The 72,089-nt window shown below is 36.3% G+C and overlaps 3 protein-coding genes and 1 long non-coding RNA gene across 6 annotated transcripts; 3 read left to right on the top strand and 1 right to left on the bottom strand.

The window, feature by feature from the left end:
• The first annotated feature begins 25,878 nt into the window (after nucleotides 1-25,878).
• Nucleotides 25,879-29,414, top strand: LOC145150261 (TOM1-like protein 9). Of its 2 annotated transcripts, none has more exons than XM_079075265.1 (10): nucleotides 25,879-26,178; nucleotides 26,540-26,618; nucleotides 26,894-26,992; nucleotides 27,086-27,199; nucleotides 27,273-27,433; nucleotides 27,525-27,606; nucleotides 27,686-27,771; nucleotides 27,847-28,035; nucleotides 28,130-28,473; nucleotides 28,557-29,414. In XM_079075265.1, the coding sequence occupies exons 1-10, from the start codon at nucleotides 26,078-26,080 to the stop codon at nucleotides 29,204-29,206; spliced, it is 1,905 nt and encodes a 634-aa protein (XP_078931391.1). In that variant the 5' UTR covers nucleotides 25,879-26,077; the 3' UTR covers nucleotides 29,207-29,414. The 2 variants fall into 2 exon arrangements, with proteins under 2 accessions (XP_078931391.1, XP_078931392.1); XM_079075266.1 differs by lacking the exon at nucleotides 25,879-26,178 and adding an exon at nucleotides 26,744-26,799 and having other exon boundaries at nucleotides 26,547-26,618.
• A 1,611-nt stretch (nucleotides 29,415-31,025) lies between these two features.
• Nucleotides 31,026-32,455, top strand: LOC145116687 (uncharacterized). The gene is made up of 4 exons (XM_079053020.1): nucleotides 31,026-31,383; nucleotides 31,729-31,809; nucleotides 32,081-32,083; nucleotides 32,139-32,455. The coding sequence occupies exons 1-4, from the start codon at nucleotides 31,026-31,028 to the stop codon at nucleotides 32,453-32,455; spliced, it is 759 nt and encodes a 252-aa protein (XP_078909146.1).
• A 951-nt stretch (nucleotides 32,456-33,406) lies between these two features.
• On the top strand, nucleotides 33,407-34,849 carry LOC145105550 (uncharacterized). 2 transcript variants are annotated; one of them, XR_013707349.1, is made up of 2 exons: nucleotides 33,407-33,722; nucleotides 33,827-34,849. It is a non-coding gene; the product is annotated as an uncharacterized LOC145105550 (long non-coding RNA). The 2 variants fall into 2 exon arrangements; XR_013707350.1 differs by having other exon boundaries at nucleotides 33,657-33,739.
• A 4,382-nt stretch (nucleotides 34,850-39,231) lies between these two features.
• Nucleotides 39,232-40,789, bottom strand: LOC145116699 (DNA N(6)-methyladenine demethylase ALKBH1C-like). Its single transcript, XM_079053027.1, has 5 exons — nucleotides 40,751-40,789; nucleotides 40,524-40,665; nucleotides 40,347-40,444; nucleotides 40,137-40,268; nucleotides 39,232-39,285 (listed from the first exon to the last, which is right to left on the bottom strand). Exons 1-5 carry the CDS (start codon nucleotides 40,787-40,789, stop codon nucleotides 39,232-39,234), a joined length of 465 nt encoding a protein of 154 aa, XP_078909153.1.
• Between the last annotated feature and the right edge of the window lie 31,300 nt (nucleotides 40,790-72,089).

Consider the following 72,089-nt stretch of genomic DNA (forward strand, 5'->3'; position numbering starts at 1 on the left):
TACTGTGTTAAAACTGACAAAGATTTTAGGCTTGTTGAGTTTTGACAAATTGTGAGGCAATACCCCAAATGACGTCAAATTTGAAGTCGTTGTCTTCTAATTTCTAGTGGTTTGTGTGTTTAAATTTCTAGTGTGATGTTTCTGTATTTCTAGTGATCTTGTGATGTTTTTAATTTCTATGTTTTTTCAATTTCTATGGCTTTTAATGGAATTTAAGTTTTTTTAAAAAAGAATATGTTTAAAATATTTATTTTCTAAATTAATTAAAAAAATATTTAGCATGACAAATGTGACAACCCATGCCATGCAAATGACAAGTTTTGGCTAAAATGTGACAAAAATAATGTGACGCCTACGTGAACTGTGACAAATGTGGCACCACACTTACTAGCCTTAGTGGGCACTGGTTTTAGTTAACGAGAGAATTCTTCAAGCTTGAAATTTTTGAAAACGAGGTTGACTTTTTTTGTTTTTTTTTTCGGTTTAAATATATTGGACTTGCGGACCACGAAATCATAGCCCGTAAGCGAAATAGTAGGCAAAGATATGTTATATGTGATTTCGTTATCTATTTTGGCAATTTCTTTAATTTTATGATATTTTGTTTGTAAATGTTTAGGATTTTTGACTAAATTTGTCTTTTTGTTAACGATACAATTTAATTATTATAAAAGAATATATATAAATGTTTCTATTTATTATTGTAAACTAACAAGTAAAAGACATATAACGGCTAGGGTTTCGTATTATTATCAAAGAGAAGTACAAATACAATGAAAAGGAAAGACATAATATATAGACTAGCTAATTAGGGTTTCCTAATCATAAAACTCAATACAAAATAAAGCCCAAAATCTTATTCGGCTAACATCCCCCTCAAGCTCACAATGCAACAACAATAAGCATTGAGAGTTTGTCAGACAGAAAATGGAATCGAGGAGCAGTCAACGACTTCGTAAGAATATCAACAATCTGCAAAGAGGAAGGAACATAAGGAAGGGAGATAGTGCCCTTCTGGAGATGATGACGTGTGAAATGACAGTCAATCTCAATGTGCTTTGTGCGCTCATGAAACACTGAATTCTTGACAATCATTATCGCACTCTCGTTATCACAATACAAATGGGTAGGCTGAGAGATGTGAACGCCCATATCTGCAAGAAGCCATCTCAACCAAACAATCTCACAAGTGGCGATAGCCATGGCTCGATACTCAGATTCTGTAGAAGATCGAGAAACAACATCTTGTTTCTTGCTTTTCCATGATATCAATGAATCTCCAAGAAAAACACAACACCTATTAGTGGAATTACGATCATAAATATCACTATCCCAATTTGTATCACTATAGGCACGCAACTCAAGAGAAGATGTAGATGGAAACATAAGAGTGCGTTACTGAGTACCACACAAATATCTCAAAATACGAAGAACAACTCCCCAATGAACAGTAGTATGAGCAGTGACAAACTGGCTAACCACATGAACTTCATGAGCAATATTCGGTCTAGTGACAGTCAGGTAAACCAAACTCCTAACAATGGTACGATAAAGGCTTGGATTTGATAATGGGACACCATCAGTTGGAGAGTACTTTGCATTACTCTCTATAGGGGTATCAACTGTTCGATTATCCGTGAGTCGTGCACGTTCAAACAAATATGAAATATACTTCGTTTGAGATAAAAGATAACCCTTTGGAGATTGAGCAACTTCAATCCCCAAGAAATAACATAGCAATCCCAAGTCTTTCATAGCAAAACGGTGAGCCAAATCACGCTTTAAAGACTCTATACCATCATGATCATCACCAGTAATAATCATGTCATCGACATATAAGGAAAGAATAATCCGACCTGCATTCGTACATCAAATAAATAGAGCCGATTCATGGTTACTTGGTTGAAAACCAAGAGAAGTAATCACCGTAGAAAATTTCTCAAACCAAGCACGAGGGGCTTGTTTGAGGCCATATAGTGCCTTCCGAAGTCGACAAACTTCACCTGGTTGGTGAGCAATACCAGGGGGAGGAGACATGTATACTTCCTCATGAAGATCACCATTCAAGAAAGCATTCTTGACATCCATCTGATAAATCTTCCATTGGCGAATGGAATAAACTGCAATCAAGGTGCGAATAGTCGTCATTTTTGTAACAGGAGCAAATGTCTCCTCATAATCCATACCATACTTTTGCGCGTACCCTTTCGCAACAAGTCTGGCTTTATAACGATCAACGGATCCATTAGACTTTGTTTTGATTTTATAAAGCCAACAAGAACCAATCATGTGTTTTCCGGGTGGAAGCGGAACCAGATCCCATGTATGAGTCTGATAAAGAGCTGCAAGTTCCTCAGCCATAGCGGTCTGCCAAAGGGGATCAGAAACGGCCTCTTTGTAAGATGTTGGCTCAGATAGACGATGTACATTAGCAATAAAGGAGGCAAACACCGATGAGTAAGAGTAATAGACAAAGTCACGAAGCTTTGTGAACTTCTTATTACGATAAGGCCTCGATGGAAGGGGGTCTTGATGATTTGCAGGCAGAAGATCAACGATAGGTGGTGGATCAGCCGCATATGGTGGATCAGCAGCAAGTGGTGGATCAATGACATGTGGTGGATCATCAATGTCAATGCTAAAAGGATCAATAGTACGAAGCTCCTCTCGGGTTGCATCATGTGACTGAATAGGAATGTTATAGAATGGAATATGCTCTAAAAGGTGACATTGCGAGATACATAGAATTTCTGATTTGAAGGATCATAGCACCGATAACCTTTCTGACCAATACCATATCCCAGAAAAACACAAAGAGCTGATTTTGAAGACAACTTATCTCTCTCTACATGAGGCTTTAAGACAAAACATGTACACCCAAACACTCGTAATGAAGAATAATCTGGGAGTTGTCCAAACAACATTTCATAAGGAGACTTCCCCGAAGTGTACGCAGTAGGAATGCGATTAATAACATAAATGGGAGTATGAACAGCTTCTCCCCAAAACATATTGGGAACTTGAGTAGAGAGTAGTAAGGATCTGGCAGTTTCTAGGAGATGTCGATGTTTTCTTTCTGCAACACCATTTTGTTGAGGAGTGTCTGTACAAGATAATTGATGTATAGTGCCATCAGATGCCAATAATTGTTTAAAATCATTGGAGGTAAATTCTCCTCCCAAATCACACCGAAAACATTTTATGACAGCAGAGTGTTGAGTCTTGACAAGAGCTCTGAATTCACTATATATGGTGAAAAAATCAGACATGCGCTTCATAAAATAAGCCCACGTATAACGAGTGTAATCATCAATGAATGAAACATAATAGTTAGCTCCTGTTTTGGAGGTGATCGGAGAGGGACCCCACACATCAGAATACACAATATCAAAGGGAGCAACAGAACGAGTGACACTTTTATTAAACGGTAAAGCAGAAAATTTTCCCAGTTTACAACCACAACAATCAGAAATATCATCAAATTTCAAAGAGCCTAACACACCAGTGGAAACCAAAAACTGTAAACGAGACGCTGACACATGTCCCAAACGAGAATGCCAAAGATAAAAAAGAGACGTTGAAGGGTTTAAACGAAAAGATGACAAATCGACACTAGATGCAGCAACATCAGCAATATGTAGCTGCTCCAAGACATAAAGCTCCCCAAGTCTACGACCTATCCCAATCACCCTCCGAGACCGAATGTACTGTACACAGCAGAATGAATCAGAAAAGAAGACCCAACAACCAGATTTACACAACTGACTGACCGATGCAAGATTCAAAGCAAGTGTAGGAATGTAATACACATCTGTTAAAGATATATAAGGAGTGACAATAGAACCAACACCCTCTACTGACATGGGTGTAGCACTATCAGACATAAACAGAGACAGGTGTACGAGAAGATAATGAAGCAAAAGATGACAAATGTGGTGACATGTGATGAGATGCACCAGAATCCAATATCCACAAGGATGAAGGAATACCTGACGTGTTGGATGAAGACAGATCTGAATGAGACATGGAAGCTGACATGGCAGTTGGATTGGTAGCTAAGAACTGACTGAACTGCTCAACAATCTGTGGATCCAAGGCTGATGGTGGTGTGAAATCTGTTTCATTCTCAACTGAAGGTGTAGCAGCAGCGTACTGTGGTGGCCTAAAAGATGAAAATGAGGGACGTGACTGTCCAGAAGACTTGTTCTGTTGTGAAGACTGAGATTGTGCTGGTGATCTTGTTTGTTGTTGCTGCTGATTTCCCTTGCTTGTCAGCAAAGGACAATTTGCCTTCTAATGGTTCTTCTTCTTACAGAAAGCACACTCATCAAATGCAACTTTAGGTCAATTTTTGTTTGAAGATTGAGGTCGTTGTGGAAAAACAAAGACAGTAGGAGTGGCTGTCTTGGGAGCTTTGTCAGCATGAGACTTGATATGAGTTTCTTCAGCAATCAACTCGTGAACAACCGAATCAACAGTGGGAAGAGGTGTACGATGCAATATTGATCCACGCAGACCTTCAAAATCTGAACGTAATGCCATCAAGAACTGAACCAAACGTTGCTCTTCCCTTCTATCAATATTAGGCTTAAAAGCCTTCAACACATCAGCATCTGTAAGAGCTAACTGATCCCACAAATCCGACATAGCTGCATAAAATTCCTGAACACTGAGATTGTTCTGTTGGAGGGCTCGAATATCAAACTCTAACTGATACTGCTTTTCAAAGTTAGACTGAGTATACAACCTAGCCAAGTGATCCCAAACCTCCTTTGTTGTGTCATACTTCGCCAACTGATACCAATAGACTGGATGGCAGAATTATTAATCCAAGTAATGATCTTGGAGTTATCAGTCTTCCATAAATCCAGTAATGTTGCATAATTATCGGCCTTCTCGTCTGTTGGTTTCTTCTTGTCACCTGTAACAATCCCCCACATAGTCTTGCCCCGCAAGAATTTTTTCATAACATATCTCCAATAGGCATAGTTTTTGCCATCAAGTTGAATACTAATGGACTGAAGAGAATCATCTCTTGGGGCCATATTTCAATATCAGTCAAACATTAAATACGAGTAGCAGCAAAAACAATCAAGATCTCGAAATCAACAAAGCTAGACGAAACGAAACCCTCAAAACCGACAAAAAGAACAAATCAAACCAAACCGAATACAGAAACGAGCAAGAAAACCATACCCAAAATTGCAAACAGTCAATGAACATTGCACATTAACAATGTCGATGAACAGTGTAATGAACATTACCGATGAACAGTAACGTGAACAATAACTCGCCAATGAACATTAATCATGAACAGTAATCGGTGAACATTGTCGATGAACAGTAACTCGCCCTAAAAAAAACAAAAGGTACAGATAATCTACCGAGCTCTGATACCATGTAAACTAACAAGTAAAAGACATATAACGGCTAGGGTTTCGTATTATTATCAAAGAGAAGTACAAATACAATGAAAGGGAAAGACATATATAGACTAGCTAATTAGGGTTTCCTAGCGAAAAGACCCAATCATAAAACCCAATACAAAATAAAGCCCAAAATCTTATTAGGCTAACAATTATTATATAGAATTGAGCTTAAAAGAGAACTTGAAGTTATGATATAATAAAAAAAACTTTATAATCATCACCTTTGGATCATATTATGATCATGAGATAAATTCGATGTATAAACAATAGAATTTAGTTATTCCATCATAATATTTGATTCATGTTGTAAAAAAAGGTAAACCTTAATTTAAAATGTGTTGTCTCTTATATATAATAAAGAGATCCACCATCTCTAATAAATGAAGGTTTTTTTGCCACTTGTCACACTCTCATTCAATTTGCCAAATATCATTTTGTGATTATTTTGAATTATTTTTTTTCCACATGTCATTTTATGAGTTTTTTCTATTTTATTAAATTTCACATAATATTTTAATGTAAGAATTGCAATAAATATAGTAATAAATAGATATCATTTTCATTAATAAACTTACATTTTAATTTCAAAATTCCTAAAATTAAAGGTCATTAGTTTCTTTTCTTTATTTAAATTATTTGTTTAAATTTAAAAGATAAAAAACATTTTCATTATAATAATTCATTATTTTTCTTATTTTCTTATAAATTCAAAGTTCTCAAATATTTTGACCTTTATATTTAACATTCTTTTAAATTAACTCATTTAATACATGAGTCTTACAACTAGTATTCTAATAAATGAATAGTTTTAATCTCCTTTTGCCAAGTGTCACTTTAATACAACTCCTCATTAATATTATGTCATGTGTCATGTAGATATATTAGGCAGCTTATTTCAAAATTCAAATTTACATTTTCTAATTATATGTTAAATTTGAAGTTATAATAACTTTAAAAATTTGATATATCTCTTAATTAATAATTTATTTAAAATGACTTATTTAAAATAATTGATTAACAATTACAAGTTTTTATCATAAAAGTTTAATTAGTTTTATAACTGTGGTTCCCACGAGTTATAAACTAGTTTTCTAATATGTGTTAAAAACACATAATATTAATCATAGAAAATATTATCATAAATATATATGAAATGCATTATTTATAGAGAATATTCAATGTAATTAATGCATTTTATAGTTTTTAGTGAAAAATATTCCATATAATTAATGAGTTTTATATTTAATTATAATAATATTTTATATTTAATTATGATAATATTCCATAGACAAAACTTCAAAAATGGTCCCTGTGGTTTTCGAAAATATCAAGTTTAATCCCTAAGTTCAAAAAACCTCACAGATAGTCCCTGTGGTTTCAAAACTTTTAACAAATGGTCATTTTCGCTAACTCCGTTAGTTTTTGGCCGTTAAGTGAAGGGTATTTCTGTCATTTCACTGCCACAGGGACCATTTATGAAGATTTGTCTTATTTTAAAAAAAAACTAATTATTTAATATTAAAGGGTCCCACCTCTCTCTCTCTCTCTCTCTCTCTCTCTCTCTCTTTCCTTGAAAGTCAACACCCTAAATGCAGAAAAATGATAACTCTTCTTTCTTCCTTATCAAATGAGATCTTGCATAATTAATTAGATCATTTGTTTGGTTGCTCTTAAACTAAACCCAGGACCACCCATGAAATACCACCTCCCCACCATTGATTCGATCAAACATCACCACCTCACCTCCTTTTTCACTCCTTCTCATGAACCTACTGTCAAGAAACAACACCACCACGAAGGGTGGTCAAAAGACATCGCTGCCTCCATTAAAGAACCAACACCGATGGCTTTAACTACTGTGAATCACCACCATCTGCCACTGTTATTGACCAGTAACCCCATCCGTCCCTCTCATATTCAGATAATCAACCACCACGACCAATTCTGTTGCAAGAAAGGCCGAAAACCGCCATCCACCACCTTCACCGGAGAGAAAACCACCTACAACCACCGCCACGCTGATTCCGACCACCACCGAGTTCCCCCTGCTCCCCCACTCGTATCTCCGTCCAATTAAAACCAAAGAGAAGCAACAGAAGGCCGTCGGAGCAGCCCCTTGCCGCACGCCACCGAGTTCCCCCTCCTCCCCCACTCTTGGTAAGCTCTGTGAACTCAGCCTAAACCCATCCTTGTACTTTGAATCAATTTGTAACATCCCAAGTTCAGAAGAAAGAAATTGAAGGGTATTATGTGAAATTTAAGGAAGGGACTCGACGAGTAGGTCTCTTGACTCGTCGAGTCGAAGCGAGTGTCGGGCACGTGATTAAGTGGCCTGAATCGCCGAGTCGGCGGCTGGACTCGACGAGTCAGTGCTGGAAGAGGAAAACCCTAATCTTAGGGTTTGCACCCTATTTAAAGGACTTAATGTCCTCCCCTCAGCCCCCTTAGCACCCTTTGAGATCCAGAAACCCAAAATTCGTGTGTGAGAGTCCTTGGGAAGCAAATTGGAGCTTGGATAAGTAATTTGTGAAGAGGTCTTGAAGATCAAGGAGCTTGGATCAAGGAGATTTGTGGAGATTCGGTTTATTCTTCAGTGAGAGGTCGTTTTGGAGGTAATGAATTGTTATCCTTGGCCTTCTCCTTTCTAGATCCCTCTTTCATGGAGTTTAGGGTTTGTTTGGAGATAATATGATGAGATTTTGGTGCATGAGTTAGATCTGGAGTTGAAACTCCAGATCTGAGTTCTATTTGGATCAAACATGCAGAAAGCCCTTTTAGTTGCTATGCAAAAGCCATTCCCCATGAGTTAAGTTCCTTTCTAGCATGGTTTTTGGAATTATGGGACATGAAGCACGTAAAGGTAACAACTTTATGTTGCTAATGCACTCTAGGGACACAGATCTATTGTTTGGAGCAAAGAAGTAGCTCTGTATCTCTCGAATATGGGAATGCACGTATGAACTCGGCGAGTCTGGGAGATAACTCGGCGAGTTGGGCCAGGGTTTCAGGCATTGAGTCACGTAGTGACCCGGCGAGTCGCATGGGTGACTTGGCGAGTCATATGATGATGAGCTTGGACTCGACGAGTTGGAAGAACAACTCGACGAGTCTGATGAAGGTTGCCGTGGACTAGGCGAGTCTGTTCTTGGACTCGGCGAGTCACGACGCAGAATCCCCAACCTCTTATGGTTAGACTCAGAGCAGTGAGTTAAGTGGTGACTCGGTGAGTCGGTCAGGTTAAGACTCAGAGATTGTTGAACTCGACGAGTCATGGGGTGACTCAGCGAGTTGAGTCGTGTTATGAGAGTTCCTGAGTTTAGGAACTCGGCGAGTCAATGGGTTGACTCGGCGAGTAGGGTCAATCAGGAAGGTGGACTTTGACTAGTTTGACCTTCAGGGGTATTATGGTAATTTTTGGATATTATGTCCTTGGATCATTGATGATGATAGGTGTTGAAGTTGGAGGCAGTGCTTCGGGTTGTGCTTTCATGATTCGGTTCGACAGTTGCAAGGTGAGTTATCCTTACTATATCAACAGGGTCTAAGGCACCAAGGCCGACCCTTTATCGGATGGGAATCCGAGTATTTGTTTGATATGTATTGATTTGCTATGTCTGCATCCTGGTAATTAGGATGGTATTATGTTAGTGACCTGGTCAAGGTCGGTATCCTGGTATATAGGGTAATGTTATGTTAGTGACCGGTTAGGTCGGTATCCTGGTAATTAGGATGATGTTATGCTGTTTGATCTGATAGATCGGTTTGTCTGGGGACTATTATGTGATTGACTGTTTTATGTGCACATGGTGGTTTGACTGAGGTTGGGTTGAGGCGGGTCCTGCTCTGTGTTGTAGGCCAACATACCCAGGGAGGACCGGATAGACCGTAGGCTCAGCGAGCGGTCCGGATAGGCTGAAGGCCCATTAGGGCGGTCCAGACGTGCCGAGGCTCGGGGAGTGGACCAGACCGACTGAAGGCCCGGTACGGGCGGACCAGTCATACTGTAGACTCAGAGAGTGGAGCAGGTGGACTGAAGGCCGGTGCGGGCGGACCAGTCACACTGTAGACTCGATATGCATGGTTGTTCTGTATTATGATATGATTTGATATGTGTATGGTTATGTGGTTGGTATTTTGGGGGTAACTCACTAAGCTTTCGGGCTTACAGTTTCAGTGTATTGTTTCAGGTACTTCAGGAGATCGTGGCAAGGCGAAGGCGTGATAGTACCGCTCCTCATTTTTATGTTGATGTTTATGGGATACTCTGATAATAAACTAATTGAGAACCTTTTTGTAATAATTAATGGATTTGTGTTGTTTTCGAAAAGTTTAAATTGGTTGGAAAATTTTGGTTGTTACAAGTTGGTATCAGAGCCTTGGTTTGAGTGAATTGGAGGAACATTCGTGTGAATCCAGTCTCAAATCAAGGAGGGATTTTCAAAATGGTTTCCAAAAGGTTATCGAAATAAGTAAAGGAGGATGCAGAGGGTACGATCAGCCAGAGCCAGTAAGTAACCCCAAAATACCATACAAGTTATTTGCTTATGTGATATGTTAGAACATCATGCTAGTACTAGGCTAGAGATCTTCAGGAATTACATGATAGAATTGCCTGATTATGTGATGCCTACTAGCCTAGGGTTTTCCTTATTTGAAATATTCAGCTTTTCCTCTAGGAGTGAGGATTGAGCGCTCGCCGTGTGTGTGTATATGGTTAGAGTGTTGTGGTGATACTTGAGACAAATATGGGTAGGTGTGGAAGGTAGTATGGGCCCGTACTACTGAAATCACAGGACCCATACGCGTATCAAGGAAGTCACAACTCTCTAGGGTGTCGGTTATGAGATAGTTCCCCGGGCGAGTATGTGATGTGTCTAAGGGTCTTGTTGTTGTATTGCAGTATGGCGATTACGAGACGTTTCGGGGCAGGATTCGGTTCGGGATCGGGATCAGGAGGGGGTGGTCAGGATGGACCAGTACCACCCGAGGTCATTCGTCAGATGAGTACGGATGAGTTGGATGCCAGGATTCGCGAGATCCTGCATGATGAGGTTGCTGCCATGTTCAGGGCTGAGTTGCCAGAGATGTTTGGGTCGATCAAGACCGCCATGGTTGAGTACTTTGATGAGCGCTATGCAGCTCTTGAGGAGACAGCTGCCGCAGCAGCTGTAGCGGCTGTAGCAGCGGCAGGAGGAGGAGCCGATCGAGGTTTTCAGTATCGGGACTTCGATAATACGAAGCCCCCTACCTTCGATGGAGTTCAGGATCCCATCATTGCTATGAGATGGTTGTCAGACGTGGAGGGTTGTTTCTTCACGTGTTCATGCCCTGCGGGTCAGAGGGTAAGGTGTGCTCTGAACCTTTTGAGGCTCGGGGCGAAGGATTGGTGGAGGTTGACTACGGGATCTTATTCTGATGCGCAGCGGGCTGCGGTTACGTGGGATCAGTTCCGGGAAATGTTCAGTACTCGTTATGTTCCGCGGGTTGAGAGAGAGGTTGGCTCAGGAGTTCTTAGAGCTAAAGCAGGATTCAGAGATAGTGACGGAGATCACCAGGATGTTCACTCAGAGGGCGATGTTTTGCCCAGAGTTTGCTTCGGAGCAGGCTCAGATGTCCCGATATCTGAGTATGCTCAAGAGGGATATCCGGCAGTTTATGTCCACGCAGAGATGTGGTACCTTGTTAGAGTTGCAGGAGGCCGCTAGGCGGCGTGAGTTGGAGATTGAGTTGCAGTTGCGAGAGCAGAGGCAGGCCCCGGTGCAGTCGCAACCGGCGCCGAAACGGTCCAAAACCGTTGACTCTAGGGTTGGAGGTCAGAGCATCCACACTTGTGAGAAGTGTGGGAAGGGTCATGCCGGAGTTTGCCGATCCGGTGATGCGTGTCGCAAGTGCGGGACAGAGGGGCATTATGCGAGGGATTGCTGTCAGTCGGCCCCGGTGCAGGATATGAGGATTTGTTATCATTGACATCAGGTTGGACACTTGAGGGCCAACTGTCCATAGCTTGATGCAAGACCGGTGCAGGCTCCAGCACCGGCCAATTTGAGGATTACGGGCGGGGGTCAGGGTGGAGCGGAGCCTCCGAGGGCTCAGGGATGCGTTTTCCAGCTTATAGCAGAGGAGGCCAGGGCGGAGCCAGATGCAGCTGCGGGTATGTTTCCATCTTGTTATCTTATTATTTGTGTGGTATTGCAAATATGTCTGCCTTTTTCCGCATAATTCGTAGTATGATTGAGGATCTTAGTAGTTATGAGTTGTAGTGGTTAGTGTCCAGGAGGATTCATGGTCGGAAGATAAGATATATGATCTCGTTGCAAGGAATAGCAACTGCGATGTGAGATGTGTTCAGTTGAGATTCGAACTTGCTTAGAGTTCGGGATGTGCAATAACGGGAGAGTTGTTCTGTGGAGGTTGCTCACTCCAGAGGGAATGAGTTCATGGAGAAGGGGTCGATACCAAGCGGGGTCGATCGAGTCATGCCGATTTTGCCATTGGTAATTAGTAGTTGGTGCACTAAGTGGGGAGAATTGGCAAATTCTCAGGTGAATCAGCAAGCATCCAAGGTGGGTTAGCTATTTGGATTCAGCAGTGTCATTAGTCGAGAGTGTGGTATGGTTAGAGCAGGTGATAGACATATGGGGCAGGGAACAGACCATGGTTTCTGGTAAGGTAGTTGATCGACGGGAGGCCTGGGATTAGGCCGGGGTGAAAATTCATAGAACAAATTTAGAGTTCGGAACCCCTAGAGGGCTAGAACAAACTGCATGTGAGAGATGATGGGTTTTTGAGCATTCTAACACTTCCTAAGTGTACATGCAACCCTAATAACCTTGAATCTATGTTTTCTCTATATACATGCAAATTTCTTTTTCAAGGTTATTTCCTAACTAGCATGGCATGGGGATTACATAAAACATAAAACTAGTAGAAATACATACCTTGTTGTTGCTTGGATTCCTTCAAGACTTTGTGAGCCTAGCACCCCAAATGTTGTGCCTCAAATGCTTCACACAACACCACAAGACTTGGAATAACTTGAGAGAATACTTCTAGCACTCAAAATTGGTTATGCCCTCTCTAGTAACACTATGTCCACTAGATCTACTAGGTCACCATTTTGCTAGCCATAGGGTTCCTTTTATAGTGTTGTCACAATTAGGGTTTACACATGAATGCCCTTAATTGTCATGACTCTTGATTTCCCATGACCCATGGATTTGTAACTCCCATGGACTATCCATGGAGCTCCATATGGTTACATCCATAACCCATAAACCATGGATCATTAATCCACCATAAAAGAATTGATGATTGTCATAATCAACCCTATATATTTAATTAGTCTCACTTTGATCACCAAATTAATATTAGATTAATACTTGATCAATACTAATTAAATAATACTATTATTAATATATTAGAACTTATAATATATTAATAATCATAAGTGCCTTATTCTCTCATTTAGTCTATCCAAGTATTGCAATGCCATGCAGCCCAAATGGACCATGCCGGGTTGGGTCAAGTACATACCAAATAAAGTTATGGACTTAGACACTATATCCAACAGTCTCCCACTTGGATAAGTCTAATAACTATATTTGCAAATATGACTTCAAAATCCGACTAGCAATCGTAGCTCTTTCAAAGTCTCTCGGAACTGAGATGATGATGATACGCCATTTAAGATAAGTGATCATATAATCCTCTGTTCTCATGATATCAGCCGGACAAACACATGGAACATGGTCTTACTTATTGTCCAGCATTTGTTTCTCGATCTCTGATTTGTTTCGACCTAGAACTAAATTGAACACATCAATTAGGTTCTGACCGGGCCCGGTACATAGGTCAAAACCAAATCATCGAGGGGCCCAGATATCGCTTCTATTTCTAGAAGGAACAGATAAACTTCGACTGATATGCTTGTACTAACTACTTGTTGAATTACTCACAAAGGCACGTTTTATGACATCGAGTTACCAATGCGTTTTCGTGCAATCAATGAATAACCAACTCATAGTCAACAACTCATATCTCTAGGTTTGAAGATTTATATGATATTACCGTCTCACGATCACTCGAGATAAATTCCATGAAGTGATGCAAGTGAGCGTGGGTTGAATCCAATACTCAGCCCTTATGAGTACTCATGAATGTTGTAGCAACCATTGCATTGTCCAAAGCACTTTAGACAAATCATACAAGCCAAATTCATGACAGTCTTGATTCATATCTACTTCCAACATATGACTGACTGTGGATGGTTTGAATAATATGATATATACCATAACATAATTATTCTGGAAGTCAAAACATGCAAAGTGAAACACAAGAATAATACTAATCTTATATGGCCCCAACACTTTGAGTGTAAATAAAACACCTTTTATTTAAGCACCATATTGATTACTCATTATTTATGTTTCGATTAATCAACTTTATGCTTGAATTAAAACATTAGTTGTCCCATGCTCCAAGCATGTACACTATGGTTTTCCAAACAACAATTATGCCATACTCCAAGTATGCATACTATGTTTACATATGGTCCTCTCTTTGTGAAATAGATCAATTGACAATATTCCAATGATGCTCATTTTACAATTCCAATCCTTGTTGTAAATGAAAGAATACCAAACTCTTGCCATTTACTGTAATCTGTTAGATTCTAAACTTATATGCAATGATCCCCTTGTAATGACTATGCACAGAAGTCATAAAGACTTGGCAATAGAAATTACAAAGTATTCCAATGGAAAACAATTCCATGGAAATGAAGTCTCAAATTCAAAGTACATTCCTTTGAACATCCTTCTTAGCATTAAGTTCTTTAATCTTACACAGATTCAAAGAATAACTTCCACCTATGGAGACAATTCCATATTACCATTTTGACCATTACTTCTGAACAAGAGTTGCCTCTTTTCAAAATATGTCAATATGGTCCTTACTTTATACTTCTAATTGTCCATGAGCAACCAATCTTTGGTAAACTTCAGATTGTCCTCGACAACTTTGCTTAATCATTTTAGTCATTTCCAGTTCTATTCCTTTTTCCATCTTAATGCCCTAGGCATTTGGAAAATTTAGAATGGATGAATATTATAGCACATGTAATCAAACCTATACCCAAAGCATATGGGACATGATTTATGCTATAAAATTTTTATTTGCCATGTTTTCATAATTCGAACTATGAAGAGGGATGCCGTAATCATAATCGAATTTTGAGAACGCAACATATATAGAATTTCCTTATGTTAAACCATTCCAACATAACATTCATATATATTCTTGACTAAAGTAGATTAAATTCTCAATCTAAGCTTGTAGAATTGGAGTGAAGTATAAAATCCTCTCCCTTAATTATAGCAAAACAACTTTTTCAAGGCGAATTGAAACTTTTGTTTTCTATAATTAACATTGCTAACCTGCAATATTTAACATAATCGTCATGCTCCCACTAGCATAATGATTACCAGCATAACACTTTATGCTCCCACTAGCTTTGACATGTACTCAGAAATCAACTGGACTTCTAGAAATCTATACTTTATTGACTTTCTTACCAAAGTTCATATTTCTGATAGTGGATTGCTTTGATAAGACTTTATCAAAAACATACACCTTTGCTTAGATAGCTCACATGTTTGTCTAGACCTTTTGCAATTCTCACTAGTTAGTGTGCCGGTTAACCACACACGCTCCACTAACTATATGAGAATGCAAATATCACAACCGCTATCTACTTAAAATCTTCTTAGTGGAAGCGTTTCCTCACCATCATTTTCATGAATCGAAGAGAAACCTTATGACACTTAGATTTTATGGTGTATGTGTTCCTATCCATGTGAATTTGTCATAACCATAATCACAGGACTAGGTTAGTGACACTTCCAAATTCATAGGGACTGAACTTGTGCAATCTTAATTTCTTGCCACCTGGTAGCACAATGCCCACCATTGCTTCCGGGTTGTTATGCAAACAATTGAGAACTCATAGAACTCACAAGCATAATCAACTTTCAACTGGAACAGACACAGAAACAAGAATATGTCAACACGATAGGTTACAAACCTCAAGTCGTGGGCTAGTGATTAACAAAACTCTTGATTTAGTTCTTGAAACTATTTCAGAATCATTTAGACTCCCACTATCCTCTTGACATATAAGACTTCTCTTTGTCAAGAACCATTCCTTGACAAAACAAATATTCAAGATCTAGTGCGGATTCTTATCAAGTTAAACACTTCTCACTATTGGTCTTAGCTGGTCTTTGTTTTATCCAAAACATCACAACTTACCAATCTCAAATGTACAAGAATAGGAAACATCTTACTCTACATTTGACAAGTGTTATGAACTTTCTAAAGACTATGTCACTCAAGTTACAATCTTGGAGTATAACTCCAGGATTTGTTTTTGGCACGAAGTATGAATTATCTTTTGATTTAACCATTTCAACAATTCACGATTCCTCTCCTCAGGCAACAAACACACTAAGGTGTCCTTAGAGGATCAATTATGATATGGTTCCATAATCACTAAGATAATCATAAAAAAAAATACACAAGTACTCTCCCATCTCTTCAGATTGGAGAAAATTTTATCTTTCTGCCTTATTTGATTCTTCTTATTCATTCTGCCATACATTGAAACTTTTCCAATGTTTCAGAATTACACTTAAACTCGTAAGCATAACCATATTTACTAAACTTTAGTAAATCATAACAAATAATCTTATCTATCTTTGTGGTGGACCTGACCAACACACAACCAAGTGTACCCAATCTTTTAGTCCTTCACATGACTCACATGTACATGTGAACAAGAAATTAGTCTTAATTTCCCAAAGACGAAAACTTCTCATTCATCATACAATACAAGTTGCATGATTCCAAGTTTCTATCTAACTGAAACTTGGGCGATGAGAATCTTTCCTTATTTGGTAAATTATGATACTACCACAAATGAAAGAATCAAATCCATTTTCAAATATTGATATTAATGGAAACATATAATCAACAATTTTTCACAAATGCCATTGTAAGGATACTTAAAATAAATAAAATCAAAACTTTTCTTTATTTTAAAACTTTGCGGAAAACTTATCCTTACAACCCATATGAAAACCTTGTTGTTATCTATTCCTAAGCAATATGTCTCAACTCTTAAGTAATAGCTCAAAATTCTGATCACCGAACCATGCGATCAAAATCCCTCTTCGCGATCAGAATCAGCATATACTTCCTTTAAGTTTCTTCACTTTTCTTTGATTCTTAAAACATCAACATGTGACCCAGTCACATCATGCAATAAGAATCTCAGAATAGAAACTTAATAGAGTTAGACAATGGACTTTACCTGAAGTAGAGTCAAACATTTGACTTTACTATCCTTATGGACTTTTAGGTAAATTTGGCAGCTTCGCAACCAATGCCCTTCCTTTGACAACAGAAACATATGGACTCTTTGGAAACGGTACACGGGACTATCACAGACTTAGCCTTTCTCTTTACCATTTGGTCAACCGAGTTGACTATGGCCAATCCCTTTCAATTGGGAAGAGAAAGTTTTTCTGGACTTCCAATGTTACCATTGTCAATGTCCATGGAAGTTTGGGAAGTTGATCTTCCAATCAAATTTTGCTTTACCAATGCTCCAAATCATTGCTGATTCAACATCATCAAGTAAATATGTAAGATCATTAAGGGTCATGTCGTGATCTGTTATCAGGGAGTGACCAAGTCAACAACCAGCTACCTTGAGACTTCGACACCCTACTCTCCCGGCTTGTCAATATGTGACTTAATCTCCAAGACCTAAGCACATATAGACTTTGTTTGCCAATAGGGATTGAGTGACTTAGAACTTATCATGTCTTGAAACTTGTGGGATAAGGAGATTTATTGGAGGAGGTGGAGGAAGTGAAGTATGATTTCCAGTCCCACTAATGCACAACAAAGGGATTGATCTTTCACCTTGGTTGCCATTTGGGATATCACCTTCATTAGGAAGCTTGTTCCTAAAGATTTGGGAAGACCATAGCTGTCTAAACTAGACATCTATAATGGGAGAAATTCAAGTTAGCTGATTTAAAGTCCTTAATATAACACCCAATATGAAATATTAAGGCTAGGACCCAACAACCTATTTATAACTGGAAGAGGGATGCCGTAATCCAAATTATAAAATAGTTGAAGGTAGGTAAATGACGATTTACCAATTTCCTACCATAAAAACGAAATATAATTAAGTTTTTAATTGGATTTGAAACTCCTAGATCTTTTGAGATACATTGAACTTTCAATGGCATGTTTGAATCTCGATTGTGCCCTCTCAAGTTTGTGACTGGGATGCCGAGGATCACAAACAAGGTGTGAATAACCATACAAATTGACTTGGTACCCTCAACAATATTACCTAATCGATGTGCCGGTTAACCACACACGCTCCACCGATCTATAATAAAGTCAAGTTACCCTTTGCCACTCTTACTAGTCCATGTTAGTGTGCCGGTTAACCACACACGCTCCACTAACGACTTGGTAAGGTACAAAGTGTAATTTTATGGGCTAGCACCAATTTCACATTTTCCTAAAGTAACTAAGATTGGGAATTTATAATGTATAGTTACTTTATAATTCATTATACTTTTAACGAGTATTTAAAGTCGTATCCTACCCGTTCGGCTAACGACCATCCACCGATCAAGGAAGCGGTGGGTGAGAGTGGACACCCATTAAGTCACCATTTTATAGGCAACAACCTTATACCCCCCTTATAGACCGGCTTCGTGAATGAGGCCTACTAACGGTAAGAATGACATATTTTTATACATATCTATATAATTAAAATTATAATAATAGTATAAGGGTGTATTTTAAACATTTAAAATACTTGGTGGTTTAATCTATTAATTAAACTATACTTGATTTAATTAAACTTAAACCATGTCTTTATGGAATTATTAACTCTTTTAATTAAACACTTTAATTAATTTAATGAAGTCCATAAAGCTTGAATTTTACCTTTAAAAAATTCTAAGAGTTCAATTTGGAATTAAAGTGTAAGGCTTTTCAAATTCCAAAACTTGAGGGCAAGAATTGAAACTATTCCAAGTCTCTTCAATTTGTAACTTAAGAGTTTTAATGGTTCATAAAATGAAGACTCTTCATTTTATGAAACCTCTTTAGTTCTTTAATCATAATTAAAAGAAGTGACTTTTGGTTATCCATAACTTGAGGACAAGTTATGGACACCATCATTAGCATTAAGATCATGAATTAAACAAGCATGTAAGTTACACAAAATTCCTATGATCTTCTAAAAACTCATAAGAACAAATATTCATATCAAACAATTTCAAGAAAATCATATAAACATATACAATACTTGAAAATTGATAAAAGTCATGTAAAATGGGTTAACATAATCATTATCATTTTGAAAAACAGATTTTACAAGTCCAAAACAGATTGGGATAATGATCTTAATCCATTTCCAGCAACAAAACTCGAAAAAAAACTGCCCAGCACGCTCCTACTCGCCGAGTTCACTATTCTACTCGGCGAGTAGAATGAATTTGTTCATGGACTCGGCGAGTCCTCCCCATGGACTCGGCGAGTACAGTCGTCAGAGTGCAGAATTTTCGATTTTTAAGCAGTTTTGCATCAAGTATACAGAAAACAATCCTAGGCTCTGATACCACTGATGGGTTTTTGAGCATTCTAACACTTCCTAAGTGTACATGCAACCCTAATAACCTTGAATCTATGTTTTCTCTATATACATGCAAATTTCTTTTTCAAGGTTATTTCCTAACTAGCATGGCATGGGGATTACATAAAACATAAAACTAGTAGAAATACATACCTTGTTGTTGCTTGGATTCCTTCAAGACTTTGTGAGCCTAGCACCCCAAATGTTGTGCCTCAAATGCTTCACACAACACCACAAGACTTGGAATAACTTGAGAGAATACTTCTAGCACTCAAAATTGGTTATGCCCTCTCTAGTAACACTATGTCCACTAGATCTACTAGGTCACCATTTTGCTAGCCATAGGGTTCCTTTTATAGTGTTGTCACAATTAGGGTTTACACATGAATGCCCTTAATTGTCATGACTCTTGATTTCCCATGACCCATGGATTTGTAACTCCCATGGACTATCCATGGAGCTCCATATGGTTACATCCATAACCCATAAACCATGGATCATTAATCCACCATAAAAGAATTGATGATTGTCATAATCAACCCTATATATTTAATTAGTCTCACTTTGATCACCAAATTAATATTAGATTAATACTTGATCAATACTAATTAAATAATACTATTATTAATATATTAGAACTTATAATATATTAATAATCATAAGTGCCTTATTCTCTCATTTAGTCTATCCAAGTATTGCAATGCCATGCAACCCAAATGGACCATGCCGGGTCGGGTCAAGTACATACCAAATAAAGTTATGGACTTAGACACTATATCCAACAAGAGATTCCCGGGAAGAATGGTTCAGGGTGATGAACAACAGTTTTTGAGCGGTCCGGATAGACTGAAGGCCGTTGGCGTACCAGTCAGGCCGAAGGCTCGAAGAATGTTCCGGACAGGCTGAAGGCCCAGAAGGGCGGTCCAGACGTGCTGAAGGTTCTAAGAGTGGTCCAGGTAGGCTGAAGGCCTGGTGAGGCGGTCCAGTCATGCTGAAGACTCTGTATGTGTTAGTAGACCTGTATGCCGAGAATGAGTGAGTGTGTCGCCGTGAAATAGCAATCGATAAGGTCTGGCCCCAAGTATTGATCATGATGATGGAGTTAGCTAGAGGTCGTGTATGGGCTTCGTTAGCCGTGTGATCAGATTCGGAGTATATGGTAGTTAGGGAGTAGCAGTTGCTCTGCATGGGTGGTGTAAAGTGGAGTTTTAGCACCATGACACTTGTGATGTGGTAAAGGTCGTTGAGTAGACTTCCTTGAAGAATGGAAGGGGAAGGTATGTGGCTCCGGGAAGGAGTATTGGTTATCTGAAGGGAAAGCAGTAGTGTAAATGGATGATCGGAAGTATTTCGGTTATTGATAGTGAGCACTGAGATTGTACCAGTTGTATGGAAGCACATCCGGGTTGGATGTTCGTTGAGGTGGTGGAACGGTTAGCACTGATGTCGATTCAGAGGAGTTCGGAAGTGATGCAAGGGTAGATCCTTGGGATCCAAGTATGGTTGTTGTCATGAGTTATGTATGCAGTGATGTTCCGTCCGGGGGATGGCTGGACCCGTCGTAGATGTACCTGGAATTCCAGCCTGAGGCTGTTGGGGCAAGGTATGGATGTTTATGTGATTTAGCTGGTTGTCCATGAGAGTTGTTTGGACGCTGAAGGATGTGTTATCTTAACACAGAAAAAAGATTAGTTTCGGGGGGAGAACTGGATGAGTTCCAATATTGCGCACACCCGGTTTGTCGTCAGTTTTGACGAAAGGATGATAGCTTAGAGCTATGGTAGAGTCCGGTGGTCTATTATGGTATCCGGTTTTCGCAAGCTGCGGAAGTGGGTGCAAGTCGGGAATATGGTAGTATCATCAGGTGGCACTTAGTTGATGAGTGTTGTCATCAGAGAAAAGAAGCCGGTGGGCGGCTTGAGGCAGTTGTCAAGACCTTGTAGGGGAAGAGATGGATTTTATAGGGATTCGATAGTAGTGTTTGAAGGGATCTGGGCCGGTGTGAGATCACTAGATGCATTGTGGGAGTATCATCTGGAATGGTGTACTGCTGCAGGCTTCGAGGACGAAGCCTAATCTAAGTGGGGGAGAATTGTAACATCCCAAGTTCAGAAGCAAGAAGTTGAAGGGTATTATGTGAAAATTAAGGAAAGGCTCGACGAGTAGGTCTCTTGACTCGTCGAGTCGAAGCGAGTGTCGGGCACGTGATTAAGTGGCCTGACTCGCCGAGTCAGCTGCTGGACTCGACGAGTCAGTGCTGGAAGAGGAAAACCCTAATCTTAGGGTTTACACCCAATTTAAAGGACTTAATGTCCTCCCCTCAGCCCCCTTAGCACCCTTTGAGATCCAGAAACCCAAAATTCGTGTGTGAGAGTCCTTGGGAAGCAAATTGGAGCTTGGATAAGTAATTTGTGAAGAGGTCTTGAAGATCAAGGAGCTTGGATCAAGGAGATTTGTGGAGATTCAGTTTATTCTTCAGTGGGAGGTCGTTTTGGAGGTAATGAATTGTTATCCTTGGCCTTCTCCTTTCTAGATCCCTCTTTCATGGAGTTTAGGGTTTGTTTGGAGATAATATGATGAAATTTTGGTGCATGAGTTAGATCTGGAGTTGAAACTCCAGATCTGAGTTCTATTTGGATCAAACATGTAGAAAGCCCTTTTAGTTGCTATGCAAAAGCCATTCCCCATGAGTTAAGTTCCTTTCTAGCATGGGTTTTGGAATTATGGGACATGAAGCACGTAAAGGTAGCAACTTTATGTTGCTAATGCACTCTAGGGACCCAGATCTATTGTTTGGAGCAAAGGAGTAGCTCTGTATCTCTCGAATATGGGAATACACGTATGAACTCGGCGAGTCTGGGAGATGACTCGGCGAGTTGGGCCAGGGTTTCAGGCATTGAGTCGCGTAGTGATGCGGCGAGTCGCATGGGTGACTAGGCGAGTCATATGATGATGATCTTGGACTCGACGAGTTGGAAGAACAACTCGGCGAGTCTGATGAAGGTTGTCGTGGACTCGGCGAGTCTGTTCTTGGACTCGACGAGTCACGACGCAGAATCCCCAACCTCTTCTGGTTAGACTCAGAGCAGTGAGTTGAGTGGTGACTTAGTGAGTCGGTCAGGTTAAGACTCAGAGATTGTTGAACTCGACGAGTCATGGGGTGACTCGGCGAGTTGAGTCGTGTTATGAGAGTTCCTGAGTTTAGGAACTCGGCGAGTCAATGGGTTGACTCGGCGAGTAGGGTCAATCAGGAAGGTGGACTTTGACCAGTTTGACCTTCAGGGGTATTATGGTAATTTTGGATATTTATGTCCTTGGATCATTGATGATGATAGGTGTTGAAGTTGGAGGCAGTGCTTCGGGTTGTGCTTTCGTGATTCGGTTCGGCAGTTGCAAGGTGAGTTATCCTCACTATATCAACAGGGTCTAAGGCACCAAGGCCGACCCTTTATCGGATGGGAATCCGAGTATTTGTTTGATATGTATTGATTTGCTATGTCTGCATCTTGTTAATTAGGATGGTATTATGTTAGTGACCTGGTCAAGGTCGGTATCCTGGTATATAGGGTAATGTTATGTTAGTGACCGGTTAGGTCGGTATCCCGGTAATTAGGATGATGTTATGCTGTTTAATCTGATAGATCGGTTTGTCTGGGGATTATTATGTGATTGACTGTTTTATGTGCACATGGTGGTTTGACTGAGGTTGGGTTGAGGCGGGTCTTGCTCTGTGCTGTAGGCCAACATACCCAGGGCGGACCGGATAGACCGTAGGCCCAACGAGCGGTCCGGATAGGCTGAAGGCCCAGGAGGGCGGTCCAGACGTGCCGAGGCTCGGGGAGTGGACCAGACCGACTGAAGGTCCGGTGCGGGCGGACCTGTCATACTGTAGACTCAGAGAGTGGACCAGGTGGACTGAAGGCCGGTGCGGGCGGACCAGTCACACTGTAGACTTGATATGCATGGCTGTTCTGTATTATGATATGATTTGATATGTGTATGGTTATGTGGTTGGTTTTTTGGGGGTAACTCACTAAGCTTTCGGGCTTACAGTTTCAGTGTATTGTTTCAGGTACTTCAGGAGATCGTGGCAAGGCGAAGACGTGATCGTACCGCTCCTCATTTTTATGTTGATGTTTCTGGGATACTCTGATAATAAACTAATTGAGAACCTTTTTTTAATAATTAATGGATTTGTGTTGTTTTCGAAAAGTTTAAATTGGTTGGAAAATTTTGGTTGTTACACGATTCCAGGAGAATGAGTAGACAGATTTGTTTCTTGTTGATGTACAAACCCCTCTTTTGTCACTTTATTCCCAACCCCGGTCACCTTCTTGGTTCTCTTAGCCACCATCTTCATGCTTCTCACAGGCGGCTTCATGCCCTATTTTCCAAATTATATCTTCAATTTTTTTTGGGTTTCGATGCTTACTTTGTGGGATTCCGGTTTTGCAATTTTCGATCGTCCCTTGTAGTGCTTCTTCATTGGCCGAGACCGGTTTCATAGGATGTGATTCGGTGGATAAATATGGAGTTTTCGATTTTGGGTTTTTCTTATTTGTGGGTGTGTATGGGGAAGACTATGAGTAGAAAAAGTTATACCCATATGTTGTGAATTGGAAATTTCATTAAGAATCATAGATGGTAGAGTTGGGTGTGAGATCTATGGAGTGATTCGAGGGATTTCGGGGATTTGAATGAGTGAGGTTTGGTAACATGACTGTTGCAGCTTCCATTGTTGTAGCTTCTTTTTTAGGAGAGAGAGAGAGAGAGGTGGGACCCTTTAATATTAAATAATAATAATTATTTTTTTAAAAAAATAAGGCAAATCTTCATAAATGGTCCCTGTGGCAGTGAAATGACAGAAATACCCTTCACTTAACGGCCAAAAACTAACGGAGTTAGCGAAAAGGATCATTTGTTAAAAGTTTTGAAACCACATGGACCATCTGTGAGGTTTTTTGAACTTAGGGATTAAAGTTGATATTTTCGAAAACCACAAGGACCATTTTTGAAGTTTTGTCTATTCCATATAAAATAAGTACATTGTCAAAATGGGTATTTTTTAGGTTAAATTTATATTTGTAAAACAGCAACATTTTTGTTTTTTTTTATATAACATATCCGATATCATATCATTACTAAAGTTATTTACGGTAACAATTTTATATATTTTAATTATAAATTGAATGATATTACATAAATAAATAATGAGAATTCGTTTCTATAAATTAAAAAATATATATACGAAATGCTAATGGGAAAATGACTTGCGAGGGTAATTACCTTTTAGTCTTGTTCACGTTTAGGTAACTTCATTTCTTTTGTACATATTTGACTATTTAACTTGTTAAATGTGTTCACATATTATCATTGTCACCCGTTATAGAAGGTGACGATGGTCATATGTAAACATATTTAACAAATTAAATGTTAAATGTGTACAAAAAAAGTTACCTAAACGTGAATAATTTTATTTTATTTTTAATAAATTTCTTAATTTTTTTTTATAATTTCTTATAACATTTTTATAATATATTTTTTTCTATAGGTTTTTCTAATACAATGTTTTAAACTTTTTTTATAATTTTTTTTAAAACTTTATTTATACTTTTATATAATTTTAATACAAGTGCTTTTAAACCAAATATTTTATAAATGTTTTAAATTTTTCTTACAAGTTTTCTAACATTTTTTTTAACATTTTCATACATTTATTTCTAAAGTTTTTTTTACAACATTTTAAAAGTGTTTCACAGATTTTGTATGATAATTTAATATTTTTTTATAACATTTTAAAATACTTTCGTTAAATACTAGTTTAAAACGTTGTATTAAAAAAATAAAAAAATTATAAACTTCTAACTAAAAAGTATTAAAAAGTTGGAATAATTTTAAAACATTTACATTATATAGATTTTTTTTGTTTTTTTTATTTGCTAAGTAATATTTTCTTTTTATTTTTTTAAAATGGCCCTCCATACTTATTGTTACATATTTAATTTATTTAATTTTATTGTTAGATACTATTTGCTTTAAAAATATTATATATGCTTAAAAAGAATATATATATATATATATATATATATATATATATATATATATATATATAAAGAGGCTATATAAAATATTTTACAAAAGAAAAATATATTTATTATATATAAAATAAAGTTTAAAATTGATCAATATTTAATTAATATTTAGGAAATTATGAATACTTTAAAAATAACATTTAAAAAATATACAAATAAATATGAAAAATAAAATCACTATTAAAAGTGAAGAAAATGACTTATCAGGTAATTAGCTTTTCGTTTTGTTCACATTTAAACAACTTTATCTTTTTGTACACATTTAACCATTTAATATGTTAATTTATTCACATATTAACATTGTCACCGGGTATCACCTGCTATAGCCGGTGACAATGACAATATGTGAACGAATATAACAAATTAAATGGTAAAATGTGTACAAAAATAAAAAAGTTACCTAAATGTGAACAAAACGACAAAGATAATTAACCTGGTACGTATTTTCCCAATGCTAATCTATAAATAAAATTTAACCTTTCGAACCCAAAATAATATATTACTTAATTAAAATCAGGCTTAAATAATGCCGGTTTTTGTAATTAACTAATTATCATACGAAGTTTTATTTTTTTCCTTTTTGTCTATATTCTTGTTTCTAGAGAAATACAGTGGCATGAGGACTATTCATTTCAATCTGTTGACTTTGAATTTCATCCCACCCTTCCTTTTATTAAAATCTCAGCCTACTTTAACTGTTTGATCTATAATCTCTCCTTTTCCAACTTCAGATTCTGTTATCGTTCTTGGATTTGTGTTTTATCAATCCATTATTTCACGTCTGATCAACTTACGGTGATTTCTCAAATTTCCGATTATCCTGGATAAAAATGGTGAACTCCATGGTGGGAAGAGCCACAAGCGACATGCTTATAGGTCCTGATTGGGCCATGAATATTGAGATCTGTGATATCTGCAACCATGATCCTGTGTACGCCTTTTCCCCTTTTTAACCGTTCTTTTTCAATTTCTAGTTTATTTGATTACACCAAGTGTTCTAGTTTCTTTATTCGTCGTCTCTGTTATTGAAAATAAGTCGATAGATGCCTTATTTTGTATCAATTGGAGTAGGTTTTCGATCAGTTGGCTATCTCGAGCTGCAACTTGTTTAGAGGTGGAGAATTTAGGGTTTTTCTTACTTTTAACTTGTTGACTAGGATTTAAGAAATTAGGTTAACTAGACGATAAATTGAAGTGCAATCGAAGAACTTTAGGCTGATTGTTCTGATTATATATGTTTATTACATGATTAAGAGTACAATTTAAGAAACTATTTTACAACTGTTTCACAGGCAAGCTAAGGAAGTTGTAAAAGGCATAAAAAAGCGTCTAGGAAGCAGGAATCCAAAAGTCCAACTTCTTGCTTTAACAGTAAGCACAAACAAAACTACTTTGATTCTTCTATCTTTGTTCTTCAGGGTCATGGTATCATTTTAAATAAAACTAAGATTGGGATAATATCTCTCTCCTTATATATATCGTTTATTTTGGGGCAGGGTAAACAACTAGGAAGTGTAAACTTCCACCTTTTGTGTGGCACCTCATTGGCAAAGTATATCATACTAACTGAAGAATAAGTATGCCACACAATATCAGTTTTCTTATATCTAATTTCCCACTTTCTTTTTCTTGTTTATCATGTTAAGCTATTGGAAACAATCGTGAAGAACTGTGGCGATTTTGTTCATATGCATGTAGCTGAAAGAGATGTTCTTAATGAGATGGTGAAAATAGTGAAAAAGAAGGTTAGATTTTGCTCAAATATTCTGTAATAACTAATAATCATCTTTTTGTTAAAATCAATTAATGTCATGTAACATAATTTTGTTAAACTGCAGCCTGAATTTCATGTAAAAGAGAAGATATTAGTTCTAATAGATACATGGCAAGAAGCTTTTGGAGGGGCAAGAGCAAGGTATCCACAATACTATGCAGCATACCATGAGTTATTGGTAAGTTTTATATAAGTGACATATAAAAATTATATTTTTATATATTCTAGCTCAATATATTACATTTTTTCAGCGTTTAGGGGCTGTATTTCCACAAAAATCTGAGAGAGCGACACCTGTCTTTACTCCCCCACAAACACAACCTCTATCACAATATCCACATGACACACGTAATCTTGAAAATGGAAATGAAGCAACCGCGTCTTCTGTAGAGGCTGAGTTTCCAACCTTGAGGTATATCGTGTGTGAAAAGTCCAAAATACCCTTTTCTGGTTTTCATGTTAGAATTATGGTTATTTACTTATTTCGTTGCTTGGATTTTCAGCTTGACAGAAATGCAAAATGCACGTGGTATCATGGATGTCCTTTCAGAAATGCTTACTGCAATAGATCCAGAAAAGAAAGAGGTAAATTTCTATTTCGTGTGAACAGACTAAATTGCCCTTTTCTTTCAAATGTTGTGTCTTGATTGTGTATTGGGAACAGGGGCTTAGGCAAGAGGTTATTGTAGACTTGGTGGAACAATGTCGTACATACAAAAGAAGAGTGGTCCACTTGGTCAACTCTACTTCGTAAGACCATAATTTCAACACAATTTTTATTTTTCTTTAAAAATTTTTATTTATTCATTTTGTGTTGTGTTTTAGGGATGAATCATTATTATGTCAAGGATTAGCTTTAAATGATGATTTACAACGAGTTTTAAGCAAACATGAAGCACTTCTTACAGGAATTCCTCTTCCATCTGAAAAGTCAAAGCCTGAAACTAGTCAAACTAAAGCATTAGTACCTGTTGATGCTTCTCTTATTGATGCAACAGAAACCAAACAAAAAGGGTAATTAAAAATTAAAATTCCTTTTTATCTGTTTGTCAAATGTCCAAAATACCCTTCAAGCTCAAACTTTTGAATGATTTATCTTGTGTCACAGATCTGTTGGTGGTGGATTAGATTTGATATCACTTGCTCCTATAACAACTAATGGGACATCAACAACAACTCCAGCTAGAGTTGACCCTAAGTTTGACCTTTTGAGTGGAGATGATTTCAACTCACCGACAGCTGGCAACAATCTAGCGATTGTACCCGTGGGTTCACCGCAACCCGCTACACCCGTTTCACAGCAGAACGCGCTCGCCCTTGTTGATATGTTTTCACTAAATAACAATTCTTCTCCTCAAATCCAACAACCTCAAAACATGCCACCTCAGCAACCTGGGTTTTATCAAAATGGAAATTCTGGTTATAGTCAAGGGTCAAATCCTGCGTGGAATGGTCAAATTTTGACTTTCTCTGTTAAGTTGTTCTTTCTGTAATATGGAATAATTTAATAATTTATATTGTGGTTGGTACTATAGGTGGTGGAAGTGGAAGTGGCGGTGGACTGCCGCCACCGCCATGGGAAGCTCAGCCTGCCGACAACAACCAATCAGGTGGCGGCCCGCAATATTCTCAGCCTCAAAATTTACAATCCGCCGGAAACAGCAATATCCAGGCGATGCCGCCAATGCAACAATTCTCAGGCAGCCATATGCCGCCAGTGAACCACCAGCCGGTGTATAATCAATTTCCTCAACCACAATTCCAAGGAGGTGTAGTTCCACCACAGCAGCAAATGGCTTACTTGAATCCTCAACAAATGGCTCAGCAAATGGCTCAACAAATGTATATTAACCAAATGGGACAAGCCTATGGCGGTGGTGGTGGTGGTTATGGTGGTGGCAGTGGTGGTTATGGTGGTGGTGGTGGATATGGGTATGGGTATGGGTATGGATACGGGCAGCAACAAAATGCACAGTATATTGATCAGAGAATGGCGGGGATGTCTGTGAGAGATGACAGTTATCTGAACAGCACTGTGTACAGTGGGCCTTCAATGGCTAATGCGTCCTATGTGCACGTGCCATCTGGCAAGCCTACAAAGGCAGAAGATAAGCTGTTCGGAGATTTGGTTGACTTTGCAAAAGTCAAACCTAAAACGACACCTGGTAGAACCGGGAGTATATGACCTTATCTATATTTATGTTGTTTGGGTTTGATAAATTGTATTTTTTTTTTTGAGAAATAATTCTTCTTTTGGGGTTTATATTTGTATGCAATTATTTTTTGAGTTTATGTACATTATGTGATGGAACTTGAAGAAGTTTTTCTTCCTGAGAAAGTCTATGTATATTGTTGTGCTTTGTTCGGGATTGCCAATTATCTACAGTTTTTGATGACATCAAAATCACCTACAAGAGGTGATTGCATGTTCTTTCTAATTTCACAATGTTTTTTTTCTTTTTATTTTGGAAACAGCAAACGAATTAAATGAAAGCTTATTCGCAATATTTTAGCACTCCCGGTTTGAACTTCTTTACAGGACAAACTCAATCTCCATAGGGATTTTCAGGGAAATTTTTTCCACATGTGTCGCTACAAGAGGTAGTTTAAGGGAATCGAACTTCCAACCTTACGCCTCACATGGGTATAAAACATATCCCAAAATAGTCATCAAAACCGTAGACCATTTAAATCGTCTACTGTTTCGCCTATATAATATGTGCTTTGGGTTTTGTTAAGGATTTTTTTTTTCATTTTTGCAAAACAAAACCTTTCCTTTGAGCGGTCTATTGTTTCGGGCAAAAATCTCCGGTTTTATTTTTTTTATTTTTTTATTTTTTTTCGTAACAAAAATTACAACATTACATTATATTAGACATTTTATACAAGCTACGGTGTACAAGTATTTAATCTTAGCACAGATGGAACTTACGTAGTGAGTTCTTTGAGAATGATGATGGACTCAAAATCGAATCAATACTCATGACCTTTGATTTGTTGGTCAAAAGTTATTTTCTTAAAGGTCAAATGTTTTGTATGGAGGGCGACTTTGGATAGAATATCTGTTACTGAAGCGCTGATCCTAAGGTGTATAATTGTCCAAAACAGAAATTGTCAGTTATGTGGAGGCACAGAAGTTGAAACTACAAATCACTTACTGATTGATTGTGAATTCTCAAAGGCTGTGTGCTATTGGATATTTCAATGGTGCGGGATTAAACAACCACAATTTAGGAATGTAAGAGACTTTATAGACTTTGGAGTATCATGGGGGAATTGTCCCAGAAAAAGAAATATATTGACAATGATCATTTATTCTACCATTTGGAACATCTGGATTGCTAGGAATGATAAAGTATTCAAAAAGCTTGGAGTCAATCCAACCAAAACTGCAAACTGCATCATATCTCAAGCATTTGAATGGAATAAGTACAAGGGCAATGGTCTAGAAAGCTGGGCGGACTGGAATGTGTCCCCTCTTTTATAGTTAATCTCTCTTCCTAAAAAAAATGATAATCCTGTATTGTATTATCTCTTGGATGTTTTTGTATGCTTCCTATTTGTTCTTTCACCTTTCATAGCTACTTGCTGATTAGTTTTTTTTGTCTTTTATATAATTATTCGTTGGTTCCAAAAAAATAAATAAATTTGTCTAGTTATATAATTATCTGTTTTTATTGGAATTTGGACTATATTATAATTATAAATTTCAAATATCACAAGTAACAACCATATAAATAAAATATCTTTAAAAATTACCTAAAAGCTAACAAGAATTTTCGGGGACCTTGGGTTATAAACAAACTTTATATTTGGATTGGACAAAATGAAATACTTGAAATGGCGCAATGCATGCTCTTTGAAATGGCGCAAACTTTTCTATATTGGTTTTTCCTGCGAACCAACGTAACTAACTTCCATTAACGAATCGATCGAGTTTACTTTACATTTACAACCCCCAATCGCTAGGGCCTAGGGTTTATACATTATATGAATCTCAAGATATGGCGATCATAGGAGATGCTCTACGACAAGCATTCATGCCGAAACACGAGTACCAGAACCTCCGTGACGAAGACAAAGCATGGATTAAGCTACGACGGCCGATCTTCATCTCTATTTTCGTATTCTTGATCTTCTGTATTGTCATTTCATCTGCAATCAGCTTCAAAATGGTGTTCCCCAGTGATCTTCAACACCGCCCTTTCTGCAAACATCATCGTATTGAATCGACAACAAATAACGACCATGAGGATAGAGATTTCAATTTTACGGATCAACAGATTGCTTATTATTACTGGATGATTGCGTTTGTTCCTTCGGCTATCCTTTTCTCGACGACTGCTGTTTACCTTGTTGCTGGTGAGCAACTCACAATTTTAGAAGATTTTATTGAGATTCAAACGACTACTATTGGATAGAAGAATGATTGTGTTGAGTTTTAGATGATATTATACTAATTTTAGGAGAATGAGATTGAGCCAAATATTTCTAGATCCTTTCTTAGGTTTCTTATCTGCTTAAAATCTTCATCTTCAAAATTTTGCTTATCTGTATAGTCTTCGAAGAATCAGTGTTTTAATACTGAATTAGTGCCATATGTTTCAGCAAATCATCTTTTATTCAATGCTTACGTTATTAATTTCTCTACAAAAAGCACAGAAATTCAGAATTTTGTGTAATCAGAAAAGAATAACTGATCTACAGGGATGACTGTAGCTTATACTGCTCCAACAAGACATGGATTTCTAAAAGTGGTCGAGAATAACTACTGTGCTCCAAATGGAGGTAGGTCTTTTTCTTCTCTAAATTAAATAAAACTTCTTAGGGAGTCAAAATGACCATTTTACCCTTATATTCTAAAAACAAATTTCATCATATTCAATAATGTTAATGTGAGTGGGTTTAGGGGGACAAAAATAGGTAAAAAGTTAGTGTCTTAATACATTAAGCCATATGTTTTTTTGGCTTAACTCATTAAGTCAAAAGAAACAACCATGTATATTTGTACACGTTAAGTACACAGAAGAAGTTTATATTACTTTTTGTGTTTTTACAGGAGGTGTGCGATGTCTACATTTTGAATTCAATGTTTGCAATAATGTTTGGTTTTGTAGCAATATTTTTTGGTTTAGTTCTCCTTACAAGTGAGAGCATTTGTTCATTACCATTGTTTTGGTGTTATGAGGTTCAATGGTGGGGCCTAGTTACTCTATATGGGGCCACTGCCTCCTTGTTAAGAAGGAAAGCTGCCATGATTCTTGATGATGGTGACATTGATGGGCATAACCAGATTATTGGAATAGAAATGTTGGAATTTGGTGATGTGGAAATGACACCGGATGTTGAGAGACGAATTAATCAAGGGTTTAGATCGTGGATGGGAACATCGTATTTGTCTTCTGATGATGAAGATGAAGATGAAAATGGTTAGATTTTGAAGGCAAAGAGTGTTAGATTCATAGATATGTACAAGAAATAGTAATTATAGAGACCAAAATTAAAGCAACAATTTGTATCATAACCGAAAGTTGCAGCATAGTTTTGTAGAAATTGAGAACCCCGACATCGTTTTGATTTGATGCTATGTTTATCGAAATACCGATTATAGTATGATACAATAACGGAATATGAAATATAGAAAAGTTAATATATAAATTAAGAAAAGAAACTAATATGAAAGATAAGATCATAAAAAATGAAAACCGACTTGTGATTTTCCAAGAATTCATTGGAACAAGATAACGTTTTTTAGGTGCATTGAAACCAAATTGGAGCACTCTTGTTTCCACACAACAAAAGAAGAAAATTGTCAAAAAAAAAAAAGACAACCCATTCACCTCCAAAAACACTCGAACTAGACTAAACCAATCGGGTTTGGTAGGGCCTGGTTTTGGCAAGTTTCAGGCCCATTACGAGTTGGGCTGACAAACCCGGTCCCAATGTATAACGCTAATTACAACAATAAGGAAGTTAGCGGGCTTTGTGTAATGGCTCGAATATGTTGTGTCATGTTGACCGAGAAGACAGAATACCATGCCACTAGTTAGATCGACATTGAGATGAAAATGGCCGCCTATGTTGTGTCATTTTAATAATTTCAAATTTAAAAAATTTCAAATTATAAAAGTTCAATGGCGGGTTTATGTAATGGCTCGAATATGTTGTGTCATTTTAATAATTTCAAATTTTAAAATTTTCAATTACTTATTTTCTTAGGATATTTTAAGTTTTTAAATAGTTTTATTAATAATTGATAGTCCCACGGTCTAGATTGATTAATCCCTAACCCATTCCGCCGAGCTACCATCTAAAGTTTTTTTTACAACCTTGCTAAATATACATCTAAAAAATCTCACTTTTACTAAAAAAAAAAAAAACCGGTTCTTGCACCCATTTTTATAAAGGTGTCAATCAACGACACACCACTACAAAAATATAAAAAATATAAAACACGAAACGATAATTTGGATGAATTGAAATTCAAATTCATGTAAACCACATACACCAAAAACCAAATTTCTATCCAGATTTACAGATTCTACAATGGTCTAAAAGTAAGATTCGATCGACCTGGGAGTATATTTGTTGCTTCCAGAATCGATTTAGGAGCAGTACAATCTCCATTATCAATCTGAAAATCGTTTGCATCTGGACATATTAACATGAATACTTTGCTCCCTCGACATTTGTGCCCAAAAGTGTGCTTTTCTCTACAGTATAAACATTGGCTGTTCTTCCTTTTTTTCTTCATATTCTTTTCTCGAAAGTTGTCTGATAAACCCGTTTTCTCCTTTGATTGCAGATGAAGACTCCCCCTCTTCACCATCGCCATCTACTTGTTCATCTGGTCCAGATCCCTTGACCTCCTTCTTATCCTGTGTTATTACCATGGATTTAACTGCCGATGATAATTCTTTGAGACTTGACTGAATCGATTTCAAGGTTTCATCCTGGCTATCGATCCTTTTGTTTATCTCATCAAATCTATCTCTCCATCAGTTGAGAATTCGTTACCCTAGCAATACACCACAGGAATAGGAAGGGTGCTCCGATACCACTGTTAGCAAACAATGCAGATTCAAGCTTAATCAGACGGAGAAAATGGTGCTACTCTCTGTTTTCGTAAAAACGTGTAGATCTAAATAGTTAAATCAGCTATAACAGAAAATAGTATCACCAATAATGAACACGTTAAAGAAAATAGTTATTTCCAGAATATACAACATATCACCAGCAAGATGAAGCAGATGAAATCAGCTTAGAAGATGAGACAGAGAAACAATGTTCTTACACTCATCGGCAATGATGATTGATGAAGCAGATCAGATCAGCGAAGAAGATAGGATAGAGAAACAATGTTAACTAACATATTCACCAGCAATTTTAAAAAATTTCATATTCAAAATGATATTGAACACATGAGACGGAAACAAAGGAATTACTACCTCAGCGAAGAACATGAATCACATGAGCAGATCATATCAGCAAAGAAGATGAGCTGAGAAGATGCAAATATATCAAGGAAGACGCAGATGAACTGAGAAGATGCAGCGACGAGGAGTAGATGAACCGAAGAAGATGAATCGAGATGATCAGCGAAGAAGACGAACCGAGAAGATGAAATCAACGTAGAAGATGAGTGTGTTGCTGACAGACTCCGGGGGACAACCAGCTGCTGTAGAAATGGAAGGGTCTAGGCAAGGTTGAAAAAATAGATGGTCTCTCTCTCTCTCTCTCTCTCTCCTTTGCAAGCACTCTCAAGACGAAAAGTGTCTGTAGGTAGAGCAAACCTTATTATTCTTAATGCCTTGATGTTACTCAGCAACTTGTCTTTCTCATCCTAAGCAATATCTGCATGATCCACAAGAAGTGCATTGTACTCAGCCAAGGTCTTGATAGTCTTCCTGGTTGTCGTATGAGAATATGTTTCTTGTGTCATAGCTTGCCATATGGTGGCTCCATGTTCTTCAAGACCTAGAACGTAGTCGTCAAAGAGCAGAGCCCATACCTCGTAGCCCTATGGGAAGAGAATATGGATCCTGGTGGTAGATCCGATATTGCTAGAAAGATTGAAAGAAATATTGTGGGGATCTTCGTGCTGCATGATGATAATTCACAAAAACCTGTATGGAATCAGATGTGTAAAACAATGATCGAGTTTATGGTAAAATAAGGACTCAGATCTGACGTCGACAGTCGATGAAAACGATGATGACGACAATAACAGATCTAACAAAAAACGGAAAACCCTAATAAAACTCGACAGAAGAGTTGCATATGAGTTACACAATCTCCTGCTCTAGAAACCAATTGTAGGAACAATAATATAAAGATCGATAGATTCCAAACAGTAAAGTGAATCAATAAACAAAAACAATGATCAAAGATGTGACGAATGCTTAATATTATCAAAGCTTTAGAAGAGTTCGATGTGAACTTTTATGTAAAAGCTAAGTAGGGCCATACAATTGATAACCCTAAAACGATACATGCACATACTATAAATAGTCTAACCCTATTACCATAATGATGGATGGACAGACCCAATCCGTTAATAAAGACTAAATACGTACATAATAAATTTGACACAACTTAATAAATAACCCAACAGAGATACCACAAGGCTAGAAGCCAGATCAGAAGTTAGTATTCACTAACTAGTCAGGTGAATACATGTGGATTTTCCCATCTGGGGTACATGGCATATTAGTAATATTTTTATGAAACATTTTAAAATGATTTGGAAATGTTTTATTATTAAAAAGGTAATAAATCCTAACTAACGGGTAAATGGACTCTTTATCTAAAGAGTAAGTTAAATGTTTTGAAAGGCATATGGTTTGAATAAATGAACTCTTTTATGAGTAATGGTTAACTAGCAATGATTTATTACACATATTATTGAAAAGGTTTAAAGAACTATATTTACAGTTATATTATGCTCAAATGTTTTACTATGCAATGTTATTATTGAATGTGAATGTGCATGAGCATCAATTATTTAGGCATGATTGAGTCACTTAAGGAAAAGTAGTAACCATGCATCATATGAGCAAATTGCATAGTCTTGGAAATGTTTCCGGCTTTTGAAATGTGAAATGTTGCCTAGGGATTCGCATGGGAACCAATCACGGGGCCTGCTTGGATGATATGTTCTCCGAAAAGGTCAGCGTATGTGGTCACTTATGCGAATGAGCCCAATTTAGCGGAATCCTTATGGACATTTTAATAGAAAAGAGTCTCTTATGCGACTGAACCCAATTTGGGTGGTCCTTATGGATATTTTATTAGAAAATGGTTGCTTATGCGGCTGAGCCCAATTTGGGGCAGTCCTTATGGACATCAGATTCAGTAAATAGCTGAGACTCGGGATGTCTCGATAAGTCTTGAATTAAGTGAGGACATGCATATCATGCTTTGCATTATGTTTATAAATGCATGTCAAATTATATTTTTATCATACGATTTTGATAATGTTTATGTGTCTAAACCCATGTAGATCATGAGACAATGATTGTCTTACGAATGTGTTTAAATGTCATGTATTACATGTTTTGAGATACAACTTAAAGAGCTAAATTAGGACAAATAGTAGAGATCCAATGGATAAAACCGAGCATAGATTCCCTGACGTAAACAACCTTGCTGCTTTACTCTGGTTTATTGTATCGATTGTAATACCCAAAGGAATATTTTTATAAATGTATTTGTAAATGAAATGAAAAAAAATATGGGACCATATTTTATAAATGGGACCCCTTGATAGAAATTGTTTTAAGAACTATAATATTTCAATGGGTAAAAGATCGATGTTACAATATATGTCTCTAAACCAATGTGCATACAAAAGAAGAGCATTTAGATTGACCGTATCTTTATACGTATGCTCAATTAAACATGTCCAGATGAACACATTCCAATATAATTTCATCTATTTTCACAATCAAAACAAATGGAACAAAATTAAGGGTTTTAGAAACAGAAAAATAAGGCATATATTGATGTAGAGAGGAAGAAACATGTAACATCACAAATTTCAAGCCCAAAATTTTCATTTTTAATTAAGTAAACCACCATATAGTTTACCAGAACATTTCCCATGCCATGTTATTTGTAAAAAGAAATATAACAATGTGTCTGAAAATCATATTGTCAAAGTAAAATAAATCAGAGTACATTCCCAGAAAACTCCATGCGGAAATCATGTGTGTGTGATGCGCTGCTACACCGCCAGCTCCTTCCCCTTAGACGAAGAGGTACCTGCAACCAAAACTAAAACTGTAAGCACAAAGCTTAGTGAGTTCCCCCATCATACCACATACCATACAATCACATATCATATAAACTGCCGGGCAATTCTGGGGCGCCCGTCCTACCCATGTCAAGCCATTCTGGGGTGCTGACCTACCCATGTCAAACCATTCTGGGGTGCTGACCTACCCATGTCGAGCCATTCTGGGGTACTGACCTACCTATGTCATGCTATTCTGGGGTGCCGACCTACCGTCCGGTCTTTTAACCGAATACGAGGACTATTTCACCCCTACTGCTAACACATAATATCATATCTCAATCATACTGTCAGACGTATCTGGGGTGTCCGACCTACCCGTTGGTCCTAACGACCGATTCGGGGACTAGTCCCCTCCTACTGATACTATCTCACATAACAAAGCAAACTAGCATAGTCACATATCAAGCAAACTAGCATACTCGCATATCAAACAATAGCAGACCAGACAATTATCACAAAGACAATCATCTCAGCTAAACAACTACTAGTGGGCCGGCCTTGGTGCTGTAGACCCACTTCTACTGGAAGGTAACTCAACTCGATGTCGTATAGTGTCTGAACTGTCCTCTGCGTGAAGGTCGGCCTTCCTCGACTCCTCAATCCCTACACGACAACCTTCAAGTCATCAAACCGAACATACAACCCAACCAGGGTCAATACCAAAACCAGGCAAAGTCAACATTGGTCAAAGTCAACACCCAGTTGACCTGACTCGCCGAGTTGGTGTACCAACTCGTCGAGTCCATCCTCCACTAACCCGATCCAACCCTGACACCACTCGTCGAGTCTTGCGAGAACTCGTCGAGTTCTCCTTCATTCAAACCATCGGGACTATCTTCATCCGACTCGCCGAGTTCTTCCTTCAACTCGGCGAGTTCATCTCCCTCATAAGAACGTGTCCAGTCTATGACTCGTCGAGTTGTATGAACAACTCGTCGAGTCCATCTTCAAAGGTTGGGAGATTGCCTTGGACTCGCCGATTCTGTTCATACACTCGTCGAGTCCCATGATTCCCAAGTCATTTTTCGTGTCTAAATATCCACATGACTTTTTCCCTAACAACTGGTCCATCCACAGAAAGGATTTGGTGGTCAATACACCGCGACTCACCGAGGCCCAAGAGCGACTCGTCGATTCCCTCCATGACCATTACTATACAGTCGATATAAATGGGTCTTAACACCTCAAAACCATAGATCTGGCCTCCTAATGTCCATTTTACACGTAAAGTTCCAAACTTGGTGCACATGCATGGGGTCTTTGGCTCAAAAATCCATAAAAGGTGCTCTACAATGTGCATGGGGCTCTCATGGCCATAAAGTTGGCACCTTTATGCCATGAGACCCCTCCAATGACTCAGATCTGAAAGTAGAACCCCATGAATCACTTCACAAATCCGAAAATGGCTTAGAAAGCCCTAAATGCACCCACAATCTAAGTCCTAAAGATGAACAACCAAATGGAAGACCAAAACAGGGGGCATATACCTTGATTGAGCTGAAGATGGAATACGATCTTTGGATCTACAAGCCCCAACTCGAATTCCCAAGCTTCTTCCTTCCTTCCAAGCTTCACAAACTACCCAAAAGCACCAAAAATGGCCTTAGATCACTCAAAGCGGCTAGGGTTTCGATATGAGGTGTTCTGGGAGCATAAGGGACGATGGAGGCTGCAATAAGACGTTTAAATAGGGTACAAACCCTCAAATCTAGGGTTTCACCCATACAACACCTACTCGCCGAGTCAGTCTCCGACTCGTCGAGTAGGTCACTTAAACTTCCCGCGGATCCCGTCTCTACTCGACGAGTTGGGCCACCAACTCGTCGAGTCCCAGAGAAAAATACATAAAATTCTTGAATTAAAGACATACCAGGAATCGGGTGTTACAAAACAACCTTGTATGGATGTCAGCTTTAAGTGCTTAACCCATGCTTATATTCTTGGTCAATAATCTCATTGGCAATCTCCTACATTACCAGGATCAATTGAAGGTAAATATAATTTGAAAAAAAACCCCAAAAAATTTCCAATCCAAATAAACAAATTGTGAAAGACAAAAAGACACAATATTACTTTGCGATGATGATTCTCATCCGCGACAAAGTCACCAATAAAATGAACATACATGCGTGAGGCTTGAGGTCTATGTATGGATGGTTGCGTTTAGGGTTAGAGAGAAGGAGGGAAAGAATAGGGTATGGTTTACAGTGGTGGTGAGGTGATGTGATGTCCGACAGTGGTGAGGGCCTCGATGGTGGTGATTTTATCTAGAGAGAAGGAGAAGGGAGAGGTATTATATGTGAAATGATTGAGAAGAAAGAAATACTTTAAGCATAGTGTGTACTCTATCAAGAGTATAATAACATCTGATAAATAACTCCACCATTGCCATTGTCAATCTGTCTAGCAACATACATATGTCTCTCTTTATCTGTTATTTCTTGAAATTTCACCATCACCGTTCTTCATCTAACCCGTAATCGTCAAGAAATGATCAAAGTATTATGTTCTCTATAAAGTGTGACCAGTTATTTTGTATTAAAAAACCGAAAACAACACTGTAAAGTCGGGTACATTTAACAAATTAACATACAGTAACCTCTAAACAATCCAAAATCCATTCATTCGTAAACATATTCACCAAAAACTTTGTAACAAATCACATCTAGATTACAGATTCAATATTGTCTACAAGTAAGATTTAGTGTGGGAGCAGATTTGTTGCTTCAAGAAGTGACTTGGGAGCAGTATCAGATAAAATACAAGGCACTCCATGCAATACATGTCGTGAACCCCCTCTAAATATCAAAACATATACCGATTCCAAATCAACCTTTTCTGCTTTCTCAACATCCCTATCATTTCCATATAAAAACTTGACAGTTTCATCTACTAAAAATGACACAACAAGTAATCCTTTATCCAAACTCTCTCTGTTTTCATCTTTGTCCTGAAAAAATAAAACACGATTTAAATGATGCAATTTCCTCATAAATATAGGAAGATACCAAGAAAAAATAATTCTAACCTGACGAAGACCAAGCTTTTCGGTTTTTGTGTAAAAATTAACAATGCAAATATTAGGTAACATGGAAGGAATGCTTTTTTTAGTATAGGCATTTGAATCTTGTAATGCTCTTTTCACCGTATTATGAAAAAAAACCAGGAATTTTTGGAGGTTTTGAATTATCAATTGGTCTTGTACCAATGTATCCACTACTCTGAGAATCCCAATTCCTACCGTGACACATCATTTTTAAATTTAGTTTTCCTCCATCATTATACCCAGGTTGGTAAAAACCTCCTTCTCTTATACCTAACTCCCTACAAGTTTTTACTATTTTCACCTAGGAGATGAATTCAAGAAAAGTCAAAGGGCATGATAATTGAAACTTGAAAGTATCTTTTCATAATCCAGAATGCAATATGTACCTGATCATCAGAAGAAATATAACCTTTCATGAGTACCATTCCAGACCTCAACATATTGATTTTTGGCCCTTCTGCTTTGCGTTTAGATTTTTTTTTCAGAACGTCGTGAGACAGTTCGGTCCATGTCCGATATATGCATTAGAGCATTGAGAGGACTTTTCTCTAGTACGAGAGGATCGAGAAGGACGCATCTCTGGTGTAGCAGTTATTGTGCCCACGGTTCTGTTTGTCAAAAGTAGTGAAGGTTTTATCTTTACAACCCTAGTTTTAACCTTCTTTGGACAGATATCAAATCGTGTTATACAAGAATGGTCATTATCCTTTTGTTTTCCACCTTTATGCCCAACTTGCTTTCCCTTCTCAACAATTCCATCATGTGATTCCATTCCTTTGTGACTTTTTGAGGGGATTGGATTTGGATATATGATCTGAATTCTTTGAGTTAGAATCGAAGGTAGATACAAAGGCTTGGGGAGGAAGGGTTGCCTAAGATTGTGTCACGTGTCGGCCATCCGAGGCGCCAAGTGGCGTGATCTAGGTCGTCCGGATTTCTAAATTTTCTAAAAATCATAACTTTCGCATATGGAATCCGTTTTCTATGGTTTTTATATCCCTAACTTCGTATCGACGAGTAATACAACTTTCATTTAGACTTCGTCAGCTAATTCACATTTTATTTTTCGTTTTATGGTCTGAGAAGGCTTAGACTGTAAATAACGTTGTGAAATTCTTAACTTCTTCATACGAACTCCGTTTTCAACGTTCTTTATGTTGCCGATCTCGTGTTGAAGAGTACTATAACTTTTGTTTAGTTTGTTTTGTCCAACGAACAACCAATCTTCGATTTGATTTTTATGACACATATCGTTGTATCGTCTCGAACGCGAAACTTTGAAAAATCACAATTTTCTTATATGAAGTCAAATTTGGGCGTTCTTTATATCGACGGTTTTGTATTGACGAATACTACGACTTTCGTTACGTTTTAACTGTATTTTTTATACAAATATTATATCACTATAATATTTATCCATATAACATAAATACAATATCATATACAAATAACACTTTTGTAAAAACACAACATGTAAGAATATTTCTTATTTATTTGTTTATAATAAAACTTTACATTAATTCGTCAACATACATGAATATGATTTGTTTAACGAAAAGTGTGGGCGTTACATAGAGGATGAAAAACGATTTTTTATAGTCTGGAATGTTGTTCCAGAACGTGTGTCCGGAATTAGTGTCCACAAAGTAATGGAACTTCACAAAAGAAAGATTATTGTTTTGGACAAAAAAACTATGGAATGAATATATATATATATATATATATATATATATATATATATATATATATATATATTAATTAAAATAGTCGTTTATAAATTTCCTTTAAAAATGTAATCACTATGATTGTAGATATAATAAAAATATAATGAATACACATAAGTAACTCAAACCATTTCAATAATTAATTTTATTTCGGTTGATATCAAATTGATTGTTTTTGTCAATTAATTGTAGACAATTAAACATAATACCAACATTAAACCCCCGATTTAATAATAAAAGTATACTTTGTGCTTTTATTATATATCTCTATTCTAATAAATAAATAAGTTTATTCTCCTATCGACAAGTGTCACAATATTAGAAATCTTCATTAATATTATATGACACATATCATTCTACATGTCAACCTATTCAATCTCCATTACATTAATATTTGATTCTAACTACATTACATTAATATTTGATTCTTTATTTTAAATTTCAAAATTTAAATTTCACACTCTAATTACATTAAATTAATAACACTATAATAAAAAATAAAATAAAATAAATATATATTATAAGGTGCTATAATTTCATATATTTATTTAAATCAAGGATTATAATTTTATATAACCAAAAAATATCTCTTAATTAATAATTTATTTGAAATAATTAATTCATAATTCTAAGTTTTTACTATGAAAATTTAATTAATTTATAACCGTGGTTCTCACGGGTTATAAACTAATATAACAAATATATATAGTTAACGATAAATGGTCACTGCAGCGGCTACACCAGCTGCTATCATGGAAAAGACGGGCACCACGATGATTTTATCTATGATTGTTTGAAGTTTCATCATCCTATTGGTAATCGCAATAAACTCAGCCACCATGATTCCTATGGATGTAAGCAGTGCGATTAAGGCGAAGACCAAAAAGACGTTGAATGAAATTTTCCTTCCCGGTTTATACTTGCCGGTTGGTTTATCAACTGCTGCTGGCATTCTACATATAGCAATAAGCATTATTACTGCTATTATGGTCGCCAACAAGGATATGGTGTTTGTTTTACATTTTCGACCCTCGTTCCGATCCTCATTTTGAACCTCCATTATATGAAAATAAACCTTCAAATTAAATAAAACGTTGGTAAATAATACAATACGAGTTTTAATATTTGTTAACATAGAAAACCATATTGTGATAAACTGCCCATCAGATGTACCAACAATCTCTTTGTTTGTTATGATAACAAACATGTTATGCTTCGTAAATAAAATAGAGATAACATAACAACAAAGCTGATAAAATAGAATAACAACAGTACACAAACCCGTTCTCTCGTTTCTTCTGCTAGCAAAAAGAAGGTAAACCAAACTCCCTTTGAAAACGAGCTCTCTTTTAAATGGAAAATGGTTTTTGAAGACAAGATGTAGGGAATGCGCATTACTATCAATATATATATATATATATATATATATATATATATATATATATATATATATATATATATATATATATATATATATATATATATATATATATATATTGTTGGTGCATTTATCTAGAATATCTTTTTAATAAATTGGATTGATGGTGTTTTTATTAAAAAAATATATCATTAAAACATTAAAAATATGATATATATGGTAAAAGAAAATTATGAACTCTTTGTTGTTTATGAAATGTAACCTTGCTATTTACATTTTGGATGTAATTATTGTTTTAATTAGTGATTTTTACTTACTTTTTGGATGTTGGTGTCGAAATTTAAAAGAAAATATACATGGTCACTGTTTATTGTTTATGTCTTTGTTCCCAACCCTTCTCCACCAAGTTTCCCAAGAAATAGATATTATTAATAAACTTATGTTCATATGCTCTTGTTGAAAAAATGATAAACTATCCGATTATGATCATGTGAGGTATCCAAGTCATATACCAACCTCATATCAGGTCACTTTTAATTTACTTTCCCAGTAGTTAGATCTTCGTAACTTTATATTTTCATATTTTTCATGAAATTTATGATAAAGATTTCCAACTTTCTTTATGTATAAAATCCTATATCGATCTAATTTGAATTTAGTTTCCATTGGTTTCCCTGAAATCATATCCTTTTAGCAAATTATGCTCACATATAATGATAAAATTATTGATTGTCTGATGCCTACATCTTTTAGAGCAATAATTTCAATTGAGTTTCATCTATATTTAACTTGAAAACATGCAACGGGATCAAAGAATGCACCTTTGACATGTGGTTATAACCATTTTTTTTTGGAACAGACGGAATTAAATAAAAACTGCCTAAGAGAAAAAGGCAAGAAAAAAAAAACAAGAGTATACAATACAAAGGGAAAATTACAAAATTATGAAGGGGCCAAATGCACCAATCCTCCCGGTCCACCTCCCAAAATTCACTCTATATTTAACCCAAAGAAAAACTAAAGAAAATATATTATCCGCCAATCTAGAAGTTGAAGTGTTTATCCTGTTGAAGATCTTATCATTCCTTGCCTTCTAAACGCACCACAGAAAATCGTAAAAGATAGCTAAAATCATCTTTCTTTCTTTTTTTCCCCAATTCGCTGCAAATTCGATAAACTCAGCAACCATGGAGAAGGGTTTAGCCGGTAAACCACACTAATGAAAAATCCAATCCAAGAGTTGTCTATCTAACTCAGAAATCTTTTTAAAATTAGGATTCAAAAATGCAGGCCTGCTCCTAGCCTCATGGAATTTAGAACTAAAAGCTCCAAACTTCCTGTTTAATCGCGTTTTCCTAAGTGATCCAAACCACATTTATCATTAAAACATGTATATTGGATCTTATGTTTTTCATCTTCATAGTATTCTGGAAGAATTTTTTATTATCATCTCCATCCGTAAGCCAACGATTTTTTTTTGAATTAAATCCAGCCGCCTTCTTTCTTCAATATCTAAAATCTTCTGTTTGTAAATACTCTTGGTGTTGATTTCTTCCTCCGAAAAATGTAACATCCCAAAAACCATGATAAAATTTTTCATTTTTATAAATTTTTTTCACAAAAACCATAAGATAATCAACCATTGTTTTCAAATCAAATCCATAGAATCAGAGTATCAAATAATATATCAAAACATAAATCAGCAGGAGGATGTGTATGATCACGCTTTCGCCTTGCCCCGATCATCTAAATTACCTGAAAGACATTAAAATCCACAACTATACGCCAAATCTTAGTAAATTCCCCTAAAATACCCCACACAACAATATATATATATATATATATATATATATATATATATATATATATACACACACAAACACACACACACACACAATACATGGACACTGGGCCCACAACATAAGACTTGATTGCACCCGAGTCCACAGTATAAGACTAGATTGCCCTCTTGACCCTCAGATTATGACTGGATTGCTCCTAGGTTTATTAGATTACAACACAAAGCAATATTTCATCAACCCAACCACACCATGTCGACATATGCAAACAATAATCAATAGTCAGCAAGTACATGTAATCATATAGATCTACCAAATCTAATAGATCACTACAGTATAAGACTGGATTGCCCTCCCGAACCTCAGCTTATAACTTTGATTATCTTTACCTTCAGTCTTTTTAAATAAGGTCAGACGCTCCGTCGAACTTAATTCGTAGATTTTTCGGACTCAATTTGATATGACCGCTAAGGTCGGAATAACAATCATCTTCTTTACTCTTACCGAAATGATGGTAACGACGAACATGAACAACAATTTCGTTTACTAGCGCCTTGGTACCTTGTGACTCTTTTCGATCCAAGTGTGAGTCATGTGCTTCCGGTAGTATAGGCCTCTACTATCTTTCACACCTACTCATACTTGTCCCAAGAATTGTCTCGCAGTTCCCAAGTTCTTATTCCTAAAATCACAAAACGATTTAACACATATGAATGTGTCCAAACAAGCATATAAAATTCCCTAGACTCCATTAGGAGTTCTTCCATGCATATCTTTAACAATAATTGTGCTTTAACTTGGTTGATGGTGGAAACGCCAAATGATGGGACGACTTCACGAATTATACCAAAAGTTTTATCATCCCGCCAATTGAAGGTGTACTTCTCTCTTATCAGACGTATTATTTATCAGACATATTCTAAAGGAAAGATACACTCTATATGTATTACTTACAATATCTTCTGATATGTATCATTCACTATCGTAAGGCGTTCGGTTTATCAAGATGAGAATATATATAGAGGAAGGTTTAGATGTGTAATCCTCCTTATTACTCCGAAATGTTATATGCCAGTTATAATACTGTAATTAAATGTTTAGAAATCTGAACACATAAATTTCTAATTCTAGGTCGGCAACAGACCTTAAATGTAACACTTGAATTATGGTAAGTTTCTTTATTGCCCTTATTGTTGTTAATGTTGCACTTTTGGTGTTTGAGTTGTACGCGGGGCGCACTACATGGTATGCTTAGCGTACAAGCTGTAAAGCGAGTACGCGGGGCGTACCACATGGTACGCTTAGCGTACTCAGGCGAGGCGGGATCGGGACTCCGAACACGTATGTTGGGCGTACGTGTATGTACGCGGGGCGTACGGGAGTCATTTAGAAACCCTAATTTTCAGGGTTAGGAACTATATAAAAATCATTATGGACCATGCCTCCATTGTCCCTATAGCCTGAAGCACGAAACCCTAGACCTCTCTTTGGTATTTTGAGCTCATTGTGTCCATTTTTGGTGTACTTTGGTCCATATCTTGAAGAAGAAGCTTGGTTCAAGGTGGTTGATCAAGGAAGGGCTTGTGGGTCTTGGTTCTCTACTCCATTTCTCGCTTACTTGAGGTAAAAAGTTGTGATCTTGATCATTGATAGCTTAGATCTATTCTATTTGAGTTTTGGTCCCTTTCGGCCACAAGAATGGGATCTAGTGGTTTGATGCCACTCCAGGAGCTTTGAGTTGCCACTCATGGTGTTTCTGAAGTTCTAGATTCATAAAGTTGTCACCTTAAGGGTTTAGAATCATTCATGCATGAGTTTGTGCCCATTTTATGAAAGTATAATGTTATATCTTGAAGTTGGGATTGAGGTGTAACAGTTGGCGTACAACCCAATTTGTGTGTACGCTTACCGTGTAACTGAGTACGCCCCGTGTACTCACTCTGTTGAGCTTTGCAACTTTTGGGCCTCGGTTGGGTCATTTCTTTGGACTTTGTTGTTGTGGTCCTTAGTGGGCCACCTGGAATCAAGCTTTTGGGCTAAGTGAGGGATATTTTTGGGCTTTAGGGTAAGGCCCATATAGGATATTAGGCCCAATTTAGAAAATTGGGCCATAAGTGGGCTTTGGATGATTTTTTATGTTGGGCCTTATAGATATTGAGTTTGAGCCTTAGTCTTGGACCAAACTGAGTAAAGGGTAAAATGATCTTTTTACCCCAAGTTTGGATTACTGGATATGGATTGGAACCCAAATGTTAATTGGGTTCTATTTTGTATTGATAGCTCGGGGATTCGTCAAGACAGCAGCTTGGGATTTTCAGTGAGACTTTACAGTCGAGGTGAGTTTCCTCACCATGTATAGCGGGTCGAATGCACCAATGCCGACCCATGATCTGTTATGTTAGAATACTCATTGTCTATGTGACACTACTATGTACATGTGTTTATATGCTTACTGGGCGGGGCCCGATGATTATCATGTATGCTATTACTTGTTATATAGTATGAACTGTATGTGGGCGGGGCCCGTTATACTTATTGGGCGGGGTCCGTTATGCGAGTTAGGGTGGGGCCCGTTATACTCATTGGCGGGGCCCGTTATACTCTTGGGGTGGGGCCTATTATATATTATGTTTGGTATGCGGTATCTTGGAGAACTCACTAAGCTTCGTGCTTACAGTTTTTAATTTATGTTTCAGGTACTTCCAGTTCCAAGGCGAAGAGCTCGGGTTGACTACATCACACACACCACATGGTTTCCGCTTGAGATATTACTCTGATTGATATGATGTTTGATACACTTATTTTCTTTTGGGTTGTATGGATAATGTTTTGGAATACTGATTTATTAAATGAAAAATGAAATTTCAGATCATATTTTTGGGGACGTTACAAGTTGGTATCAGAGCCTTGGTTTGAGGGATTCGGGCACACTCTCAGTTGTGTCTGAACTGAAACTGAGGATTTGGTAAAAAATTTCAAAAAGAAATATATTTTTAAGAAAAGGGTTTTTCTAAAATAAGACGGGGAGCGGTGCATGCAATCAGCTAAGCTCAAGTAAGTTTTCCCAAAATACACATACATGTTATCTGTTATGCTTTGATCTGTGAATCTATGAATCGCATGCTAGTTAGGGCTAAGGATTTGCTCAATTTTTTCATGATAGAATGCTAGGAGAGATGCTTTGCATGTCTATTGTATGAGCTTGTATATTTGCATGCTAGTACTGATTAGTCAGTGATAGGGTGGTCTGGTTAGGTAATGTTTGAATGTGGTTACTTGATGCCAGTATGCTGGTTGCTTTGTGTTTTATAGGAGTTCTAACTAGATTTAGCTAACTAGTAAGTGAATATGCTAAGTTACATATTATAAGAAGTAAATAATTTGAGAAGACTAGGTTTTAACTCTATTGCGCAGCTCTTGTCTGAGTCCAACCGTTGTAGTGTGAGACCTCTCATTCGAAGAATTAACTGGTTATTGTAATATGTAATTGAATTCGTGAGCTAGCTAGAGGAAGTTAGTGAGAGTTCCTTCTGCAACTGATGGTGGAGAGTGGTGTGGAGTCTACCCTAGGAAAACCTAGGATGATATATATATGATGGGTTTTATACAAACAATCCTATGTGTGCATGCAACCCTAGAGTTGGATCTATGTTTTCACTATTAGTTATACAACTTTATGAACACAAAAAGAAACCTGGCATGCTACTACTATTTTCGAAATCCACATAGAAGAATAGAATACATACCTTTTGTTGTTATATAGTAATAACAACTAGTTCCTTGAATCTCCTTAGCTTTGAAAGCAAGTACCACAAGTGTAGTACCTCTAATGGAGTCACAAACACCACTAAGCAACTGGATGAAGAAGAGAAAAAGAGAGGCACCCAAAATTCGTCTAAGAACCCTTAGGAACCAGATCCACACGTTTTTGGGGCCATAGGGGTCCTTTATATACTTGTGTGGGCTGCTAGGGTTTCAGTCAAAACCCTAATGGACAGCTTAAACTCTAAGCAGCCCATGGAACCTTCTGGAATAAGGCCATGGACGAAAATATGATGGGCTCCCATCATAATTTCGTTCACCCCTTGTTCCTTTAGCATTCCCTAGCCCAATAACTCAATTATCCAATAATTGCAGTCCAGTCCCCTATATTTAATTAATCTCTTTTAGCCACTAAATTAATTCTTAACTAATTCATGACTAATATTAATTAAACAATATGATTTCTCCTTTAATATATTATTCTCATAATATATTAATAAATCATAATTAAACCTTTCTCTTCTTAATTCATCCTACAAATTGCTATGGTGAAGGCAACCCAAAAGGACCATGCTCACAATCGGGTCAAGTACATACCAAAATAGTTATGGACTTAGACACTAATCCAACAGTCTCCCACTTGGATAAGTCTAATAACTATTTTGCATGACTTCAGAACCTGATCAGCAATCGTAGCTTTCAAAAGCCGCTGTCAACTCTGATCTTATCAGATATGCGTGTCCTTTAGATAAGGGATCATATATTCCTCCATTCTCAAGATATCGTATAGACGCGAGACATGGATTTAAATCATTCTCTCTGTCTATGTATTGTTTCCCGACATCTGATTTATGACGACTGACAACAGACTACAATTGAACACATCAACTTAGTCCTGGCTTGGCCAAGCACTTAGGGTGTCATCACTAAATCATCGAGGGGCCCACATATATCGCTTTTATCCCACTCTGGGTAAAAGGAATGGATAAACTTCGACTCAAGTGCTTGCTTGCACCTACTAATCGAATCACACACAACAATAAGTTTTATAACACCAAGTTACTGGTGCGTTTACTTATCATCAATGTGCAACCGACCAGCAAATAACAACTCGCACGTCTCGGTTTCAAGAATATACAATGTTATCGTCTCACTAATCACCCGTGATAAATCCATGAAGTGATTCAAGTGAGCGTGGGTTTAATCCAATACTTTAATCTTATTAAAGCACTCATGAACTCTGCAGTAAACTTGTGTTATGTCTAAACACTTTAGACAATCAACAGACAGATTCATGACAGTCTTGCTTCATACCTACTTCCAACGAATGACCGACTGTGTGTTGGGTTTTGAGCATTCTAACACTCCTATGGTGTACATGCAACCCTATAAACCTTGGATCTATGTTTTCTCTATTATACATGCAAATATTAACTATTCCAAGGTTTCATCCTAACTAGCATATTATGAAGCACCTATACTACAAAGTTCTAGTTAGATGACATACCTTTTGATGTAGCTTGATGTCTTCAAGCTTTAAGAGCTTAGCCCCAATAGTGTGGAAGCCTCAAATGGAATCACAAATCACCAAAACACCTTGGAAGAACTTGAGAGAATATGTATGCACACTAAAATCGGCCCACTCTTATTTTCACACACTTGTGCCAATTTTGTGAGCTAAGGACCCCTTTATATATTATAGAGGATTAGGGTTACATCCATGTAAACCCTAATACCCATGACCTTTCATTTACATAGGATCCATGGGTTAAAAGCTCCATAGACCATCCATGAAAGCTTAGCCCAACCTAAATGAACTTGGCCCATTCCATATATATAAGAGTCCATATTTAATTAGTTCTTTTTGATCACTTAATTAATTCTAAATTAATTCTTGATCAATACTAATTAAATAATATGATTCCATATTAATATATTAGAACTTATAATATATTAATATAAATCATAAATATACTATTCTCAAAAGACTATCCATATAAATTGTGCCGGTGAAGTGCAACCCAAATGGACCATGCCGGGTCGGGTCAAGTACATACCAAATATAGTTATGGACTTAGACATTAATCCAACAGTCTCCCACTTGGATAAGTTTAAAACTATTATTGAGTATGACTTAAAAACCTAACTAGCAATCGTAGCTCTTAAAGCCGCTGTCGAACTCTGACCTTGTCAATGACTTGTCCATTAGATAAGGGATCATATATTCCTCCATTCTAGATATCATATGGACTGAGACATGGATTATAATCATTCTATCTGTCCATTTGTTGTTTCCCGATTTTCGATTTATGACGACTGACTAATTGAACAAATCAAATCAGTCCAGGCCCGGCCGAGCACTTACATTTGTCATCACCAAATCATCGAGGGGCCCACAGATATCGCTTTTATCCCAAAGGTAAAAGGAATGGATAAACTTCGACTCATATGGCTTGTTCTACTACTTGTTGAATCATACACAAAGGCACGTTTTATAACATCGAGTTACCAATGCGTTTTCGTGCAATAAATGTATAACCAACTCATAGTAACAACTCATATCTCTAGGTTTGAAGAATATAAGATATTATCGTCTCATGATCACTCGTGATAAAATCCATGAAGTGATTCTAATGAGCGCGGGTTGAATCCAATACTCAGAACTTATGAGCACTCATGAGTGTTGTAGCACCACCTTGTCCCACATCTTAGACCTCAACAAGCCCAACCCATGACAGTCTTGATTCATATCTACTTCCAACACATGACCGACTGTGGATGGTTTGAATAACTTAATCATTCAGGAAGAATGACATAGTTATTCTGGAAGTCAAAACATGCAAAGTGAAACACAAGAATAAATGAATCAAATATGGTATCAAACCCTATGAATATAAATAAACACTTTTATTTATCACCATACTGATTACTCATTATTCATTGTTTCGGTTTTATCAACTTTATACTTGAATTAAAAACACTAGTTGTCCCATGCTCCAAGCATGTACACTATGTTTTTCTTAAACAATAGCTTTGCCATACACCAAGTATGCACTCTATGTTTGTCTATGATCCTTACTTTGTGAAATAAACCAATTGAACATAATTTCAATGATTCTAATTTCACACTCCCAAATCCTTATCGAAAAATGTGAGAATTTCAAATTCCTATCATTTATCGAAATCTGTTTAGATTTTAAACTTATATGCACTGACCCTCCTGTAATGAATATGTACAAAGTCACAAAAACTTGTCAACAGTCATTATAAGGTATTCCAATGGAGATCAACTCCATGGAAACTAAGTCTCATATTCAAAGTACATTGCTTTGGACATGCTTCTTGCATTAAGTTTTCTAATCTTACACAGATAACTTCCACCTATGGAGACAACTCCATATTCTCATTTTGACTATCACTTCTGAATAAGAGATGCCTCTTTTCAGAATATGTCAATATGTTCCTTCCAAAATTAGCACTATACTTCCAACTGTCCCTGAGCAACCAATCTTTGGTAAACCTCAGATTGTCCTCGACAATTGCTTAATCATTTTAGTCATATCCAATTCTAGACCTTTTCCCTTCTTAATGCCTCTGGGCATTTGGAAAAATTTAGAAATGACAAATATTATAGCACATGCAATCGATCCTGTACCCAAAGCAAATGGTACACGATTCATGATGTCTCACATAAAGACATGATTCTAGACCAGTCTTTTGCTACAATATTTTTATTTGCCATGTTTTAAAAATTTGACTATGAAGAGGGATGCCGTAATCATAATTGAATTTTGAGAACGCAATATATAGAATTTCCTTAAGTTGAACCAATCCAACATGAAATTCATATATATATTCTTGACTAAAGATGATTAAGGTCTCAATCTAAGCCTTTAGAACTGAAATGAAGTATATCCTCTCCCTTAATTATAGCAAAACAACTTTTTCAATCCCTGCAGCCTCACGAATTGAAACTTTTATTTTCTATAATTAACATTGCTAACTTGCAACACTAACAATAATTATCATGCTCCCACTAACATGATGATTATTAGCATAACACTTATGCTCCCACTAGCTTTGACATGTACTCAGAAATCAGCTGGACTTCTAGAAATCAATACTTTATTGACTTTCTTACCAAAGTTCAGATTTCTGATACGAGATGCTTTGATAAAACTTTATCAAAATCATCACCTTTCCTTAGATAGCATGCATGTGTGTCTAAACAATTTCAGAACTATGAAAAGGGATGCCGTAATCATAGTCTCAATTGTTTAGACCTTTTGCCATCTGCTTCAAATCTACTTGGTGGAAGTGTTTCCTCACCATCATTTTCATGAATCGGAGAGAAACCTTATGACCCTTAGATTTTATGGTGTATGTGTTCTTATCCATGTGAATCGTCAAAACCATAGTCACAAGACAAGGATAATGACTTTAACATCCTTAGGTAAATTTGGCAGCTTTGCAATCAACGCCCCTTCCTTTGGCAAAATAAACATATGGACCCTTTTATAATGGGACTATCTCAGACTTAGCCTTTCTCTTTACCATTTGGTCAACCGGGTTGACTATGGCCAATCCCTTTCCATTGGGAAGAGAATGCTTTTTCTGGATTTCCAGTGTCACCATTGTCACTGTCCATAAAGTTTTTGGGAAGTTGATCTTCTAATCAAATTTGCTTCACTATCGTTCCAAATCATTGCTGATTCAGCAGCACCAAGCAAATAGATATGATCATTAAGGTTCATGTCATAGTCTGTATCATAGTAGTCCCAAAGGAACTCACTATGTGACTTAGAAAGTGATTGAACATCCAACTTTCTCAAGACTTTGAAATCCAACTCTCCCGGCTTGTCAATATGTGACTTCATCTCTAAGATGTGATCACACATAGACCTTGCTTGCCATTAGGGCTTGAGTGACCTTGAACTTGTGGGTTAGGGAGAATAATTGGAGGAGGTGGAGGAAGAGAAGTATGACTTCCATGAGCCAAACTCGGGAAGTCATATTCATTAGGAAAGCTTGGTTTGGGAAGATCATTGTTGTCTAAACCAGACATCAACAATGGGAGAAATTGACGTAAAGTTGATTTAAGTCCTTAATATAACACCCAATATGATATATTAAGGCTAGGACCCAACAAACTATTTTATAACTTGGAAGAGGGATGTCGTAATCCAAGCTATAAAATATTTGAAGGTAGGTGAATGACGATTCACCAATTTCCACCAAGATAAACGAAATGTATTATTAGGTTTTAATTGGTTTTGAAACTCCTAGATTCTTTTGAGATTCATTGAACTTTTCAATGGCATGTTTCAATCTCGAGTGTGCCCTTCAGGTTTTGTGACTGGGATGCCGAGGATCACAAAACAAGGTGTGAAGTAACCATGCAAATATACTTGGTACCCTTAATATTTACCCCTCAATCGATGTGCCGGTTAACCACACACGCTCCAACGATACTATGATAAACATTAAGTTACCCTTTTCCTACCTTGTTAAGTCCAGGTTAGTGTGCCGGTTAACCACACACGCTCCACTAACAGCTTAAACAAAGTGCAAAGTGTAATTTCATGGATTAGCACCTTATTCACATTTTCCTAAGTAACTAAGATTGGGAATTTATAAAAAGTTTAGTTACTTAGTATTTATCATTAATACTTTTAATGAAGGGAGAATTATAGTCCTTGTCCTACCTGTTCGGCTAACGACCCTCCACCAGTCAAGGAAGCGGTGGGTGAGAGTGGACACCCATTAAACTGCCATTTTATAGGCAATAACCTTATACCCCCCTTATAGACCAGCTTCGTGAATGAGGCCTACTAATGGTAAGACGGCTTGCTCTTATACATATAATATATTAAACTTTTAATATTATAATAATATAAGGGTGTATTTTAGACATTTAAAATACTTGGTGGTTTAATCTATTAATTAAACTATACTCTTAATTTAATTAAATTTAAACCATGTCATTATGGAATTATTAATTCTCTTTTAATTAAACACTTTAATTATCTACTAATAAAGTCCATAAGAGTTAATTGAATTATTCAATAAAAACATCATAATTCCAATTATTAAATTCAAAATTAAAACCATTTAATTAATTGTTTAAGTTATGAACCCAAGAGTTTTAGAATTCAATTCTTTTTTTTTATCATAAAAAAACTTTTTCCAAATTCCAAAACTTGAGGGCAAGTTTTGTAACTCTTGAAAACTTTTGGATTCCATAACTTATGGAGTTAAATACTTGTTTTATGATGAAACTTTTCATGTTCCATAACTTAAGAACAATTTATGAAATTCTTTAAAACATTAAGACCAAGTTTTGTAACTCCATAAAAAACTTTGAATCAATTTTTTTTAAAAACCTTTTCATATCCATAACTTATGGAGGTTTCAAAAAACTCTTTAGATCAAACTTTTAAAACTAATAAAATAATCATATCATTTTATCTTTTACTAAATTTGACCTAATTCAACTCATATAGCAAATGATTCAAATTTTACAAATAATTAGTTTTTCACAAAAACAAGTAATTATCTTAAAATTTGACAAACGTCATGTTTTGTTTTTTCTTTTTTTTTCCAACTTTGAAAATAAAACATTTGCATGAATATAACAGAAAACAACCCATGGCTCTGATACCACTGTTGTGTTTTGAGCATTCTAACACTCCTATGGTGTACATGCAACCCTATAAACCTTGGATCTATGTTTTCTCTATTATACATGCAAATATTAACTATTCCAAGGTTTCATCCTAACTAGCATATTATGAAGCACCTATACTACAAAGTTCTAGTTAGATGACATACCTTTTGATGTAGCTTGATGTCTTCAAGCTTTAAGAGCTTAGCCCCAATAGTGTGGAAGCCTCAAATGGAATCACAAATCACCAAAACACCTTGGAAGAACTTAAGAGAATATGTATGCACACTAAAATCGGCCCACTCTTATTTTCACACACTTGTGCCAATTTTGTGAGCCAAGGACCCCTTTATATATTATGGAGGATTAGGGTTACATCCATGTAAACCCTAATACCCATGACCTTTCATTTACATAGGATCCATGGGTTAAAAGCTCCATGGACCATCCATGAAAGCTTAGCCCAACCTAAATGAACTTGGCCCATTCCATATATATAAGAGTCCATATTTAATTAGTTCTTTTTGATCACTTAATTAATTCTAAATTAATTCTTGATCAATACTAATTAAATAATATGATTCCATATTAATATATTAGAACTTATAATATATTAATATAAATCATAAATATACTATTCTCAAAAGACTATCCATATAAATTGTGCCGGTGAAGTGCAACCCAAATGGACCATGCCGGGTCGGGTCAAGTACATACCAAATATAGTTATGGACTTAGACATTAATCCAACACTATGGAGGTTTGAATAACCCAGTTATTCTGGAAGTCAAAACATGCAAAGTGAAACACAACGATAATACTCAATCCTACATGGCCCCAAACTATTGAGTATAAATAAAACATCTTTTATTTAGTCACCATATTGATTACTCATTATTCATTGTTTAATGTTTCGGAAAATCAACTTTATTACTCGAATTATAACCATAATTGTCCCATGCTCCAAGCATGTACACTTTGGTTTCCTATGGTCCATACTTTGTAAAAATAGATCAATTGAAAAACTTTCCCAATGAAACTCATTTCACAATCCCTAATCCTTATCATTAGTGTAAGAATACAAGGTTCTTGCCACTATTAGAATATGTTAGATTCTAACATTTTATGCAACGACCCTTTCGTAAAGTCATAGCACAAAAGTCACCAAGACTTGGCTAATGAAATTACTAAGTTCTCTATCAGAAATTGTTACAAAACAATTCTATAGATGTGATGTCTCTCACTCAAAGTACATTCCTTTGAACATCCTTTTGCATAAAAGTTTCTAATCTACATAGATTCTTAATTTCCAACTCCCATTTATGGAAATATTTCCATATTTGCTATATGACAACTCATTCTTAAAAGAATCTTATCTATTCATAATAATGTCAATATAGTCCATCCAATACTATACTTCCAACTACTCATAAGTGACCAATCCTTGGCGAACCTTAGATCATCCTTTGATAGTTATTTAACTATTTTAGTCAAATCCAGTTCTAGTCCTTTTTCCCTCTTAATGCCCTAGGCATTTGGAAAATTTTAGAATGGTCAAATATTATAGCATATGCAATCGATCCTATACCCGAAGCGTATTGGACATGATGCATAATGTCTCACATAAAGACGTGATACTTTATCAGCCTTTTGCCATAATATTTTATGTGCCCTGTTCCCATAATTCGAACTATGAAGAGGGATGCTGTAATCATAATCGAATTTTGAGAATGCGCTATGTATCCTTGACTAAATTTATTAACATTTCTCGATCTAAGCTTTAGAATTTTGAAACGAAGTATAATATTCTCCCTTAATTATAGCAAAACAACTTTTCAACCATTGCAACTTTGCAAAGTGAATTTTTGTTTTCTATAATTAATATTGCTAACTTGCAATACTTACCATAATAATCATGCTCCCACTAACATGATGATTATTTTCTTACCAGCATAACACTTATGCTCCCACTAGATTTGACATGTATTCAGAAAGCAACTGAACCTCCAGAAAACAATGCTTATTGAATTCCTTAAGTTCATATTTCTAATACCTAATGCTTTGATAAGCCTTTATCTAAGCTTTTTAAGCTCATACATCTTTGCCTTAGATAGCTCACATGTGTGTCCAAACAATTCAGAATTTATGTTACTAAGTCCCAAATGTTCAGACCAATTGCCAAATCTCACAATTCGAACTATGAAAAGGGATGCCGTAATCATAATCGAATTTTAGAATACAATTTTCACAATTGCTATCTTCTTAAAATCCCTCTTAGTGAAAGCATTTCCTCACAATCATTTTCATGAAGGAGGGAAACCTTATGACACTTTGATTTTATGATGTATGTGTTCCTATCCATGTGAATTTGCCACAACCATAATCGTAAGACAAGGTTTGCGACAAATCCAATCTCATATGGACTGAACTCGTTCAAACTCGATTCCTTGCCTCATGGTAGCACGAATGCCCACCATGTCTTCCAAGCAAATCACCCCTACATATCAATGTACTTTCCATTGATCAAGGTGCTTTGTCTTTATGCATTCAAATGAGAACTCATAGAACTCACATGCTCAATTAACTCAACTGGAATGGCGTGGAAACAAGATAATGTCAACACAATATGTTATATACCTCAAGTCGTGTGCTAGTGATGATCAACTAGGTTTATTCTTGGTTTGTTCTTGAAACTTTTCAAGACCATTAAGACTCTCACTGACTCCTTGACATATGAGTTTCTCTTGTCAAGAATATTTCTCGACAAACAAATATTCAAGAGTAAGTGTAGCTTCTTATCAAGTTTAACACTTCACACAATTGGTTCTAGTTGGTCTTTGTCTTATCCAAGACATCACAACTTACCAATTTCAAATGTACAAGAATAAGAAACTTTCTTATTCTACATTTGATAAGTGTTACAAACCTACTTAAGACTTGTCACTCAAGTCACAATCTTGGAGTATGACTCTAAGACTTGATTTTTGGAACGAAGTATGATTGACTTATTGATTTAACTATTTCCATAGTTCTCGATTCCTCTTCTTAGACATACAAATGCACTAAGACTCACTTAGAGGACCAATTGAGAAATAGGTTTTTAATCATTAAGACTTATCATAAAATACAGTAAAAGGTACTCTCCCTTCTTCTTAGAATGGAGAAACTTTTATCTTTCTGCCTACTTGATTCTTCTTATTCGTTCTGTTATTGATTGAAACTCTTTCAATCAACTCAGAATTATACTTAATCTTATAAGTATAACCATATTTACTAAACTTTAGTAAATCATGATGAATATCTTTATCACTCTTGTGGTAGACTTGATCAACGCACAACCTAGTGTACTCGATCTCCTAGTCCTTCTCTTGACACTTTGTCAAAAATAGTCTAATTTCCAAATATGAAGTTTCTCATTCATCACACAACGAAGTTGTATGATTCCGAGTTTCTGTCCAATTGAAACTTGGGCGATGAGAATCTTCCTTTATTTGGCAAATTCTTGACATTTCCACAAATAACATAATTAAGAATCAAATCCATTATTGCTAACAGTAGAAACATTCAAACATCAATTTTTTCATACATGCCACTGCAATGATAAATAAATAAGATAAAATCAAAATTTATATTATTGCGGAAAAAATTTGTCCTTACAATGCAATTCAACTGAAAAACTACGCTATTACATATTTCTTATCAATCTATCCTAACTCTAGAGTAGCAGCTCAAAAATCTGATCTTCGAATCCATGCGATCGAAATCCATTTCTTCATGATCAAATTCAGCACGCTTCTTCCTTAAGCTTCCTCTCTTTTCTTCGATCCTGCAAAACTTCAAAATGTAATCTTATCACATCACATATTAAGAATCAAAGAATAGGAACTTATAGAGTTAGTTAATGGATTTTACCTGAAGTAGAGCCATACGTCTTGACTCTCCCATCTCTTAGATCTCTCAGGTAAACAGGACAGCTTCGTCTCTAATGCCCCTTCTCTTGGCAATAGAAGCAAATGGACTCTTTTGGACTGACACAAGGTACTATCTCAGAATTTACCTTTTCTTGATTTCCAATGTCACCATTTTTAATGTCCATTGAAGTTTGGGAGTTTGATTCACCAGACAAATTTGCTTGATCAGCAAGCCAAATCATTGTTGATTCAGCAGCTATAAGCAAATAAGTCAAATCAATGAGGGTCACATCATGGTCCATCATATAGTACTCTCTAACGAACTCACTATATGATTCAGGAAGCGACTGAAGAACCCAATCAACAGCCAACTCACCTGAAATCTCGACACCCAACATCCTTAACCTGTCAATGTGTGACTTTATCTCCAAGACGTGTGCACACACAGGTTTCCCATCTTCATGTTTACTTGCCAATAGGGCTTGAGTGAGCTTGAACTTTTCAAGCCTTTGAACTTGTGGGTTAGGGAGAATAATCGGAGGAGGTGGAGGAAATGAAGCATGACTCTCATTTCCTTGACCGTATCGTGGAACGTCATCTTCATTTGGAAAGCTTGTTCCAAGGGACTTGGGAAGACCATTGTAAGATTTAGACATCTACAAAACGGGAGAAAATTCAAGTTAGTTGATAAGAATCCTTGATGTAACACCCAAATGAAACATCAAGGCTAAGATCCAACACAATACTCTACAACCTAGAAGAGGGATGTCGTAATCTAGTTGCAGAATATTTGAAGGTAGGTAAATGACGATTTACCAATTTCCACCATGAAAAACGAAAAAGAAGTTTAAGTTTTAAATGAATTGAAACTCCTAGATCTTTTGAGATTCATTAAACTTTTCAATGGCATGTTTAATCTCGATTATGCCCTTCAAATTTGCGACTGGGATACCGAGGATCACAAACAAGGTGTGAATAACCATACGAATCTACGTGATGCACTCAATGATACTATCACCTAATCAATGTGCCGGTTAACCACACACGCTCCATTGATCTATGATAAACATCGAGCCACCCTTCGCCACCAATGTCAATCCCAAATTAGTGTGCCGGTTAACCACACACGCTCCACTAACGTTTGACAAGGGTATGGAGTGTAACTCCATGGATTAGCATACAATTTCACATTTTGCCTAAAGTAACTAGAATTTGGGAATTTGTAAAAGCGTGTAGTTACTTCATACTTCATTATACTTATAATGGAAGGTTTCGTCCTATCCTACCCGTTCGGCTAATGACCCTCCACTAGTCAAGAGTGTGGTGGGTAAGAGTGGATACCCATTCAATCGCCATTTTATAGGCAATTTCCTTAAACACCCCTTATAGACCAGCTTCGTGAATGAGGCCTACTAACGGTAAGACTGACTGTTTACTCATAGATATATATATAATATTAGACTTTTAATGTTATATATAGTTAGGGTGTATTTTACACTTTTAAAATACTAGGTGGTCTAATTTAATAAATTATACTTTTAATTTAATTAAATGTAAACCAAAACTTTATGGGTCTATAAAATCTCCTTTAATTATACACCTTAATAAATAAAACCATAAGGGTGTAATTTGAACTTTTTCAAAATACGAGGGTTTTAGAATTTAACATTTCAAAATTAATATTTTAATCAACTTTTAAATTCCAAAACTTGAGGGCAAGTTTTGAAACTTTTCAAAACAATTAGTTTCAACTATTCAAATTTCAAAAACACTAGGGTTTTTAATCATATTTAAAATTTTTGAAAATTAAAACCTTTTAATTTTAAAATCTTAAATAATAAAACATTGATTTAATAATTATCCAAAACAAAACAATTAATTTGAATTATTAAATCTTGGAGGATTATCTATTAAATTAAACAATTAGTTTAACCTAATCCCTTTATCCCCTAAAATTCGAAAATTTGGGATGGGATAATCCAAAAAATCTTTAATTACCATATTTAAACAATTAAGAGATAATTACAAGATATGGCATTATCCAAATCCCTAAAATTTAGGATCTTATCTTGGGGAAGGAGGCAATTTCGAAATCCTAGGGTTGGATAACCCTAGAATTCGAAATCTTGGAGGCTAAGGAAAGGATTTGGGAAACCCTAACCAAATTTCGAAATTTAGGGTTTATGAACCCTAATTTCGAAAAGCATGCCTTTAGGGTTTATTGGCTATAAACCCTAATATGTCAAATTCATACTTTTGTATAGAATCTAATTGAAAACAAAAACCAATGGCTCTGATACCACTGATGGGTTTTATATAAACAATCCTATGTGTGCATGCAACCCTAGAGTTGGATCTATGTTTTCACTATTAGTTATACAACTTTATGAACACAAAAAGAAACCTGGCATGCTACTACTATTTTCGAAATCCACATAGAAGAATAGAATACATACCTTTTGTTGTTATATAGTAATAACAACTAGTTCCTTGAATCTCCTTAGCTTTGAAAGCAAGTACCACAAGTGTGGTACCTCTAATAGAGTCACAAACACCACTAAGCAACTGGATGAAGAAGAGAAGAAGAGAGGCACCCAAAATTCGTCTAAGAACCCTTAGGAATAAGATCCACACGTTTTTGGGGCCATAGGGGTCCTTTATATACTTGTGTGGGCTGCTAGGGTTTCAGTCAAAACCCTAATGGACAGCTTAAACTCTAAGCAGCCCATGGAACCTTCTGGAATAAGGCCATGGACGAAAATATGATGGGCTCCCATCATAATTTCGTTCACCCCTTGTTCCTTTAGCATTCCCTAGCCCAATAACTCAATTATCCAATAATTGCAGTCCAGTCCCCTATATTTAATTAATCTCTTTTAGCCAATAAATTAATTCTTAACTAATTCTTGACTAATATTAATTAAACAATATGATTTCTCCTTTAATATATTATTCTCATAATATATTAATAAATCATAATTAAACCTTTCTCTTCTTAATTCATCCTACAAATTGCTATGGTGAAGGCAACCCAAAAGGACCATGCTCACAATTGGGTCAAGCACATATCAAAATAGTTATGGACTTAGACACTAATCCAACAATATATTGTTGGGAGCTTTTTATAAGAGGAATGATTGTATGGATATAGAGTGACTTGGTGGAGTCAAGGCAAACCTTGAGGAAAGTAAGGATATATGTGGAAGGTAGAATGGGTTCGTACTACTGAAAGCATAGGATCCTTACTCGATTCAAGGAGGGATGCGATGAAACCAGGGAGCTGTGGAGTTTTGATTCCCTCGATATATATATATATATATATATATATATATATATATATATATATATATATATATATATATATATATATATATATATATATATATATATATATATATATATTGATGCGTATTCTGATGGTTTATATGGTCTATTTTCAGTATGGTGACATTGAGAGGCAGACATGTTGGCAGTTCCGTTGTCGGAGAGGGTTCGGGCTTAGGTTCTGCAGCCTGGCAGCTTGTAACGCCCGTGTTTTTTGAAGTTTCAAAGTTTCGTATGAGGAAATTATGATTTTTTGAAGTTTCGACTTAGCGGTATGCAGCCCAAAGTTCGAATATGAGATCGAGTGATTTCTAGATGAAACAATCTAAACGAGAATCGAAGATCTCGTCGATAGTAGTCCAACGGTAAAAAGATAGACAAAAACGGACGTCAGAAGAAGGAGTTGTGAATTCCTAACAGAGTTTTCCTGTCCCGACCTACTAAAAATAATATAATAAAAGTTAAATTCAAAATTAGCTGACGGAGTCTAAACGAGAGTTGTAGAGCATAATCTCACATGCGCGTGGATATAAAGAACATCTAAAACGGAGCTCGTATGCGAAAGATATGAATTTCTGAAGTTCGAGGCACGAACTTCAACCCCTATGTTAGAGCTCACGACGTGAGCACAGTGGCTCACGACGTGAGCATGTGATAGACATCTTCCAGGTCAAGTGGCCATGACGAACGCAGTGACAAATTCGAGCTCACGACGTGAGCATAGGATTTCAGTCTCCTATATAAACAAGTATATTTTATCTACTTAAAGTCTCGCCGTGGAAGGGACTTATAAGATTTGGTAAAAGGGGAAAGTTAAGTCCAAGATTTATTAGACCGTTTAAAGTTTTTCAGAGGATTGGGAACCAAGCTTACAAGCTCGAATTACCCGAAGAACTAAATGGAATTCATAACACTTTCCATGTGTGTTATTTGAGGAAGTTCATGGGAGAAGTTCCCGATATAATTCCAATTTCTGAGTTAAGAATTGATGAGAACAAAAGGTTAATTGAAGAACTAGAGGCAATCGTTGACCGAAAGACAAAGAAGTTGCGACGCAAGATGGTCGAATTAGTGCTTGTCCGATGGAAACATGCAAATGGGCCAAATCTCACCTGGGAAACGGAGAGTGACATGATGAGTCGCTATCCGCATTTGTTTGTTGATGTGTGATTCCGGGGACGGAATCATCCTAAGGGGGAGAGAATTGTAACACTCGTGTTTCTAGGCTAGGCATTAATATTGATGTAATAGTCCAAGTTAACCTTTGTAACTCATTTTGAGATAATAGAAATGTATTATTTGAGTATTATGTGTTTTATGCTTAATTGTGTGGCTTAAATGAATTAAGAATGAAAGTAAGCGTAATAATAAAATATTAGATAAGCCCGATATCTATGCATGAAGTTGTAGTGGTCGTTACGAGGATTCCAAAAATATAAAGAATGCCGAAATCCGAGTTATAACGAAGAAATTATGACCTGTCGAAGTTTCGCGACAGAGCCGGTACGACACTGTGTGACGTAAATAGTGAACTTACGATAGAGCGATATTTAGCCTTAGTGATCTAAACGAAAGTCGTAGAATAAGTTAAACCGAGAGCATGCATAAAAAGAACGTCTAAATCTGACTTCGTATGAGGAAGTTATGATTTTTCGAAGTTTCAACTTAGCGGTATGCAGCCCAAAGTTCGAAGATGAGATCGAGTGATTTCTAGACGAAACAATCGAAACGAGAATCGAAGATCTCGTCGATAGTAGTCCAACGGTAAAAAGACAGACGAAAACGGACGTCAGAAGAAGGAGTTGTGAATTCCTAACAGAGTTTTCCTGTCCCGGCCTACTAAAAATAATATAATAAAAGTTAAAGTCAAAACTAGCCGACGAAGTCTAAACGAGAGTTGTAGAGCATAATCTCACCTGCGCGTGGATATAAAGAACGTCGAAAACGGAGCTCGTATGCGAAAGGTATGAATTTCTGAAGTTCGGGGCACGAACTTCAACCCCTGTGTCAGAGCTCACGACGTGAGCACAGTGGCTCACGACTTGAGCAGGTGATAGACATCTTCCAGGTCAAGTGGCCATGACGAACGCAATGACATATTCGAGCTCACGACGTGAGCACAGTGGCTCATGACGTGAGCATAGGATTTCAGCCTCCTATAAATAGAAAGTGAGGCCAGCCGTTTAGAGTTGTCAATTTCTTTCCTCTCACTCCATATTACCTCGATTTACGTGCAAGTATACCCCCCGAAGCCCCGATATCATACCGAGACCCGAAGCGAGTCCCGAAGCTCCGAAGATCCCGAGAAGAAAGGAGTTTCCGAGCCAAAGCTCTGCCCGCGAGAAGCCCGATGTGTGAAGAGATCATAGTTTTACCGAAGAATACTGCTTTAAGAGCCGTAGTGCTGTCCGATAATCTTCTTATCAAGTGAGTGCATAGTCCCTTTCATATACATGATTTTAATACAAGTATTGATGAACGTATTAGATATATGATATGAGTAAGTGTGTAGTTGCTTTCTATAATACACGTATATGGATTATACTCTATGAAATACGTGCTATGTGATTATATACTATTTGTTATGTGGTATGAGTATTGAATGAATATGTTATACAGGTTTTAAGCTGTATATAAACAAGTATATTTTATCTACAAATATGTTGGGTAGAACATGGGTAGATAGTGATGTGTGATGAAATAAAAATGATGAGAGGCCTCGATGTGATTGTGATCTAGTCGTCCAGCAGAATATGGATGACGACCACAGACTTTTCTAGACAGTTCAGTGGAACGCTGACATGCTCATAACCTGTAGGTGTAGTGAACTTGGGTGTTCATTTGCTGTATTTGTTGGATTAATGTCTAAGTCCATAACTATATTTGGTATGTACTTGACCCGACCCGACATGGTCCATTTGGGTTGCACTTCACCGGCACAATTTATATGGATAGTCTTTTGAGAATAGTATATTTATGATTTATATTAATATATTATAAGTTCTAATATATTAATATGGAATCATATTATTTAATTAGTATTGATCAAGAATTAATTTAGAATTAATTAAGTGATCAAAAAAAGAACTAATTAAATATGGACTCTTATATATATGGAATGGGCCAAGTTCATTTAGGTTGGGCTAAGCTTTCATGGATGGTCCATGGAGCTTTTAACCCATGGATCCTATGTAAATGAAAGGTCATGGGTATTAGGGTTTACATGGATGTAACCCTAATCCTCCATAATATATAAAGGGGTCCTTGGCTCACAAAATTGGCACAAGTGTGTGAAAATAAGAGTGGGCCGATTTTAGTGTGCATACATATTCTCTCAAGTTCTTCCAAGGTGTTTTGGTGATTTGTGATTCCATTTGAGACTTCCACACTATTGGGGCTAAGCTCTTAAAGCTTGAAGAAATCAAGCACCAACAAAGAGGTATGTAATTCTACTAGATTTTATATTACATGTACTTTATAATATGCTAGTTACGTTGAAACCTTGAAATATTTAATATTTGCATGTATAATAGAGAAAACATAGATCCAAGGTTTATAGGGTCGCATGTACACCATAGGAGTGTTAGAATGCTCAAAACCCAACAGTGGTATCAGAGTCATGGATTGTTTTCTGTTATATTCATGCAAATGTTTTATTTTCAAAGTTGGAAAAAAAAAAGAAAAAAAAACATGACGTTTGTCAAATTTTAAGATAATTACTTGTTTTTGTGAAAAACTAATTATTTGTAAAATTTGAATCATTTGCTATATGAGTTGAATTAGGTCAAATTTAGTAAAAGATAAAATGATATGATTATTTTATTAGTTTTAAAAGTTTGATCTAAAGAGTTTTTTGAAACCTCCATAAGTTATGGATATGAAAAGGTTTTTAAAAAAATTGATTCAAAGTTTTTTATGGAGTTACAAAACTTGGTCTTAATGTTTTAAAGAATTCCATAACTTGTTCTTAAGTTATGGAACATGAAAAGTTTCATCATAAAACAAGTATTTAACTCCATAAGTTATGGAATCCAAAAGTTTTCAAGAGTTACAAAACTTGCCCTCAAGTTTTGGAATTTGGAAAAAGTTTTTTTATGATAAAAAAAAGAATTGAATTGTAAAACTCTTGGGTTCATAACTTAAACAATTAATTAAATGGTTTTAATTTTGAATTTAATAATTGGAATTATGATGTTTTTATTGAATAATTCAATTAACTCTTATGGACTTTATTAATAGATAATTAAAGTGTTTAATTAAAAGAGAATTAATTATTCCATAATGACATGGTTTAAATTTAATTAAATTAAGAGTATAGTTTAATTAATAGATTAAACCACCAAGTATTTTAAATGTCTAAAATACACCCTTATACTATTATAATATTAAAAGTTTAATATATTATATGTATAAGAGCAAGCCGTCTTACCATTAGTAGGCCTCATTCACGAAGCCGGTCTATAAGGGGGGTATAAGGTTACTGCCTATAAAATGGCAGTTTAATGGGTGTCCACTCTCACCCACCGCTTCCTTGACTGGTGGAGGGTCGTTAGCCGAACAGGTAGGACAAGGACTATAATTCTCCCTTCATTAAAAGTATTAATGATAAATACTAAGTAACTAAACTTTTTATAAATTCCCAATCTTAGTTACTTAGGAAAATGTGAATAAGGTGCTAATCCATGAAATTACACTTTGCACTTTGTTTAAGCTGTTAGTGGAGCGTGTGTGGTTAACCGGCACACTAACCTGGACTTAACAAGGTAGGCAAAGGGTAACTTAATGTTTATCATAGTATCGTTGGAGCGTGTGTGGTTAACCGGCACATCGATTGAGGGGTAAATATTAAGGGTACCAAGTATATTTACATGGTTACTTCACACCTTGTTTTGTGATCCTCGGCATCCCAGTCACAAAACCTGAAGGGCACACTCGAGATTGAAACATGCCATTGAAAAGTTCAATGAATCTCAAAAGAATCTAGGAGTTTCAAAACCAATTAAAACCTAATAATACATTTCGTTTATCTTGGTGGAAATTGGTGAATCGTCATTCACCTACCTTCAAATATTTTATAGCTTGGATTACGACATCCCTCTTCCAAGTTATAAAATAGTTTGTTGGGTCCTAGCCTTAATATATCATATTGGGTGTTATAAGGACTTAAATCAACTTTACGTGAATTTCTCCCATTGTTGATGTCTGGTTTAGACAGCAATGATCTTCCCAAACCAAGCTTTCCTAATGAATATGACTTCCCGAGTTTGGCTCATGGAAGTCATACTTCTCTTCCTCCACCTCCTCCAATTATTCTCCCTAACCCACAAGTTCAAGGTCACTCAAGCCCTAATGGCAAGCAAGGTCTATGTGTGATCACATCTTGGAGATGAAGTCACATATTGACAAGCCGGGAGAGTTGGGTGTCAAAGTCTTGAGAAAGTTGGATGTTCAATCACTTTCTAAGTCACATAGTGAGTTCCTTTGGGACTACTATGAAACAGACTATGACATGAACCTTAATGATCATATCAATTTGTTTGGTGCTGCTGAATCAGCAATGATTTGGAACGATAGTAAAGCAAATTTGATTAGAAGATCAACTTCCCAAAAACTTTATGGACAGTAACAATGGTGACACTGGAAATCCAGAAAAAGCATTCTCTTCCCAATGGAAAGGGATTGACCATAGTAAACCCGGTTGACCAAATGGTAAAGAGAAATGCTAAGTCTGAGATAGTCCCATTACCAAAGGGTCCATATGTTTATTTTGCCAAAGGAAGGGGCGTTGATTGCAAAGCTGCCAAATTTACCTAAGGATGTTAAAGTCAATAAGTTTGACTCTACATCAGGTAGAGCCCATTATCTAACTCTGTTAAGTTCTATTCTGAGATCCTCATTACATGATGTGACTGGGTCACATGTTGATGTTTTAAGAATCAAAGAATAGAGAGAAATCTTAAAGAAAGTATATGATGATTCTGATCGCGAAGGTGGATTTCGATCGCATCAGAATTTTGAGCAGTTGCTTAAGAAGTTATGATATATTGCTAAGGAACAGATAACAACAATTTTCCATGTGGATTGTAAGGATAAGTTTTTCCGCAAAGTTTTAAAATAAAAGAAAATTGTTTAATTTTATTTATTTGAAGTATCCTTACAATGGCATTTGTGGAAAATTGTTGCTTATATGATTCCACTGACAACAATATTGGAAAATGGATTTGATTCTTTCATTTGTGGTAGTGTCTAAATTTACCAAATCAGGAAAGTTCCTCATCACCCAAGTTTCAATTGGACCGAAACTTGGAATCATGCTAGTTGAATAGTATGATGAATGAAAACTTTCAAGCATTGGAAAATCAAGACTAATTACTTGTTCACATGGATGTGTGAGTCAAGTGAATGACTAAAGGGATCGAGTACACATTCTTGTGCACTGGTCATGTCCACCACAAAGCTCGTTAAGACTATTTGATTTACTAAAGTTTAGTAAATATGGTTATACTTACAAGTTTAAGTATAATTCTGAAACATTGGAAAAGTCTCAATGTATGGCAGAACGAATGGAAAGAATCAAATTAGGCAGAAAGATAAAAGTTTCTCAAATCTGAAAAGATGGAAGAGTACTTTAGTATCATGTTTGTGATCATCTTAATGATTTAGAAATCATATCACAATTAGTCCTCTAAAGGTCATCTTAGTGCATTCTTATGACTAAGAAGAGGAGTCATGAATTGTTGAAATGGTTAGATCAGGAAGATGAGTCATACTTCGTTCCAAAACAATTCTTAGAGCCATACTCCAAGATTGTAACTTGAGTGACATGTCTTAAAGAAAGGTTTAAAACACTTGTAAAATGTAAGAGTAAAAGTGTCCTACTCTTGTACATTTGAAATTGGTAAGTTGTGATGTTTTGGATAAAACAAAGACCAACTAAGGGCAATTGTGTGAAGTGTTTGTCTTGATAAAGAATCCGCACTATCTCTTGAATATTTGGCAAGATAGTCTTATATGTCAAGAGGATAGTAGGAGTCTTAAAGATCCTAAAAAGAATTTCAAGAACTAATCAAGAATAAAACCTGAGGTTCTTCACTAGCACATGACTTGAGGTTTATAACCTATCGTGTTGACATATTCTGTGCCCATTCCAGTTAAAGTTGGCTTCGCATAGGAGTTCTGAAAGTTCTCAATTGTTTGCATAACTACTTGGAAGCAATGGGAGGCCCTTGTGCTGCCAGGTGGCAAGAGGTTAAGATTGCACAAGCTCAGTCCATATGAGTTAGGATTTGTCACTAACCTAGTCTTTTGATTATGGTTTTGACAGATTCACATGGATAAGAACACATACACCATTAAATCTAAGGGTCATAAGGTTTCTCTCCGATTCATGAAAATGATGGTGAGGAAACACTTCCACCAAGTAGATTTGAAGCAGATGGCAAAAGGTCTAAACAATTGAGACTATGATTACGGCATCCCTTTTCATAGTTGTGAAATTGTTTAGACACACATGCATGCTATCTAAGGAAAGGTGTATGATTTTGATAAAGTTTTATCAAAGCATCTCGTATCAGAAATCTGAACTTTGGTAAGAAAGTCAATAAAGTATTGATTTCTAGAAGTCCAGCTGATTTCTGAGTACATGTCAAAGCTAGTGGGAGCATAAGTGTTATGCTAATAATCATCATGTTAGTGGGAGCATGATAATTATTGTTAGTGTTGCAAGTTAGCAATGTTAATTATAGAAAACAAAAGTTTCAATTCGTGAGGCTGCAGGGATTGAAAAAGTTGTTTTGTTATAATTAAGGGAGAGGATATACTTCATTTCAGTTCTAAAGGCTGATATTGAGACCTTAATCATCTTTAGTCAAGAATATATATATGAATTTCATGTTGGATTGGTTCAACTTAAGGAAATTCTATATATTGCGTTCTTAAAATTCGATTATGATTACGGCATCCCTCTTCATAGTCAAATTTTGAAAACATGGCAAATAAAAATATTATAGCAAAAGACTGGTCTAGAATCATGTCTTTATGTGAGACATCATGAATCGTGTACCATTTGCTTTGGGTACAGGATCGATTGCATGTGCTATAATATTTGTCATTTCTAAATTTTTCCAAATGCCCAGTGGCATTAAGAAGGGCAAAGGTCTAGAATTAGATATGACTAAAATGATTTAGCAATTGTCGAGGATAATCTGAGGTTTACCAAAGATTGGTTGCTCAGGGACAGTTGGAAGTATAGTGCTAATTTTGGAAGGACCATATTGACATATTCTGGAAAGAGGCATCTCTTATTCAGAAGTGATAGTCAAAATGAGAATATGGAGTTGTCTCCATAGGTGGAAGTTATCTGTGTAAGATTAGAAAACTTAATGCAAGAAGCATGTCCAAAGCAATGTACTTTGAATACGAGACTTAGTTTCCATGGAGTTGATCTCCATTGGAATACCTTATAATGACTGTTGACAAGTTTTTGTGACTTTGTACATATTCATTACAGGAGGGTCAGTGCATATAAGTTTAAAATCTAAACAGATTTCGATAAATGATAGGAATTTGAAATTCTCACATTTTTCGATAAGGATTTGGGAGTGTGAAATTAGAATCATTGAAATTATGTTCAATTGGTTTATTTCACAAAGTAAGAATCATAGACAAACATAGAGTGCATACTTGGTGTATGGCAAAGCTATTGTTTAAGAAAAACATAGTGTACATGCTTGGAGCATGGGACAACTAGTGTTTTTAATTCAAGTATAAAGTTGATAAAACCGAAACAATGAATAATGAGTAATCAGTATGGTGATAAATAAAAGTGTTTATTTATATTCATAGGGTTTGATACCATATTTGATTCATTTATTCTTGTGTTTCACTTTGCATGTTTTGACTTCCAGAATAACTAAGTCGCTCTTCCTGAATGATTAAGTTATTTAAACCATCCACAGTCGGTCATATGTTGGAAGTAGATATGAATCAAGACTGTCATGGGTTGGTTTGTAGAGGTCCAAGTTGGTGGACAAAGTGGTGCTACAACACTCATGAGTGCTCATAAGTTCTGAGTATTGGATTCAACCCACGCTCATTTGAATCACTTCATGGATTTTATCACGAGTGATCATGAGACGATAATATCTTATATTCTTAAAACCTA

This window comes from Lactuca virosa, chromosome 1 (assembly GCF_052849685.1).
Source record: "Lactuca virosa cultivar CGN04683 chromosome 1, Lactuca_virosa_CGN04683_v6, whole genome shotgun sequence".
Taxonomy (NCBI): Eukaryota; Viridiplantae; Streptophyta; class Magnoliopsida; order Asterales; family Asteraceae; genus Lactuca; species Lactuca virosa.

Coding starts and splice junctions, on each gene's coding strand:
- LOC145150261 (XM_079075265.1), top strand. CDS start 26,078: ATGGTGAACTCCATGGTGGGAAGAGCCACAAGCGACATGCTTATAGGT. Junction 26,179..26,539: donor ATCTGCAACCATGATCCTGT/GTACGCCTTTTC, acceptor ACTGTTTCACAG/GCAAGCTAAGGAAGTTGTAA. Junction 26,993..27,085: donor TGAAAATAGTGAAAAAGAAG/GTTAGATTTTGC, acceptor GTTAAACTGCAG/CCTGAATTTCATGTAAAAGA.
- LOC145116687 (XM_079053020.1), top strand. CDS start 31,026: ATGGCGATCATAGGAGATGCTCTACGACAAGCATTCATGCCGAAACAC. Junction 31,384..31,728: donor TGCTGTTTACCTTGTTGCTG/GTGAGCAACTCA, acceptor ACTGATCTACAG/GGATGACTGTAGCTTATACT.
- LOC145116699 (XM_079053027.1), bottom strand. CDS start 40,789: ATGGTACTCATGAAAGGTTATATTTCTTCTGATGATCAG. Junction 40,666..40,750: donor ATATTTCTTCTGATGATCAG/GTACATATTGCA, acceptor TTCATCTCCTAG/GTGAAAATAGTAAAAACTTG. Junction 40,269..40,346: donor AAAAGCTTGGTCTTCGTCAG/GTTAGAATTATT, acceptor TTATTTTTTCAG/GACAAAGATGAAAACAGAGA.